The 72,089-nt window shown below is 40.1% G+C and overlaps 1 protein-coding gene and 1 long non-coding RNA gene across 3 annotated transcripts; one reads left to right on the forward strand and one right to left on the reverse strand.

Annotated features, from left to right (window-relative positions):
• Positions 1-398: 398 nt before the first annotated feature.
• GOLIM4 (golgi integral membrane protein 4) lies at positions 399-34,865 on the forward strand. Of its 2 annotated transcripts, XM_076341401.1 has the most exons (16): positions 399-716; positions 15,717-15,791; positions 17,018-17,067; positions 17,810-17,863; positions 18,381-18,531; positions 19,861-19,943; positions 20,531-20,614; positions 23,522-23,689; positions 24,510-24,842; positions 26,103-26,341; positions 27,578-27,657; positions 28,159-28,271; positions 29,459-29,626; positions 30,374-30,442; positions 32,500-32,580; positions 32,938-34,865. In XM_076341401.1, exons 1-16 carry the CDS (start codon positions 530-532, stop codon positions 33,097-33,099), a joined length of 2,097 nt encoding a protein of 698 aa, XP_076197516.1. In that variant the 5' UTR covers positions 399-529; the 3' UTR covers positions 33,100-34,865. The 2 variants fall into 2 exon arrangements, with proteins under 2 accessions (XP_076197516.1, XP_076197517.1); XM_076341402.1 differs by lacking the exon at positions 20,531-20,614 and having other exon boundaries at positions 400-716.
• Positions 12,092-50,262, reverse strand: LOC143161923 (uncharacterized). Its single transcript, XR_012995614.1, has 3 exons — positions 50,197-50,262; positions 16,492-16,575; positions 12,092-12,302 (listed from the first exon to the last, which is right to left on the reverse strand). It is a non-coding gene; the product is annotated as an uncharacterized LOC143161923 (long non-coding RNA).
• Between the last annotated feature and the right edge of the window lie 21,827 nt (positions 50,263-72,089).

Below are 72,089 nucleotides of genomic sequence, written 5' to 3' on the forward strand. Positions count from 1 at the left end.
CGGGGAAGTTGCCTTTGTTCCTCTCAGGTGGCGGTGGCAGAGTCACCGGCCGGGCGGGTCCCCGCGGCGGGGCCGGGCTGAAGGCGCCGCCTGAGGAGAGCAGGGAGCCGTCCCCGCGCCGCAGCCCCTCTCCCGCAGGCCGCGGTAGCCAGCGCCCCTGCCCGCCCCCGCCGCAGGGACCCGGGACAGTCAGCCGGGGGCCTCCCCCTCCCGCCGCCGGAGGGCCGGGCAGCACCGGGCAGCCTCGCGGCCGCAGCATGCGGCTGGAGCGCCCGCCCCGCGCCGCGCAGGGTCCCGCCGGCTCCGCTCCGACGCGCAGGGCCCGCAGGCAGGGGGAAGCCGCCCGGGGCGTCGCGGCCGCGGCGGTGCCCAGGGACTGAGGCGCTCGGCCGGCCCCTCCCTCCTTCCGTCCCTCCCTCCTCCCGGCGCGGGCCCGGGGCCTCCGATGTCGCCGCCTCGTCGTCCGCCGCCTCCAGCTGCCCGCTGCTAAGCCGTGAGGGGCGGGGGCCCTCGGGACCCCGCCGGGGACATGGGCAACGGGATGTGCTCCCGAAAACAGAAGCGGATTTTCCAGACCCTCCTGCTCTTGACTGTGGTGTTTGGCTTCCTCTACGGGGCGATGCTCTACTACGAGCTGCAGGGCCAGCTAAGGAAGGCTGAGGCCACGGCGCTCAAGTACCAGCAGCATCAAGAGTCCCTCTCAGCTCAGTTACAAGGTACTTACCTCGGCAGGAACCTCTGCCGCCCCTTCCTAAGGCTTGCAGAATACCCTCCTCGTCCTCCTTTGGGGAAGTCTGGGCTCCAGCTGTCCAACCTCTCACAAAGTTTTGCTCCATATGTGCTTCTACCCCTTCTCTCCCTCCAGCCTGTGGGCTTTTGGTATCTAACCGTGGGTAGGATCCTAGCCCTGCTGAAGTCGGTGTGAGTTTTTATCGTGGACTCCGAGAGAGCTCTAATTCCCCCTCACTCCCACATATTTTATAGAGTGACTCTTATTCCCAAAGGACTGCCCATCACTTTGCAATTCCTGGTATAAATGAAAAAGGCAGGCATACTGCTTGCCGCTCATCTAACAGTACATCCACTTCTGGGACTTTTGTGTGCTTCTGTGTTGTCTTAGCAGCATTAATTTTATGCTGCTGAGAGAACATTCAGCTGCAAAAATGCAGTTCCTGGGCAGCATAATACCTAAATAGGTCCAGGAGGGAGAGGAGTATTCTAATAAAGCATTTTTTTAAAGGGTAATTTGAAAGTGAAGTTCAAATAAGTTATTTGGATAAGGCTGTTCTATTACTTTTGGAATAACTTTGAATTTCTTGGCTTAAAGCTGCCACATAAATACAGATCCTTGTGTGTCTTGGTTTAAGGATGCACCAAATGTGGGTGTCCTGTACTTGAAGATGAAAAGATGTCCAGACATCAGATGCAAAGCAGCAGATATATATGTGAAGCATCAGTGCTCTAGGAAGTGCAAGACCTCAGCACCTCTCTAATTGTCAAGTGCAAGATTATCAGGTCGGCATATACAAAGTCCAGAGCCAACTTTCAAAACTCTTTAGAGTTTTATTTCTCAAAACTGTATAAAACAAGAATAAGAGTGGTCTGCTCTAGCAGCTGTAGCAGTACTTAACTTCAGGGTGATCTTCAACCATACTTTTCACTGTGGAAGCATACGTAAAAGCATGCCTGGAAACATACAGTTTTTATGCAGAGAGCGCAGAATTGGGCTTATGCTGTTAGATTCTTACAGTGATTTGTTACTTGAGTATGTTTAGCTACAATCTGAGATCATCATTACTTAGTTATTTCAATTTCAAGCCATCTCCAGGTAATGCCATGGAAAAATTTGACAGAAACCTTCATTTTAGTCGTGAAAAAGGTATAAATGTTTGGCTGGGAGATGGGTATGTGGCAGATGGCTAAAGGGCTACTTTTGCTAGTCTGTATATTTGCCAACAGTATTTGAAGAGGACACAGGAACATCTTGTTCTCAAGCTAAAATTCAACAAGTTAGCTTTTTCTGTTGCTCTGGCTATACCAAAGAGGAGCATGCAATATACTTTATCCTAACACAGAGGAGAGATTCTCTTGATCAGATATATTTCCATGAAAGTTTAAACTTTCCTGAAACATTATTTTGAGTAGCCATCATCTATCCAAGCAAGTTTATGGAAGCAGCAGGCAACTAGTAGTTGATAAATGCGGTGACAGTGCTGCATTTTATATAAGTATTCTCTTGCTTGTTTCAGTGTATCAATGAGAAATGTAAAATAATGGACCAGAATCTGAAAACATTAATACATTTGATTATCAGTGCAATAAATCCACATGGTTCTGGGGCCCATGGCAATGTGTCAAGCCTATTAAGCAGGAGATCTTATCTATGCCTAGTATGGTAGCAGTAAACCTTGTTTAAAAAAAAAAATATTACTAGCAGTTAAGTCACAGAATACAAGGAAAATCATAATGTAACAATAAAATCGGTTCTTTAAAATTTTCCTGTATTATTGCAATAGCTAATGTACCCAAAAGAGGGTGAGGCTGAGAGCCCAGGGACATACTAAACGCAGCAGGAAGCATTAGATGCCTAATCTCCCACTAAGGTAAATGGACCTGTATGCCTGAGGACTTGGGCCTAGTGAGCTAGAAATAAACTTTTCTTCCCTGTCTTTCCCTGTACATTTAATGACTCTTTCTGGGATGGCCTGCCCTTATAATCACTTGGATTTTTACAGTAGCAGTTTATTAGTGAGGAGAACATACAGAATTCAGAACCTGTGCCTATGCCCAACTTACCTGGACATACACAAGCACCATGCTAACCGGTGATAGACAACACCAAAACCATTTCTGAACTTTTCCTATTTAACTCTTTGATATGGAACAATAGGAAGGAATTTTCTTTAAACAGAGACTTTGAAACAACATAAAATGCTGACAGAAAATCCTGTGTTTGCAGGTGCAGTATCTGACTGCACTTTGAACTTTTGATTTTAAATGGCCTGGATTTTACATCAACAATGTTTCTGTGGCCAAACAAAAAAACCTCTAAGAATATCTAGGCTACATCTCTTTGCTGTCCGTAACAACATGAGAGATTATTCTTTAAGTTTATTCTTTTATGAGAACAACAAAATGTATCACTACTAAAGCAGTGCAACTTATCTTTTCCATGCAGCGTAATCAGTTTCTCTGTAGATACTGGTCTAGAGATAACTTTAGGGCCTGAAGTATGATGGGAGCACTCTGAAATCTTTGAAACAGGAACCGGTTAAAGGGCAAGGTCACTGACATAGCATTGCCAGGAGGAAAAGAGGGTGCTGTATCAACAGTGGTTGATTTCTTAGTGTTTACGGCTCTCTTCTGGGTGATTAAATAAGACTTAAAGCTCATTACAAGCTGAGGAGAGAACCGAACCTTGGACTTCTACTTCCTGAACAAACATTTAATCAGTAGGCTTTTATTGTTTTAAATTTAAAAAAAAAAAAAAAAAAAAAAAAGGCAACAACTTAAAGTTGTCTTTTTGAGGATCCTGAGGCTGTATTGTGCTGGGCTGGCTGTGCTCCTGGAAGGCTGACTGGATTGAAATGCTTGGATGACAGTGAAATATTGCCTGTTTTCTCAATTTTGGTTGGGTTTTGTTGTGATTACTGGTGCCTATAAAGACAGTTGCTTTCCTGATTGTACGCAGAGGAACGCTGTTAGGGCTTCTGGGTGAAACTTGAGTCAGTTTATGAAATGCTTAAGGAAACGTAACTCCTAAGTTTATGTATAAGGTCACAGTTTTGGACCTGGATGCCTTTGGTTTGCCCAGAATCTTAAGAAGGATCCTCATGTGTAGCTCAGAGTGTAGCCTCCCTTCACTTCCTCTGGCCCCTCTACTATTTTTCTATCTCTGCACGGTTTTTTAGATTTTCCATCTATGTAGGTAATAAGAACCTTCTTTTTGGTACTTGCCAGTTCTTCGTGCCTGAATGAGCAGTGCTTTCTGTTTTTGTTTGAAAAGCCAGTTCTCTTAGATTTTTATCTTTTTCATTGCCTTGTTTTGCTCAAACGCAGCGTGTGAACCAGGCTAGATCTTCTATACACATGGGAAAACAGCACTCTCATCTACCAAGGCAGAATGTACAGATCACTGAAAAATGGTGCAGGAAGAGGTCTCAAAATTGTTTAGCCCATGCACCTGATCTGAAGAGGGCTGCATACAACTGTTGTTGTAGGGAGTTCTGCTTTTTCTGGTGTTCGCAGCTTCAGGTACTCGGCTGAGAAGTATTTGTGCCTCTTGAAATAAGACCAGGGTGCGATTGGAAGGATGGCAGACTTGGGGAACATGATAAGAATAACTGGTTTGGAGAGGCTGGGATCTTAAGCTCACCCCCTTTAGACAGCTCACGTTGTAGAAGATTTTGTATTTGAAAGCTAAACTCACAAAAATGAATGTCAAACTTTGGCATTTTTCTCTCTTTAACAAAGTTCTGATGGGCATGGAGAAAGTAGCGCTGCTTTTGTAACCCACAAAGGGAATACCGGAGGCAAAATTTAGAGATGACACAAAATTGCTTGGCTGCTAAGAAAACCTAAAGTCATTGTTATCTATAAGGTCTTTCATAGAGAAGCTGATCTTCCCAGTAAGCTGATTATTTTCGAATCTCATTCTCTGAGTATTATATGTTCGAAACATGAAGATAATCTTGTTTTTATCATTTTAAGAAATACTAAATAAGACTTGACACTCTCTGCCTCCCACAAAGATGTGTCAAGCTAAGTCTTAAACTATTGGCCATATAGGAACAGACTTCAGTTGCTAGAAGAGAAACGCATTGACAGCTATAGATGAACCTGATCGTATCTTTGACTGCTTCCAGATTGAATGTATCTACAAATGTCTCTTTAGCCCTTACAGCTTCTGTCTTCTCATCCTCTGGGTATTAAGTAACCCCTTGTGTACTATTTTAATCTGTTTAATCTGTTTTAATCCCTAGTCCTAATAACAGCCTACATTTATTGCCTTTTACTACCTTAATTTTCTGCTCTTTCTCTTAGAGTCTTAACGTATCTGATGGCTTCAGGCAATCTCTGTGCAGTCTGAGACAATACTGTAATCTTGGGAGCCAACCCAGCAGGGACTCTGAACTTCAGAGTCTGCCCTACTGTAGACAAGGTGTGGATTTCCTCAAAGCTATGTGATCCAGCGCTAGAAAGCACCAGCTGAAAAGCAAATGTAGAATTCCTCTGTGCCTGTTGTGCCATTTGTCCTAAACCGAGGCCCCTCCTTGGAAGTGACCTGCTAGAAGTTGATCAGATCTATAGCAGCTCATGTATAGAGACTTGCATAACGCATTACAATGCTAGATCATAGTTCTGTGTAACTTTAGTGGTTAATATTTATTATGTCTGCATGCTAACTATGTAGGTGCCAAAGCTGTTCTTATTGAAGTTCATACAGATGTGGATGTACTTCACTATCTCACCCCTCTTTTATAGTACTCTATTTAAACTTGTACCTTAAGTTGACAGAGCTAAGAAGAACTAACAGTACTTTTGATGGCTTATTTTTCACATGCATCATACGAGTAGAGCTACATCTATGCAGCTCCTATATGGTTTGGTTGTTCTCCATAACAACAGCAGCCTGAATTCCTGTCATTCCTATTAGTTTCAGATTACAGTAACACTGCAGTGCTTATTTTGATTGTGCTTTGTTGCTATCTGAGATGTGAAAGATCTGTGGTAGCACTGTAACAGTAGAGGTTAGTTCTCTGTGTACTATTGGCACATGGGTGTACTTCAACACCAAGTACAGTACTGCATGAAATGGCAAATATGGCATTCCTAATTCTGCTACCTGGCTTCCTGAAATGGTGTGCTTTGGTTTGTAACCTCATCTAAGAATCTGTCTTTCGTACTTCCATTCACATTTTCCACTGGGTATTTAATGTTCTAAATATTTAAAACCACATTAAATGTTTGAAATTATTAGTGCAAAATTTTAGTATGGAAGGTCTATATGCTGTAAGTGTATATCCATATATGCATTTGTATGTACATATATGTATGTAAAAATGTATATTTAGACAGATATATGTCTGTTTTGCAGCTCAACCTGAAGATTTTGGGTTATCTGGAATTATCAAGATTTCTTCATAATCCGAGTACAGAAAAGGTGCTTTGTTCGGTTCAGTTAACTCAGGGAGCTGGTTTGTTGCTTCTAGGTCCATAGTGAGTAAGAGTCCCAGCAACTGAATTCTATGTCTGGAAAGATAAATTGAGCAAATGCCCTTTTTTTTTTTTTTTTTTTTTTTTTTTTTTTTTAATTCCTGTAATCTGTGCCCGAATGCCCTTAAATCACTTTCCTTGTGGACATAATACTTCCAGGATAAATTTCTACCAGTGCTGCAATGTTACATCTGCACCCAGGTTGGAATCTGGGCTGAAGATCACAGAGCATGTAATCTGAAGGAATGCTAAGCAGGGTGAGATAATAAGGTGGTTTTGTTCCCTGGGTGGTGGTGTTTCTCCCCACCCTCCCAGTTTAATATTGGGCCTGGTAGCTAACAGACTGATGCAAGATAGAGCCAATATCCTGAAACTATTTGTTACTGATGATGATTTAAGCCTTTTAAAGCTTGTGAGTGATTGATCTATCAGGGTTTATGAACACTTCAGAGCTGAGAGAGAAGGAGGGATGCAAGATGGGTGGATGCTTTGGCGAGTTTGCATTCTGGCTTCTTCAACAGTCGTCTTCTGTCACATATTCCTAGCAGGCAAAGGTTTGACAGCAGCTTCTGCATCACCTAAAACATAATCAGCTTTGTTGGAGGGCGACCAGCAGAGAAGCAGAGGGTAAAACAGCCACGGTCATGATCTGACAATCGTAGCTGCAAACTGAGCCAGAAATCCTGTAGTCAACAGCATAGTTTAAGCGATATCTGGCTGTGCTAAGCACACAATATGGGAAGAGTTTCAGGGTGGTTGAGACTTTGCAATTGTACTGACAAAACTTTAAAGCTAATATCTGAGAGTTAGGTACTCCTGGAGTGGTTCAGTTAAGATTGTTGCTGTTAAAACCGAAGCCTAAAACAACAGAGTGGAATTACTTCCTTACTTCCTACATGAGCAAAACTGATTGAATTCTCAAGCCTTAAATGTGATGTTCCAAACACATTGTCTCATTGGGCTGGTTGTTTTTGCTCGGCAGGATACAGGCTGACAAGCCTGTGTATCTGGGTGGGACAACCTTATGAGTAAGGTTTCCGCCCACAGTGAAATTTGAGTACGCATTATAGCATCTCTTATATAGTGGTGAGGATATTGCCAGCAATTTGTGGCTAATACAGTTCACTTCGCTCATTTTGGAATAGGATCCTTACATACAAAAAGTAATTACATCTGTCCTGCTAAAAGTCAGGTGCTGTTTTGAGGTTTAATGGTAATGAAAGCTAAATAATTCATATTACTGAAAAAATGAACTATACAGAAGAACTAATTAAGGCAGAATCTTTTGTTGGGTGATTTTTCTTGGGATTTTAGGATTCAGGGGCATGAATTTCTAGTCATGTTGGAGCCTGAGGTAAGCACTTAAGGAATTCAGCCTGTTTGGATGCTGTTCCTTGTTTAAAGCGGGGTCTTCCAAGCTGGACGCAATTCTGATCTTTTTCTGGTGATCTAGCATAAACCAAACTTCCTGAGATTTTCTACTATGTATTTTTAATTAAGAAATAAAAGAAACTGCAATTAGTCTACCTCTTCCTTTACATTCCCACCCCGCCCCCCCCCCAGGTATCTGAAATTAGCCTAGTATCTTATTTTCCCGAGGTGACTCAGATCCCTGAGTTTGGCAGTCATTTCCAGGGCTTAATTACAGAAATGTTGAGAGAAGTATGGCCTGCTTGTGTTCCTGGAGGGCGTAGTAAGCAGTCTTATTCCTATCCATGCCATCACACTGAACAATGCCATTTTCAGTGTTTCAGTTAATCTGTCATACTTGAATGCATATTTTGGGGTTTGACAGTGATCTTCTGTTACAAAAAAAAAAAATTATGAACGCTAACTCAAACTATTGATTTCTGTATGCTGTTTTTCAAAACTTACAACTGGAGCTGACTCCAAGTCCCCTGTGTTAGAGCTGTCAAGAACTAATTTAAGGAAGAGGTTTAGCAGTTTTGTAAGGTGATAACCATAGCTATTACATCAGGTTTTGCCATATTCCATTATGATAAAAATGCAAATGTATGTTTCAGTTAGGAGAGACTGTTAAAACATGATGTGTGTGTATGTATAGATTATGTTGTTTTTCTTCAATGTGCTAGTCTCTGAATATATATATTTGTATAGATCCTAACACCATGTAGATAGAATCACTAGACTTCTGCATAAAATTGAAAAAAGTCTAAAACAATTTTTGAGAGAAAGAACAGGTCCTTGTTTCCTGGAGCTGAGAGTTGAGCAGACCCAGACATTCAGAGATGATGTGAGACGGAAACTGTTGTCTGGTATGTCATGACAAAAATGGCAGAATATTGGAGAGAAGAAAATCATAAAAAGAAAAGGGAATGGAATTTTTTGAGAAGTAAATCTGCTAACCTTAAGAATTTAAGTCTAAAATCACTAAACAGGTTTTCTTTGAACTATTTGCATTTATCATCATTTAAAAAAAAAAATCTTTAGCATAGATAGGTGTATAGAAAACTGCATATGCAAGATGAGATGCTAATCTGACCCAGCATGTCATAACTGTGGGTGGCACCAAAGGTTGGAAGAAATCTTTTGTGGAGTGCGTAGGAAATCTTTTCTGGGATGGAAAATGTGATCTCTTTCCTAAAAAGTCATGCCTGAAGCCTAGCTGTTAGGGATTAAATATTTAATTGCATTTAATACCCCTTCTCAAAATTTTATTTTTAGCAGCAGCTATTACAGTTTACTGCTTCAACATGGTAAATACCTCCCTATATCCCAACCTATCGTTACGTTTTACTTGCAATTTGTTTTTAAATCTGTTGTTTCCTAGAGGTGTTATTGACTTCTAAGAAAGGGAGTACGTGAGGCAGGGTGGAGTAAAAGGATTCTATTAAATGTAGATGTTTACTCATTTAGAAATTAATTTTCATGTCATACTTTTAATTGAATAGAGGCCACAACTATTTCTTAGAAATATAAGCATGTGTTTCTGGGGCGAACTGCATTAGTGTGCCAAATTCCCCAGCATTCCCCCATTTCCAGAACTTCAGTCAAAGATCTGCAACACTTCTCCACATTGTGCTCCAGATTTCCTCTTTTCTTTTTGAGGATGCAAAACTGAAGGTTTGGTAACTATGTGAATTTTCTGATATGCTTACCTGAACTCTCCACACATTTGAGAGCTTTTTGAAGTTCTCTCATGATTAGTTCTGACACCTTGTCTAATCTGTTACCAAGCTCTGCAATGTTAGTGTGTGGAAACCCTTTAATAGAAGGCAAGCTTCATAGAGAGCATCAATGATAATTTTTGTCCTGGGCAAGACAGCAGGGACTGAGTTGGAGTTTATAGAGCCAAAAGCAGGATTCTCACAACTTAAGGAGTCAGCTGTGAGCTTTAATGGATTCCCAACAGTCAGTGTCACATCAACTAGCAGGATACAGGTAATTCCCAAGCTATTCTTTGGTTTTTCAGATATATTCCAACTTACCCAGAAAAGATTCCAGTGTTCCAAGATTGAAAATGTTATATAAAAATGCACGTAGTCAGTTCTCTGTTATCTTTGGGTAGGTCTTACCTGGTTTACAGCTAAAGTGTGACCTAAGCGCAGGCACTTGATCAGTCTCCATCTCCAGCTCGGTGTGGAGCTGTTTTAGTAGCAGTGGGATATCTCATTCATGTAGAACCACAGCATTGCGAGCACGATGCAGTGGGACGTCGCTCTGGTGTACAGCTAGCTGCCTGCACTCAAGCTAGTCAGACCCAAATCTCCATAATTTGCTCCAGTCCCATTCTCCAATTCTAGTTTCTGACTGGAGTACTGACTGAGTTAGAGGAACAGGTTTATTTTAATTGATAGGTTATTTTTGGTGCAGGATCTTTTGAAAGTAGTACATGTTACTACTTTCTCCTTGTGCAATTGAAATCAGTGGTAGGTCTATGACAAACACTACAAACCCCGTGAATATGAAGATCCGGATATTAAATACTTAATACTCTTAAAATTATTAATACTCTGAGCAACATAAATGACTAGAGAATTAAGTGAAAGCCATGGTTATTTTTAAGCACAGCTGCCAAAGAATGGTTTAGTTTGCCAGGAGGAATTCTGCTCTTTTGCAGTGACTGGCTGTAATTTCACAAAGCTATTACTTGATTGTTCTTCACGTGAGTAAATTGAAAAGCGCAGGAGTTTATTTTAAAGTAAATGCAATTGTGACACTGCACACAGTGCCAGTTGTGGTTTTCAGTGAACAAAATGAGAGCAGTCCATCCCTGCCTGTATGCAAAATTGTTCCATAATTAAGCCAGAAAAATGCTTGTTTTTCACACACAGTTTCACATTATCTTGGCTTCTATTTCTGTCCTTTTTGTATAAATTCAAAACAGAAAACTTCAAGGGCATAAAATATGAAAGAGCTTCAATATTTCGTTCGATATATTGTAAATATATGGTTTCTGTAATGTTGTTTTCTTGCACTATACTTAAAACACAATTTTCCTAGTCTTTATTGTGGGGATACTTCCATTGTTTCTTAGATGTTTGCTATGTCACTGGAATATCTGTTTATTGCTAAACTCGCAATTGAGAATCTTTGAAATAGGTGGAGTGTATACTGTGACCAGTATGGGTTGTACTGCGGCGGGGAATCCTGATACTTGTCCAGGAGCTACCCACAGTTTGATAATCCGTTTCTGATAAGATTATCAGTAGTGAAATAGTGGATCTCCTTGTTTGAAGCCAGATTCACTGACTTAATCATATACAGAGCTGGAAGCTTGGGGAGCAGGTCTTGCTATATTAATAACATGTTCTCCCAGCATGAGATGTTAGCATCAGATGAGTCAAGAAATCTCTTCTGAGATAAAAATTTTTATTATTGTCATTGGACTAGAAAATCTATCCTACATCCCGTATTGAAGGGATTTTTCCTTGGCTCATGGAAATGCTTTACTCTCAGCAGAAAAGCTGTTCGCATGGGTTCACATTTTAAATGGTTCTATTTGCAGTGACAAGAATTGGAAATTAACTGTATTTTTATAATGAGTCTATGTTCTACAGACCTTCGTAGTGTTACTAGACAAGTGCCAGGGTGGCTTACCACACACTGCTGTTTCAGTTCAACTCTGCCACAGTCTGAGAGAAAATAACATTGAATGATGCCAAGATTAGTGAAATCTGCTGGTTTTAAATGAAAGGTATTACTGTAAGCTCAGAGAAAGATTGCAGAATTGCATGAGAAACAATGACAATGAAATTAATAAGATTTCTTGCATCATGCATATTTAAATCCCAATGTAATCTTTATTTTCCAGTATGTAAGATAGTGGGAGCTGGGCTATTTTACAGTCTTGAATCATGCTTCTGACAGACCAAAATACCAAAGTAACACAGTTGCAAAATTGCTGATAATGTAAAATAGGAAATACTTTCTTTTAAATATACAGTAATGGCTTATTTTGCTTAATAATAGTTTTATTGCTTAGAGGTCGAAAGTAAAAATAAGAGAAAAAACCATGACTGTTAAATAAGCTTGCTTTCATCAGATTGCTTGACTCCCGTGTTGCAATTAACGTTCAGCAACGGTCAAAGTGGTGTAATCTTCTGAGAACCTATAGAGCATTGCACTCCCCCACTTCTTCACTTTCCTTTCTGCATGAGAAAAATCTTAAATCAAGGACTTGATTTAATTGGGATCAATTCAAGAACTGTTAAATATTTCCTTGTTGAAGGCAAAAGGTGGTTTAACTAGTTGTGATGTTACCGGTTCTGTTTCTGGGCTTTGCTCTTTGGGGCTGGATCACCTCTCTGTGGATTCATGTTGTTCTTTGTTCGTTCATGTAGGTTACGTTATATAGGTAACTTAAAGAATTAAACTGGTACCTGCAGTTATTCCAGCTTTGCAATAGTGCGTATTAGTCATTAGATGACAATGTTTTTCCCCTTTTTTGTACCGTTCTATTAAATATAACATAGAAACAAAGTTCAATTATTTGTGGAAAGATCAGTACAAAATTAAGAACTTACCCTATGAAAAAATTATTTGTGAAGTGCCATGTTGGTGCATCACACAAGTAGGAATTTGCCAGATTCCTTACATAGGTTCCACCGTGCTGGCTAGGAAACCTATAATAGAAAACATGTTTTTCAGTGTATTTATTTCTTTGAGATTTTTGCTCAGACATCTTAGATCCAGGCTGGTAGTGAAGAAGGAGAAATCCCCTGCTGTAGTAGCAAGAGCCTTGTAGTTTGGACTCTTGCCTAGGAAGTTCCTGACTGATGGGAATAATTTACATTTATGGGAGATAAACTCCTATATGTACTTACAAAATCTGACCTGCAACCTACTCCCCAAAAGAGCAAGTGAGAAAATATGGAAGCTATGCTTTCTTAATAATTATTTTCTTAATCAAAGTCTTCCTTACGTTGCACATTATGGACTTTTATGAGAGAAAAACATTGCTGAACCAACCAGTAAATGAACTAGAAGGGGAGAGATGTATGAGGAAGATTTTCTTAACCCTTTTTGGCCATCTGAAGGGCTATTTTAGACATTGCCAGCTTTGTTCCAGTATTTCAAAGGTTTGTACACAGAAGGTAGCAGTGAGGATGCACTACCTGGGGAGGGGTGTAGAGACATTGCTTGAAAGTGCAGGGTGAAGACAGGAAAGCCAAAGCTCAGGAGAGATGCAGTTAGCTGTGAAAGGTACAGAGCACCACGGTCCCTAAAACCCAGACTATTGCATTCTCTTTCTCCTTTCTTCCTGCCCTTATTATGGGTTTGTTGTGCAGGGTTTCCCCCCCACATTTGTTAAAACACAAGGAGGAGCTGAGGAAGGTACACTTGCAGACAAAGAAGTGAAATGGAAAATATTACCTCTGAATCTGTTTGTGGTTTAGTCTATTTGCTAAAAAGCCTGTTTCTACCCCTGACTGCATGGGAGGGGAAACCCATTATGGATTTTCATTTCTCTCCTGATTTGCTGTGCTACAACCACTGTTCCTTTTGCAATGTAATTTGGCATTCACAGTCTTCAGTGCTTAGACAAAACCATTACTGTAGTGCTGCCATTTTTTTTTTTCCCTTCGCTGGAAGCTTACTTGCTGGTGACTGTGAATATTCATTACATGCTTGTTTTGTTGCAGAGGATGTTGATACATTAGTGCATCTTGACTGATGCCCTTGACTTTAGAAGATAAACAGCAAAGTAGAGATAGGTGACAAGGATTGATTAGCAATCCAGCTTCTAAGCCAAAACATAAACACTTGTAGATAAGCCAGTAGCTAAAGAGCCTGCAGAATGCACCTTGGTGGAATTAAGAACACGTTTTAAGGTGCAAGAGGAGTTTTCTGTGGCTGTCAAGATACAAATCTTTATTTGATGCTTCCTATCGAAGGCTTATGTTCACCAATGGTTTACTTCTCAGAAAATTAGTTTCCTAGTTTTGAAGGAAAAATCACACATTCCATTAATACAAATTAATAACTCTTTAAAAGAGTGCAAATTATAATTTTGACAGTGAAAAGTACTTGTGTTTAAACTGAGCTTGAGCAAATATAATTGTACATTTGCAGGAGTTATTAATTAATATCTTTCCTTTGCTGCAAACTTGGTAGGCCATTTCAGATAATGATCCTTCAGTCTAGTGAGTAGTGAGGAAAGGGTAAATAGGGACTGATGTGCCCCATCACTTGTGAGGGACATCCGAAACTAGATGTTCAAAACACAGGCCTGAATGAAATCTTGCTTTACCGGCAGCTAAGTGGTGGGACTCTCTGCCAGAGGATATTGGATGTCGTAAATAAACATGGATACAACAAACAATTAGACAAATTCATAAACGTAAAATCCATTTTGGAATGGTGTACACAAAGGACCTGCGGGCGCCTTGGACAGCCTTTGGGAGTCATAAATTGCTGGGAGACAGTGCCAAGGAAATACTGTAAACTCATTGTGTGTATTCTGTGTTAGGCATCTGCTCTTGTCAGGTCCTGAGAGATGGCATGGTCGGTCTGTTGGACCACTGATATGGCCAAGAGTGGTTGTCATACCATAAAAAAAATCTAGAAATAAGGTTGTTTCTGCCTTCTGTGATCAAACCTGGAGCAGTCTGTTCCATGCCATGCCACCCAGCATTCCAGGTCACTGCCAGTCGTTACTGCTGCTCTCTTAAAAACTGTACAAACCATCATTGCCACCAGAAGAAATTGTTACATGCCCTGTCCTCAACTGCTAGGTCCTGCTGTCCCATCACCCGTAGCAGTGGGAGTGAAGGACAGTACGAGAACAAGCAGCAGAACTGCCTCTTCTGGTAGCAGTGTCAGGTTAAAGGGCTTGTAGAGTTTGGCAAAGATGTCAGAGCATCTTTCCAAAAAAACACATGCATTTGTTTTGTCAGTGACCCTGCTGGAGGGGACCGTGATAACACCGCATGACTACTGTTACCTGGTCTGTTGAGGGTGTTGCAGGTTGTACTATGAGTGGTGCCCCTAAAACCTCAGCTTGTTGGTTTTTGGCTGAAGTGCTGTACGTAGAACACGTCTTCATTCATCTCTAGACTATCGTATGGGTATTTTGACTCAATTAAAGAAAATGCATAAATGGATTTTAAAATCAGTGAAGATTAAAGTTTATTCTAAAACTGAAATTATTTCCTCACGAGCAGTCTCTGATACCCTAGCCTTACAGAGAAGCATCCAGTTTAGCTTTACACTTTAGCTATCCTAGCCCTTCAGATGATTTCTTTTGTTCTTTCTGCCTTATGTCCTTAACTGGGGGGTGAAAAAAAAAACCAACTCAAAACCCCCCAATTCCTCCTCAGATTATATGGATATTGCGAGTACAGGGTGCTTTAGCATATGTATACTTGCTGTCAGCACATGCTTACTAAGAAATGCAGGACACCATACCTAAACATTTCATTCTGCTGTTTATGGGTCTTCAACAGTGCTGTGGTGTAAAAGGATACTGTTATCCAGGCTTTACAAAAAAGAAGGTCGCAGAAAACTGAGTTGTCCAAGTTTTTGGAAGAATTTAGGAATGGATCTCAGGTTCCCCATGTCTTAGCCTAAGCAGCCTGTCTAGTGTAGTACTGCACCTTTCTAAGCCGTCCTGCTCTTGTGCATCTCTCTTCCCTCGTGACAATTTGTTTGCTGCAAGGATTTGCTCTGGCAGTAAGGTTATCCTGTCTCATTTCCTTGTCTCTTTACAAACAAGGCAGAAGAGAATGAAATAATGGGAAAATGCGTACCTGCATACCTAAGAAGGAAAGAGGATTTGGTAGCTTTCATGTAGAATGTTAACACATTCTATGTTTATGCAATGGAAATAACCCAGAATTCAGGATCAATAAAGCATGCAAAAAAGAAAAAAGTTACTGTCCCAAATGATACAAGCAGTCCTTTATCCTATGACCTCATTCCACTTGTATTTTCCTGGTACATTCTGTGCCAATGCTCTCTGGATGTGCTGAGGGTGGGTGGTGTTTTTTGTGTTTATTACTTTTAAAATGAATTGTGTACAAAATTTCTCTTTTCAGTTGTATATGAGCACAGGTCAAGATTAGAAAAGTCATTACAAAAGGAAAGGCTTGAACATAAGAAAGCGAAAGAAGGTAAAAACATGCTTTTCACTTTGACATTTAAGATAACTTGATTATTTTAGAAAGTAACTTCAGATGTATTTTGTTCAATTTTAAACGAGTTACCAATGTATAACACGTGAGCAGGATCACCTTGGCAGGTCTGTGGTGGTCTTTTTAGTACATCTTTTTAGTTTATTTTTTTAATCTAATCTTTTGAAAAAGTAATCATCTTTTTAGTACTGTTTACAGATCACTGCAACATGGTATAGTATACACAGAGAATATGTGTATATCGATGTACATAAACCTAAGACGTATGTGGGGTACGGGCATGTGTAAATCCTGTTCCGGCATGCTGAAAATTTAAAAGTTGTACCAAAAACATGGAATCTTTTCCTGCATTCCATCAATGTGAAATTAGACTCTGAATCAGTATTTTTACACATGCTTAAGGGTAAACACGTGCTTACATACCTTTTTCTGATTAAAACTAAGTTCTAGGGGTGTGTGAGGGGGAAATGTTGGCACACATTGTATTTCTTACACATCTGCCCTCTATGAAGCTGCAGCAGAATGCAATCCTGTGAGTTTTCTCCGAGTCTTTTGTTGTTCTAAATTCACTACAATTTTCAGAGTAAAGCCTGTATTCTTCTTAAAACTGAGGACTCAGCTGCTGAATTAAAACAACTACTTTAGCAAAGATTAAGAAAGTGTAAGAAATTATTCTTACTGTGCAGTTCTTGATAGTTTTCTGGTGCCATCTAGTGTAGAGCTGTCCCATTGCTATGCAAAGGTGAGTCGGCATTTTCAAATCCTGAAAAGAGAATCAAGCAACAAAAGGGGAAATTTTTGTTTTATTTAAACTTAGTCTAGATTTTCACATTTCTTGAAGTACATATTTTTTATGCTAGTACAAGAATACACGATTTATTAATGTCCTTTTCGTTTCGAATGATGCTACTGGGCCTCTACTGAGAGAGGTCATGTAACAGATTTAGTTACCCATCTGTAGTCTTGAGCCTGTACCCCCTATATCTCACACTAAGATACGAAACTTTTTAATGAAAATACTTTGTCAAAATTTGAGCATTTTGTTAAATTCTCCATAGGGTTTTTTGAAGATCTTTTGGAAAATTGTAACTGCATAAGTATTCAGCTCTTAAGAGAATTTATGTACGCAACAGTTACGTTATTTAAGTACAGATTCTAATCTTCCTGGGTTTTTTTTAATCAGTATTTTCCCTTTTATGTTGTAGATTTTCTTGTTTATAAACTAGAAGCACAGGAAACGCTAAATAAAGGAAGGGTAAGTCGTCATTCCTAGTAAAAGTTTTTAATAGTTGATGCTATTTGAGTTGCAAGAAAAAGGAAATGCTTTGCAATTATAACTGTTCAAAGAGGTCTCACAAAATACTAATTGAAAGAACACTCACTTATTCAATTTCTACTCTGCATGCGTAAGTGCTCTGCAATTCCTAATTATCTGAGCTGTAATAGGGGATCCTAATATCTTTCCAGAAAATTAATTTAGAAAATATCCTCCTGTTTATATTATGGTAGTTCAAATGCAATGTTACCATTTTTAAGGGGAAGCGGGAATAATAAGACACTAGAAATCTTTTTGTAGCTTAGTCCACAGGGAAAAGGACAGTGACAACTTTCTAACACATGGTCTTTGAACTGGAAAGTATAAAAACATCGAGAAACTTTGTTTTATATACCGAGTGCCAGAAAGCAAGCTGTATCTGGCAAAGGAGCCAGAGACCTGTAGAGAACTCTTTATAAAAAGCGAGTAAATTAGGATTTTATGGCTACTTCATGTTGAAACTGGAGAGCAGTTTGTGAGTTGAGTAACCTAAGTTAAAATACATTGTTGCTGCAGTAAGTGCAAAGTATATATGCTTGCTATGTTCCAAAGCAAGTGGAGATATTAACTTGTTTCCTGGGGAGTTATGTCGCTTGGCTCGTGGCTCCTAAATAACTGCATGTACAGAGGTTAGAGGAATGACAGTATTGTTCTGTTTAACACTAGTGTTTTCGTTTTACAGCAAGACTCAAATAGCCGATACAGTGCACTGAGCGTACAACACCAGATGTTGAAGGTAGGTAACTGAGATATCCAGTTTCACAGGACACTGGCATTCTGCTATGTCAGGGAGATAGGGCCTCACTGGCTTCTGGTAATTCACTCCAGAATGTTAGTACATCGATGGTGCCTTCTGCTTACAACAGTACCATTAAAAGATGCTTTACTGCAGTTCTTCCTAGTCAGGCTTTCCAGTGGGTAATTTAATCTTCTCAAACGCAATTACTTGTATGGAACGCTGACTTATCAGACTTTACATAGTTTGGCATGTAAGGAATTCCTTAAACACATTCAGCAGCTCCCAATGGGACAGTGCAACTGCAGGGTGAGGTGACATAGCCCTAGAACAGGAGACTACTCATCACAGAGATCATTTTGTGTTTGGGAGGAGCTGCAATATGCATGCTTTGAATAATAAACTTCTTGTTATGAATGCTTCCTATTCATCTGGACTTATTTAACAAATTGCCAAAGACAATATTAGCCAGATATGCAGATACAGAACTGTTTAGTGTCCAACTTGGTGTTTGCAGAGTCAACATGAAGAACTAAAGAAACAGCATGCTGACCTTGAGGAAGATCACCGAAAACAAGGAGAAGAGTTTAGCAGAACGTTCAGTGATCACAAGGAGCGATACTTACAACTACAGCAGGAAAAAGAGCAGGAGATCTCTAAGCTGAAGGGTACATGCAGCCTGTATCTGGCTGCCCATATTAAAATGTGTATTTGTCATTGTGTTTTGTGTGATGTGAGACAGAAAGGCATTGTTTCTGTTCTCGCTAACAGGTCATTCATGCATCTTATGCCTCCTGATAAGTTACATTTTATTGATGATTCTCTGTGGCCTCTTTCTCAAATGTATTCATATGTGTGCTTCGTGTTTCTATCTAGATTAGAGAAATAGTAAGAAACGCAGCACTTAAAAGCCCGTCAGGTGTCAGTGGCTGGTTTATCCAGTCTTTCATTTTTAGTTCTAAAGTTTCTATAAACCTGGAAAAATCAATTTGCCTCTTTGCCTTTCATTTACAAAAAAGAGTAATCTAAGAATGTTTGCCACTTCTATCAGAGATTTAATTGTGCCTTTTTATGAAGTGACTTTATATACATTTTAGACCTCATTTTCTCTATATGTATCAGCTTCTCTGAAACATATTGCACCTTGTATACTTGGATGATGAAGTATTCATTTTTTACTCTTGGCATCCAGTTTCCTATTAAGGACATTCTTTGCAATTTGCGGACCTCTTCAATCCTAATTACACAATTGCATAGAACAAAAGGATGGGGCTCTCCCCATCAAGGGCCTTCAGCCACTTTCTGCCATGTGTCACTAACACATGAGTTAGTTTTGGAGCTGTCTGCAGTTTTGTGTGCCTACTATTTTGCAGGCAGAGGCTGTGTTTATTAGTTCTGCCTTGGCACCACACCAGTGAAGTCATGCAGCTAGCTCTTGGACTGAGCTGGATTGCAGCCTAGCAGCTTGGAGTGTGGGAAGAGCTTGCCTGTGTCTGCTTGCAATATTCCACATCAACATAATGTAAGAAGTGGGAAGAGAAGCCCCTTTCCCTGGTCCCAGAACATAAAGCTTTTTAAGTATGCTGGCCATCTGGGCACCTCTTCCAAAAGAATAGCTTAGTCCTATGAAATAAAATTCTTACCCACCAGATGTGATGTGGGGGAAGAAAGAGGAGGGTGGCTTCCTCTCTGCATTTTAAAGATTCAGATTACCATAATGAATTTTACCGTCTGCAGTCCCCAGCATGAACAGTGATGCATAATTCCAGTTGCAGACTGGGTGCGCTAATATAAAATTTAACCAAATTTTACAATTTTCTGCTTGAAAATGTAAGGCTTTTTATAGGGCTGGGGAGACATGTAACATAAAGAAGCCATACAATTACTCCAATCCATTTTTACTATAGCAATTGTGTGGGATTTGATGTAGTTTGTGCTTAATCTAGTATTATAAATCTGACCAGGTTTAAATTCTGTGTGTCATTTCTTTTAAACAGAATCCCTGTATAACTTAAGGGAGGAGAACAGACAGTTGAGAAAAGCTCACCAAGACATTCACACCCAGCTACAAGATGTCAAGGTAGGCTTTGCTTTGGGGAGAACTTTCAAGACCATTAGGAAAAAGAAAAATTTTCCCAAGCTTTAACAAACCGGAAATAGGCTATGCTGAAACTCGTAGTTTCTGTTACGTGGCAAAAAGGAGAGGAATGTGGCTGAACTAGATTTCTTGTCTTTTGCCACCTACACTTTAGGTACATGCTCATTTGGAAAAAATAAAATAATTGGAAGAGAAGTATTTAGTATAGAAATTGGAATTGGAAATTTGACTTTGCAAGTTAAGAATTGTGTTTTGGCAAACTAAGTTTGCTGAAATGAATGTTTTCCAGCTCTATTTTTTTTAAACATGCATCAACATCTACTCCAACTTTTAACTTTATTTTAGTTACACAAATTCTGGCCTCCAAAATTTTTTTTCCTGGCATGCTCGCTTTCTCTGTGTGTTTAATATGCATTCCGTGTTAAATAAATAAATGCTGTCATTCCAACTCAGGATTTTCTTTTTGAAATAAATTGAATTATCTTCCTAGTTCAAAATCCCCCAGGGTACCTAATTTACCTTTAGAATGAACTTTATGTGAAACATGTAATGTTCTTCTTTTTGTGTAGCAACAGCATAAGAACTTACTCTCCCAACACAACCAGCTTGTAGTGACATTGGAAGACCACAAGAGTGCACTAGCTGCTGCACAGGTCAGAAAGGAAAGCAGCTTCTGCTAGCTCTAACCTTCCTAAAACTTGTTTCTCTTAGTTCAGCTGACTGTAATGTTATGCATGTAGCCTTTCGCATGGGGAATTTGCAGTTAGTACCATGCTGCACACTGCAGGGAAATGCATGAGTTAAAGGGTTGCTCTTAAGAAGAAGCTGCAACAAATCATAGGGCTGTTGGAAAATAAAAAGCTGTATTATAGGCCCAAGAGTGCATGTGTTACTGATAAGAAGTGTATCTCTGCTTCCATGAGAGCTGTCAAATACCTTTCTTTCTCTGTCTTCTCTGATAGAACTTCTATTAGTTTAACATCCCACACTGACATTCACATGTATCATTATAAAGACCTGGATGCTGGTATACTATAAAATCCCTTTTTGTGTATGACTGGAAGGTTTATAAGGCTATATACATCAGTCCAACAGAGGTAGAGGAATGTAAACTCCAGGTGGGACTCACATTAGTTAAATAGAAGCAGCTGCATTACCTTTCTTAAACGTAATTTTCAAGTGAACTATCTGTGAAGCACAAACTTTGCTAGACTATTGGAAATTCAGTCAGCTGTGCCAGTACAAGCTGTGTAGGCCACAGGGAATCTGAAAGTAGGAGTAATGTTGAAGCAGAGGAAGACTATTGATGAAAGATCAGAGGGAAAGGCAATGAGGCAGTGTGAAGTTATTTTTATTCCTTACTAATTTTCTTCATTTAAGTATTTTCACAGTCCATAAAATCATTAGCAGCATTAAAAGCATTGGATCTTTTTTTCCCCAGTTCTGTTTGTTGTGCATGTCAATATGTGTAGATATTCAAAAAATAGGGAAAGACCAGGAAAGTCCTTCGTAGGCTAAATATATGGAGAATCTTAATTTCCAGTACTAAAATATGCCAGCAGCTAATTTTAAGTTCTTCTCCCACTGGCCATGTTAGCTGCTTGGCATGTATTTGCTAACATCTGAAATTCCACAAGGGCAGATGCAGAGTCTGATTTAAGGTTCACCAAGTCCAAAGGGAAGCTCCATATACTTCTCCTGGCTTTGATTCAGTTCTTTAACTAGAAAACCTGTGTCACACAAAGCCTTTCTATCTGCAATCAGAATGTGGCATTTATCATATGGAGAACCTTCCTTCAACAGAAGGGTCTTGCACATTCTTTCAGAACAGAAGGTATTTAGCACAGTTGCATAGTTTCTCCTGCAAACCAACTACAGAAAGTTCACAAGGGATTATTGCTTAGAAACGCAGCTCAATAAATGACCCCTCTATTTCTAAGTGTATTCTAGACATTAAATATCAGTAGTCAGTACTGCACTAATGAATTTGTGACCTGAATCTTTAAGGCACTGTAATCTTTGTACATTTCCATAGCTCAAACAGCCAGACAGATTCATTATATATTTTTATAAACCCTCTCTTTCTGTCAGTATTAATACCTTTTAGGCTATGGCCTTGAATCACAATGTTCAGCTTAGCGACTTGTGCAGCGGAACAGGGTACTTGAATTCTGATCTGGACGTGTGCTGTTTAAATATCCTAGTGTATTAGTCTCTCTGCATGGTCGGGGGGGGGGGGGGAGGGGGGAAGAGACCCACATATTAGTCTTAAGTAAATAATATTTTTTCCTCTAAAATTTCTTATTGGACTCTCCAGCAGTTAATCAGGAAGCAGAAGTATCCCTCTGGAATGACAAGAGTAATTACTGTGCCTTCTGCTTTGCTTTTAGGCCCGTCTGTTTTAATGGATGCCATAGTCTTTTGAAGATGCTTCGAGGTGCGTCTAGCTTCGGAGCTGTTATGCATTGCATCATGTCAATCTGTAGCACTGTGGATATTGTTTTATATGAGTATTATGCATTGTACATCAATGCATCATGCCTGTCTGCTGTACTATTGATTGCTATGATACCACATAACACACAAAATGACATACACAGTCACCAAGTGTAAACTGTAGGCAGTTTTTAACCTGAATTTTAAAAAGGATTATGAAATGCACCTCCGACTTCAGAACAGGTAGTAAACACACCCACCACCTCCACTGGAGCAACAGAGAAACCCTATCGTGGGGCACCACCTTTTGTATATGCAGCTGGTCAGCTTTTATAAATCCTGTCCATCTCAAAAAAGATATAGTCTTTTGAGATAGCCTTTCTTATACGTCTGCTGTATAGACAGGGACTGGTGTACCAACCAGTCTGGATTCTCATACTAGACTTCAAAGCTTTTTGAGAGTATCCTGATCTTGTACAAAGTTAAACAGCAAATCAAATTACAACGTTTTACTGTTGCATTCCAGGAAGACTTTAGAAATTTGTATTGCCTCTTTTTTTTCCTCTTTTTTTTTCTTGCTCTTCACCGAAGGTGTACTATGACTTTCTTTGTCTCAGTTCTGTATGTTGGCTGTTGTCTTGTGTAACACCTGTCTAAATGTTGAGGATTTGGCATTTTCATGACACACATATATATATATATATGTATATACTTTAAAGCTACTGTTTCTGAAAGAACTGCACTTCTTTCTACCAGTAAAGGAGAAGTTGTGGTGCTCTTGATTCCCTTGCTTTAGTCTGCCAAGAAAACTGCATCATCCCCTTTTGACAATTCTCCTGCTTGGCATGAATAAAACAAATCTTCGTCTTTGTCCCACAGAGATTTTTCTTATATACTTTGTATGCATGTGCACTTTGGCTGAAAAGATCGTGATGAATCAATGCTATCTAGTGCGTGGAAACAACCAATTTTAAAAGCTCCCATCCCTTCTCCTCCCTGGTATTTGCTCTGATGTGAATATTGAGTCTTTTTACCATATGTCTTGCCAGCAAGTTCACTCCGAGGTGACTACATTTTATTAAGAAATTGATTTGGACACACTACAATTAATATGTTGACTTTAGTCCCAGGTGGAGGAATACAAACAGTTGAAGGACACACTCAACAAAATGCCAAGTTTCCGACAGCCTGAGAAGTTAGAAAAAACAAATGAGCAACTGGAGGTGCGAGCACCGTCTCCCCACAGTGACCTCCCAATACACCATGAAACTGTGGCTGAAGAGCATAAGGAGGTATAAAGTACTGACTGGCTACAGACGCTATAGGAAATGGTTCTTACTCAGCAAAATACTAGCTATGTGCTTAACTTCCAATAGAAGCGTATGTTTAGTTGTACACATTTGTCAGTTCTTGAGTAAAGTAGTAAGCAACAGTTTAATCTTATTGAGTAGTAGAAAAATGTATTCATGATGACCTTTCTCACATGACTGTAAATGCACTTAAAACTGGTTTATGTAAGCTGTTTTAAGAAGTTGCTAAAAATCTTAACTTTTTGAATAGTAAGTGGTCTCTAAAATTTTAGATATCTTGTGTTACAGAAAAGCTTTAAGAAGTTGTGAAGAAATTGTCTTTTCACATGTTTTATAAAGTTTCAGTGGCACACTTAAACTCAGTATATTTAAAATTGGCACACTATCTGATGTTCAAAAAGAAAAAAAGCAAAGCTGTGGGTAAAGTCTAGAAGTTACAATATCAGTTGTGGTTTTGTTTTACAAGAGTTCTTGGCCAGCAGAACCTACCGGAAATAAAAATACAAAGCTTCCTTTGTAGATACAGAATTGTAATAGTTTTTTGTTCTACTTCAGATAAAACGAGGCTTAACCTACTTCATGATGCAATTGTACACCTTGCGTAGCTGTGCAGAGCCAAGAATCAGGTATTGATACCATTTGGCAGGAGGGTAGCTTTTTCCAAAGCAGGCATTTGGCTCTCCTGACAACAGCTTCACTACTGCAGGTTGGAATAAAGGCATCCATATCTGATCCTTGGCTCTCTTGAAAATATGAAATCCATAATATCTTGAGCACACATAATCTTGTGTATGTTTTGCAGAATGAGAAGCCAAAAGAGAGAGAAGAAATAAATACCCAGGAAAAAGAAGACAGAGCTGAGCATTTTCATGTGCAAAGAAGGACTAATGAGGGCCAGCATGCCAAAGAACTAAATATTCAGGAGCAACAAGAAGCTGGAGAGGATGATGAGCAACGTGTTGATCAAGTTGAAGAGGAACGCAAAAAAGAACTTGAAGAGGAAGAAATGGAGCAGGCAGGTCAGCCTGAGCACTTAGAGGAGGAACAGGATCAAGTACCAGAAGAGCACGAGTGGAAAAAACAGGAACAGAAAGAAGAAGAAACCAACATGTTGGGCGATCATCTTCATTCAGAGGTACGGAGCTCTCTTCTTTTCTACTAATTGATTAGATTTGCTGTTTAAATGGAGGCATCTCTTGTCATTGCTGGCCCTGTATTGCACTCGCCTATTTCTAGATAAAATCAGTGTCATATTTATAGAAAGCTTGGGATTCGGAGCACTCACTGTTTTTTAGATAAAATTGTCATATTTATAGAAAATTTGGGATTCAAAGCACTTGGATGCATAGGATTCAGGCTCAACTTCAGCACACACATACTGCAGTGCTTGTGAAATGCAGCTTAACGAACATTAATTCTGCGGATAAAAAGCAACAGGTGGAGAAAAAGAGCAGTTAGGTTGAATCTCATCTCCTACTTAAAATTTGAGGCCTGTGGTAGCTGATGGGAAGAAGATAGCTGATGGGAATGAGATTTATCTTCAGCACTTTGATGGAGAGCTGTCCTGCCGTACTAATTTGATGCATCTCAGCAAATTGCAATGTGTTTCCTTGTCAGATATACCTAGTTTCTGTAAACACGTTTCCATCTAAATGTTCGCTGTCGTTTGACAGGAAATTTTAACTGCAAGATGAACATGACTAAAAGAGCCAGGGGAAATCAGTGTGCAGCAATGGCAAGTCTTGCTCTATGCAGCTCTAAATAAAACCAGCAAATCCTGGATTTACATTCTAGATTGGATCTCCGGTGGAAAATATATTTTACTGATCTCACATTAGGCTCTGTAAACACTTACTCTCCTAGCAGATTAATTCTATAGCTTCAGTGTGATGAGAAGCCATTGTTGAAGAGGTACAGTGGATTAAAACAACAGCAATAGGTTAAGCTGTGAAACTGGAGTTAGTTTAAGTTACTGCTGGCTGTAAAAAATGTGCAGTGTCTCATTTAAGGCTCAAAGCAGTCCCTACTGAAATTACCAGTTAAATCAATGGAAGCATATTTACTGCCTTAATTGTCAGCCATCAAAGCTTGCTTTTACTGGTAATATGTTGGGGGTTTTTATTATTATTGATGTGTAAGAAAAGCATGGCTTCCCCTGCCCATTATCTTTTCTTCCTTCCCCATGTCCTCCACAGACACTCCAACACTTCCAGTCTGTTTTCAAAAAAATAATTAAACTTTCAGCAGAGACAAGAAAACTTAAAATAGCTTTGCTGTAATTCTGCCTATTGCGTGTAGCATCTGCATAATTTTCCCTCTTGTCACAGGTTTCTGCATGCTTGTTTCTGATCATTGAAGTTATGATTAATCTATGACTAACACATTTCTTTGACAGAAAACACCAACAAAAGCTGTAACAAAAAGACATAAGCCAGTTTATGAACAACAACTAGAGCAGCAACATCTTGCAGCCCAAAGAGCAGAGGAAGCCTATCAGCTACGAGAACATCAGGAATCACTACACCAGCAAAGACTGCGAGGACAGCTATTACGGCAGCAACAACTTCAAGAAAAAGAGCTTCAGCTGCAGAAACAGGCAGAACAAGGAGAAAAACTCTATAAAAAGCGGCTAAGGTTAAATTCTTTTACACGAGTTTGTTGTGATCTGTGCTCTGGGTTTTATGGCTTCCACCATGCCATCTTTGAAAAGAAGGTGGTTTAATGCTATAAACCTAGACTGCCCAGAAACTAAATTCAGTGAGCCTCATCTCCTTCTTTCCAAGGATAAATCTGATTGCTATTTTAAGAGTGTGTTTTCCTTCCTTTTTTTTTTTTTTTTTCCTTTTACTATGGAAGCCTCTGAAGTCTGGAGTAATGAGTGCACGTTGCCATGCACATCCTTGGAGGAGGATAGGGGCTTCTGGCATACAATGCCCCTTGTCTTAAAGCTTGCTTTAAATTAGTAATTATTTTCCGCTAAGCAGCAATTATGATCTTGTAGGACTGAGGAGCTCCAGTATCAGATATGCATTAAGGTACCTAAGCTAAAGTTCCTCTTAAATATGAGATGCTGTTTTTAAGTAATTCCATGAGAACTTTCTGGACAAGAGCGACTAGTATTATTTGCATTGTAGAGACACAAGCATGATTTCGGGAGAAAGCAACACCCTGTTAGTGTCATAAAGTTGTTGTGAATGCAGTTATATTCATGATATTGTAGCTTCTACATGCCTTTCACCCTCCCTGTCATATTTCCTCATGCTTCTACTTAGTTAAAAATTGTTAGTGACAATTTTTTGTCTTTTGGAATCTTAAGCCCATTGAATTTTCTTTGCTGAAACACTGAAATATTAATAATTAACTTGACCCGTGTTCTAAAAGGATTTTGGTATAAGAAAGCCTTTCATAAATTGATAGTCAAAATATTCAGTCCTGCAAGACCTACCACACAAGTAAACCCCTTTCAAGATGAATGCTAAACTGCTTAGTCAACAAAATAACTGATCCATGTAGTCTGTTTTTAAGACCCTTTATCTGAGGGGTTCTTTGCTTCCAGTTCATAGTATTTGTGCTTTGATTATGGAATATACTAGTTTAGGAGTTTTGAAAATAGAAGGTAGATCCCATTGATACATGGAGAAATGCAAGCACAGAAGTTAGTATAGTAGGACAAAAAAGTCTTTGTTCTATAAAGTATATCTTTTTTTCAGGAAAGATGATGTGAGAAAATATTAGGTAATAGAAAGCTAAACTGGAACACATTCTGGCAGGAGCTGGGAGAGGCAGAGATGCAGTAGGATGGTTTGTTTATTAAAGCAAAACCACACTTTTCTGAAACCGAAATGATGTATTTGCATTTAATTTTCTCAGCCAACAGGCTCATTATGATAACATGGACCATGATATTGTACAAGGGGAAGAAGAGCAAGGTATTCAGGAAGAGGAAGGAGGTAAGATAAAATTTATGTCCCTAGCATGTTCACAGGTTCCCTGTGTACTGCCTTTCATGCGAGATTTAATATTCATTTCATATCCAGTTTGGATTCAAGTGAAACAAACTCACAATTTAAAACCAGAAGCTCAAATAACACTGGTTGAACTGACTGAATGAAATGCAGGTATTACTAAAGATCATATCAACATTCCTGAAAGGAAAAGTGTCCTTTTGATTGAGCTACTAGGATAGGGCTTTGTGGATCTTGGTTACATTCCTGGCTTTGCCTATGATTTTGTTTGATCTCTTCACATTATATAATCCTTCAGTGTCGGTTTCCTACTAGCAGTAAAACAATTCTGTTAGCGTTATCTGTTTAGGTGAGCTCTTTAGGTAAAGGCTGCCTACTGCTAAAAGCATGTGTGAAAGCTAGTATATATGAGACTCTTTTTCTTAAAAGGGCTAACTAGAAACTGCTGTAATATAATAATAATAATAATATCAAAAAATTTGTCAGCTTATGAACGTGACAACCAGCACCAGGATGACGGTGAAGTTGATGATCAAAATAATGCAAATGAACAGCAAGAACCAGAACATCAAGTAGAAAACCAGCAGGCTGATGAATCGGTGAGTATGAATTAAGATGCTATGGATTGCAATCGTTACTGAAGTGAAAACCCAGAATCTCATCTAACATAATTGCGCATTACAGAAATAAGATGAACCAAAGGTCTGCTAGGAAGACAAGTTTGACAGTTTAAATAGATCATAGATGTAGTTTTAAAGTTGTCCTTACTGATTTGGGAAGAAATCAAAAAAAGTTTCCTTGTTGGAAGCAAGCTGCTTTTCTACATTCCTTTGATCTGTGCTTTAGGTGGAAAAAAGGATTTGGACTTAGCTGGGACTTGAACAGGTAAACTTGGATTAAAAAAAAATAACAGGAGTAACTCATTGGTGGTCAGTCAAAGAGTGGTGATGGTATTTTTCATACTATCATTAGTTAAGAGGGTAAGAGTCAACTCAATAGCCACGGAAACCAGCTGGAGTCAGTACAGAAGTGTGAGATCTTGAAAGAGAACATACTTCAGCACTGAACACAGCTGCGATATCAATTGCACAGAGATCTGGATGCAGGAGATTCAGTCCTGTACCTTCCCCCAAGTTCCATCTTAACTTGGTGTTACGGAATGTCAAGCGTATCATCTTTACTCCCCTCCCCCTCAGGAAATTAAATTGTATAGTAAATATCTAAAGGATCTTTAACTTGTCAGCTATAAAGATATCAGTAGTGTTTTTACTGAATGATAAGCAGAAAGAAAATGCTCGTTTTGTGAATGGCAAAGTATGATGAATAGTGAGTGTTGTTTTGTTTTATTATAAACATAGACAAGGTCAATATTGCAGGACAGGCTGGTACTGAAAGATCACATCAGCTCTTTTGAGCCGTGAGCATTTAAACTCTTACCTTTTTTCACCCGGTCTTACCAGGCATTGTCAGTTGTCAGTCAGTAAACAAAAGGAGTTCAACAGTTTATGTGAAATAAGTCATCAGCTTCAATGTGGCCTTTAGCAGACAGATACTGCAGTTCTGTCTGTGTTCAGTGCTGAAGTACTTTTTCGTCCAGGAACTGACACTTGTGTATTGGCTAGGGTTTGATCTAGTGACCCCTGTTGCCTGTAGAGAGATTCGAGCTGGTTTCAGTGGGTATGGAGTTGGCTCTAACATAGCTCACATTGGGGTATCTTTCAAGTGAAATGGAATTTGACTGTGAGATAAAAAATACGTATTTAACATTCACTTCTAAAAATTACAGAAGGCAGCCATGGAAGATGTGAATCCTGCTGATGACCCCAACAATCAGGGAGAAGATGAATTTGAGGAAGCTGAGCAAGAGAGAGAAGAAAATCTACCAGATGAAAATGAAAAGCGCAAGGAAACAAGTCAGAAACAAGGACATCCGGGAATGGAAGAGCACCTAGTGGTCAGTAAAGGGAAAGGAAGCATCTGTAGGTCCTATTTAAGGACAGTGTAGCACAGCTTGGCAAGGGAATGCTGAACTTGGATTTTTTTTAAAGATCTCTTTTAAGCTGTATATGACATGTGCGGGTAAAAGCGTGGAATTACTCCTGGTGATACACTGGTATGTCTTTCATCACTGGTGCCACTCAGTGAGGTTCTGTAGCCTCATAGTTCAGGGCCCCTGTGTTTACCTTCACGTAAGCCCCTGCAAGAACAGTCTTCATGTTCATACAATCTTCATGTCTTTCCATAAATTCCTTCTATGTTGCTTCCATGCCATCAACACTCAATCAACTGTAAGCAGTGGTGTCACTTTTCTTCTATGGCCGTTCCAGTGAATGCTGTGCATTTCAACCGTGTTTAAACTGTACACTCCTCTAGGCAGAGAAAATCTGTATTTTTATGGCATTGGTCTTTAATGGTGTGAATATTTCATTGTCTTCCTGCTTAGTATGGCAAGTCTTGCTTTATTCTGTGAAGTGATTTTTATTACAATCATTCTGCTGTCTATTTTTTAATTTAGGGCAGTTCTAAATCATGTAGCTGGGCTATCATTAATGCTAATGAACGCACAGTAACTTCTTATGCTATTATTGTTACTTTAGCTTTACATAAAGTTTTAGTTTCAGAACAAGAAGCTTTAATCTTCAGTCTTCTAAAGTTAATAGGCATGCACATAGAACTGAATTCTTATATGATCTTTCTGCAGATGGCAGGAAATCCTGACCAGCAGGAAGATAATGTGGATGAACAATACCAGGAAGAAGGAGAAGAGGAGGTAAGAAAACAGACGTAAGGCACATGTGGACTCAGGCAGCAAAGCACATCTCCATTAATGTTCAATGTTGGCATCTTTTATAACTGCAAAATGAATCCAAATCACTTTGTCTGACTTTATGAAACCTAGGAAGTCTTTGCCATTACTCTGCTGTCCACTTCTGGACACGTTTCATGTTACTCATACTTATATGCTGCAATCCATTAATGTTCCACGCAACACAGTATTAATTGTGCAATAATTGAAAAGATTAAGCCATTCACAATGCAAGGAAAAATTCCTGAAAACCTCAAGCCCTCTGAAGGTCACCGAAAACCTCATTAACTTTGCATCTCTGATCACACACTGCTGTTCTGGGCAAACTGCTTCCTTGGCCTGTTACTTACTCTTTAGCTCTGACTTTGATTTATCTGTGCTCCTCCTAAGCAATCCAAGTTATGTAAGCCCCTACTATTTGTGGAGTCAAATAGTCAGGAAGCTGTTAGCATGTTGCTTTGAAATGGAAGAGAAAAGGAGGGGAAGGGAATTCTTGCTTCGTATGTTGAATGGCATGCTCATTATGCATGCACTAGCATAAGCTGCCCTGCAGTTCTTCAATACATACCTAATCGATTGCTGTTTTCTACTTCATACATAATGACTTACAAAAAGCAATAGAAACAGCTACTCATTACTCCCTTATGGGGACCACTTTGTCTAGATTAACTGGTATGCACTTAGAATTCACCAGTTCAAAATACGGTTACTTAAATCAAACCAGGTCATTAGGAACTGGGAATAGCTGGCCTTTGGCAGTTACTCTTTGGCTTACAGGAAGTAATTTAATACATGTTTCTTAAAGGACTATGACCAGTGTGCTTACTGGAAGTATTAAAGAGTGAGCGGTGACTGAATGAGCAATCAAGAAAGAGTTAAGATGCTGTAATCGGGAATAGTTTCTTTAGTAGGTTGACTCAAATATTACACATTGCTGTTGTTCACATCTTTCCCATATACCCCTCAAAGTCATCCAGGTTTGATGGCTGCCCTTCTGCTGGCAGCAATACCTAACCCCAAAGAACTTGTTCGCAAGCAGCTTTGCCTCCTGTTGGAAGCAACTGCTAAATACGCTCTCCTGCTACTGATGCTGTTGAGCAGGCTGTTGCTGCTGCTGGTCAGGAGACTGTGATAGCAGCTGCTAGAGGGAGGGAGTCCTGTCGAAAGCAGCAGTCTCGTCCTTGCTCTTTGTGGCAGGGGTAGGTGGCAGCACTGAGTGGCAAATGCTTCCCAGCGAGGTGACGCAGCTTTTTTCCATGGGGAGAGCCGTGCGGCCTTACGGAAGCATCTTACCTAGCTTGCAGGACGCCATTTGGAGCAGATGTGCGTAACAGCATTCTCCTAAAGAAAATCAAGCATGCCTCTTTCAAATTTGCACCTAAACATAAAAGGACATGGAAGTGAGGGAAAATGCTGACATAAAAGAAAGAAGTGATAGATCAAGATCTGAACATCTGGAAAACAGATTCAGTGTGGCCTGCTCTCTCTTCAAGGACAGAGTTGGAAAAGATTATTCTTCACTCCCAATCCCCCCTTGCTCTTTTGTGGTTTTCCAGGAGCAGTTGGCAGAAGGATCACTCAACTGCTGTGAAAACGTGGACAAAGTTACCGTTAAATACCTACATTGCATATCGGAACTGCAATAGTTCTAGGAGTCCAGGGTGGGGTGGAAGTGTTGGTAATGACTCTTTGCTGTGTCATGACACTTTCACTATGAAGGACAAGGAGAAAATAATATATATGTAAAGTTGAAAGATAGAATGGAAATCTAAATGTGTTAACTGATGTTGAGAGGGTCTGTGAAAATTGTATTTAAAAGTTAAATATGCTGTCAGAGGAAGTGAGTTTCCTGATTGTTGGGTGGGGTTTTTTTTTCCTCCTTTAACCTCTCCATGCCCTCTCCTCCCTTTCTTTTGAATCTTCATTCTGTAAAAGCGTAGCTGTGAAAATGCGTACATTTATGCCACAGGCTACTTTTTTAAAGGAAATAAAAATATACAGAACATCTCTGTGCTTTGTAGATCCAGGAAGATTTGACTGAAGAGAAGAAACGAGAACTGGAACGCAATGCTGAAGAGCCATATGGTGAAAATGACGAAAATGTAAGTACTGTGTAAACCCACAAACTCAGTGACATGATTAAACACTTAACATAGCTGTGATCATGTCACAGTGACATTACATAATAATTGGTTGTAGCTTGCTTTAGATCATAGATCTTAAAATTTCACGCTGTCCCAACTTCCTTTTACTCATCCTTCCACCCCCACATCCATTCTTGCTGCCTGGAGGTCTTTGGAAATCTTTTCCTGTTTCTGTCCATCAACGCTGACAACTCCAGCTGACAATCATTTTTCCTTTTCCTTAACTTCATCTCATTGGCCCAAAATAAGGTATGAGGAAACTGGCAGTTGCACTGAATCTGTTTTTTCTTTGTTTTGTTTTGTTTCCCCAATCAGGCAGATGAAAAGAATAACGGAGGGGCAGATCAAGAGCAAGAAATGCAAGACGAGAACAACCAGAAAGAAGCTCATGAAGAAAATTATGAGGAGGAAGAGGAGGAGGAGGAGGAGGAAGGCAGAGCTGTTGCAGCAAAAACTCGTAGACGAGGGGAGATGTAGTCGTCTTAATTTTTTGTGCAGCACACAAATTCCTGTTGTGTTTTTTTTTTTTTAAATCAACAACTTTTTTAGGATATTTAATTTCCAAAAAAAGTTTGTTTTACACTTCTTACTTTTCTATTAGATGCTCTCATACGTTTATATGAATATGGTATATTGATACTCTAGATTAGCATTTCTTTTCTATTAAAGCTGTACATAAACAGACATCATATAGGTTTAATTTTTCATAATTCTGGGCATGTTTTATAAAGGCCATTTTGGAATACACTTTCACCTTGTCCAAGTCTGACAGAGGTGTTTGGTCTAATTTCAGATACATTCAACATCTGAGGGAATATATCTAGTGCCTAAACCCAGTCGACATTAGTCGCTCCAACTCTCATTGTCTTCCACGACACAACTTTTATGACTAATGGCTGGCCACACTACCTGTCCAAGAAATGATCTGCGGTGCTCGTAGAGGCCCACGGGTAGTTTCATGCATTATAATCTCATGAGATTCTTCAAATCCTTGAAGATAAGCACATGCCTAGCTATTTGCAGGACCAGGCCTTTTATAGGTACAGAACAGTTATAAAATATGCAAATTTTACAAGCCTTCAAAATACAGCCAGGTTAACAGCTGTCAATTTTGGCAGCTGTTTATATAGAGTTAAATTATGCATTTATTTTAATGAGCATACCTAGGTACTTCAATTACATGCACTACATAGCAGATAATGCAAATGGTGGTATGCTGAGATGAGATGTGAGCTAGAAACCAGTTTAGACTTGAAGATCCATTATGCCAAATCAAAACACTACAGCTGTCACACGAATGGAGATTTACAGAAGGAACAATTTTGTTGTCCTAGCTAATATATAAAATATTTGACCGGAGAAGTATAATTACATTGCTTTCTGGAGACTGTGGAGAGGGTTAAGGCATGTTAACTGAGTTGACGTGATTGGAGCAAGATGTTGAACTAAGGCCTTTACCTTCTTTTACTTATTTATTTTTAAGTCTATGCTGGAGGGATTTCTGTGTCCCCTAGTGTGAAAACCAGACTAGAGACAAATCCCACAGAAGTTGGTTTTGTTTTGGTTTTTTTTTGAACAGTAAACATCTCTAGCACTGCATGCCGAAATGTAAAGGGGGGGTGGGAAACGACACAAAAAACTGTGCCTTGGAAGGGTACTATGAACATAATCACAGTGCATGAATATATACAATATTTGTATTGGTACAGACCCTACTTATTTAATATATGTTAAAAGGAGAATGGGAATCTGGATTTCCTAGGCTATGCCCCATTGCTGGAAATGAGGCGCACAGTAGCTCCCCGTGAAAGTGTGTGTTAATATATAAAAGGAGAGGGTTTGGGATTTTTCCCTTTTTTTAATAATGATGCATAGCAATGTTATTAGTTTAACTTTTTATATGAATGTAATTTAACTCATTTTTCTACTAACTCAATTATATTTTGTTTTATAGTTGGCTTCCATTCTTTGCAATTTTCCTAAATGTCCCAGACACAGTGCTTATGTTTCATAGGAATATTTTTGTCAGCAAGTATTTTGGGTTTTCTAGTTACCATAAATCAGATTTACCTTATGTATAAAAAAAGTTTACATGATACTGTAAAATGTATGATATGTACATAATCTTCAGAATACAATTATTTTGGTAAATTGGCCTGTATTTTTAATGTCACGGTTGCAGTATTTAATTATTTGAGGCATAATAAAACTTGACTGCAGTCAATAAACTAGAATATAGTTACTGATCTTTCACAAGTGTGATGATTTGTTTTAGTTTTCCTAATGAGGCATTCATACTCTGTTTTAATAGAGCACAGTAGAGACTGGCAGAGGAAAGGAGGGAGCTAGGAGCCACGACGGCATTTTCAGTGAAGGGGGGCAGGGTTAGGACCAACATTAGCAATACTGGCAGTTTTAGCACTCTAAATCATCATTGCAACTGAGGTCCTTTTCCAGCTGGAGCAATAAAACGTCTTAGCCTTCTGTATCAAACATGGGTCTGTGAAAGAGGAGGAGGGAGGGAGAACCCAAGCCCTTTTCCACACAAGCTTCTCCCATGAGCAGGACCAGTTGTCCTCTCTTCTGCCCACCCCATGGTGCAGGAAGCCATCCGTGCTGCCTACGTTGGGCCCACTCAAGCTAGGAGGAGAGCCCTTCCTCCCTGGCAGCGGGAGAAGGCTAACTCTGAAGGTACAGGTGCATATCAGAATACAAAGGGCTCTGTCTTTTCACAGTCTCTCTCGCACTTATAAAGAGCTATACACTTCAAGCATTTATGTTAATGGCTACAGCATTGCCTGTGGAGAACACAGACTGTCTTCTGCCACACTTACAGTGTGGAAAAAGCCACTTCCAAAGTCATCTGCAGGTACAAACTATCTACCAGCAGAGCATCTTTACATGAAAATAAGCTGCTGCTTTCTTCTCTCCAATTGCTTAAGCAATTTGCTGGCTATAGATGAAATTAAGCAGGTGCTCGCATGTTCTGCTGGCTTGTGGACCCTGCCGTTCCCGATGCCCCTGGGCATAGAGCATGTTTATTAAGCAGCTTTGACGACATCTTTTTGTTTACTGTCAGGCTGGGGGGGCTTCACTTGGATAACTTGTGGCTCCAGCAAGAGTCCAGAGAGACAACAAAACTGCCTAGAATGAGAAGCTGCAGAATAAGGGCTCCTATTGTGCGTTGTACGAGCCAGTATTCACAGCAGATGCAATATTTACTTCAGCAAGCATAACAAGTTCACATCTAATGTGAATAGGCCAAGAAAGTCTTAATGAAAGCCTGTTCTGTCCTTAATCAAGGGCCTATTCACTTCAGAGAAGAGTTCTTTGACTGAAGATCAACTTTCCGAGTCAGACTTCAGGCTTGGCTGACAATAGCAGTGTGTAATCTCCATAACATGCCCCAGCCACCACTCTAGCAACAACTGATGGTGCTTTCCCACGACTCCCTGTCCAGCGTTGCTCCCTGCCAGCATCTCAGAGCTCAGGTTGGCATGACTCAAAACGCAATTCCTCTGGTCTTCCAATATTTTTTGCAAAGGCTAAGGGCAGACCATGCGAGACCTTGCACAACTGCCTGATCTGTAGCCGCTCGCCCTAAAATGATTCTGACCTCTTTGCCTGACACATGTCATTTAGTGCCAGGCCCTGTGGTCCCATTTGTTAGATGAGCTGGTGGTGGGAAGGGGGACCCACGTGGCTGGTCCTCATTGCCATAGGATGTCTTCTGGGATACAGGGAATGCTGAATGCTTTGCTAAATCAAGAAATTAATGTGTTTATGTGACCTAAAAATAAACTGGAGATGGCCCACAGCTCCGGCCTTGTGGGCGTACAGAATGAACAGCAGAAGGAAATGCTCTCAGTTTTACTGCTCACAGAGCGTGATTCCCAGCATGACACTATGGCAAAGAGGACTAATGAGAGTCACATCAACAGAGTGAAAATACGAATTCAAAGGGAAAAGTTACATCACTTCTGGATTTGGCAGCAGCAAGACAGCTATTGGTGTACTGTGACCAGGTCTAGCATCCACTCACCAAAATATTGGAGACTATTCAGGGAACAGGGTGAGAGTGATGGGAAAACTCAGCTTACAGAAAGAAAGTTCATGCCACAATCAGCTCAGGAAAGAAATGTTGGGATGACTTCATTGTGAGCTAGGAGGACCTACAGAGGCAGCCAACTGGTGAGACAGGAGTCCTCAGCCTCCCAGTGAAAAACAAAAGAAAATCCCACAATAAAATTCAGGCCAGAAATACAGTGTAAATGTTTAGTAATGAAGTTAATTAGTCATTGCAGCAATTATTTTAAAGGCTGTGATGAATTCTTGATCACTAGACATCTTTTAAAAGTCTTTCTAGTTCAGGCCCAGCTTGCGCAACACGAGAGAAGTCCTACTGCCAACAATAAATTGAAAGGTCAGTCAAGAGGATCATAATAGCATGCTTTAGCCATAAAATACATGAACCAATAACACTCAATGCAAAAAATAAAACCCAGTGGAATTCATTCTGTAGGTCAGAAAATCCTCCAACAGATCAGATACAATATTATGGCTCCACAACTCACCTCAGTAAAATGACTGCTCCTTGCCACATTGCCTTTAACAGCTCCATTTACATCAGGGAGTTTGAAACCACCTGGAGGCTGAAAGCCACCACGCGCCATCAGGGAGCTTCTCAGCACCAGCATGCAGGCAGCACACTTTATATCCAGGTTTTGTCCAAATCTATTAAATACCAGCATGCTAACTTAAGGCTTGATCTAACCCAAGCTGAAAAGTGAGTTAGATAGCTCTACTTTAAAGCAACCATTAGAAAAATCTTTGTGATTAGGAACGAAACACACAGATACACTTATTGAAGTACAAACTAGTTTCTGACAAGTTTTATCCACTTTTGCCGCAGGTTTTCATGATAAAGGAGCTGCAGAGCAGTCATTGCTAAAAACAACCTTCACTCAGCTTTTCAAGTCTGAGCACGTAAAATCTGTTTACTGTGTGCACAGAACTTCTTACTCTGCTACATGCAGGAAATAAATTTATATTGTTACAGCCAAAATATTTGCAGGGTGAAGGGAATGAGAAACCCAAAGCTGCATATCCAGAGCAAGATAAAAAGTTGCCTTCAGTACACCTGACACATCATCAGCCTTCAAATATTCCCTTCCACAGTTCTTGCTTTAATAGTTCTTGCTGGTTCAAATGCAAAATTATTCATTATTTTCTCATCATCATCACTTCTAAAGGGAATAATAACCCAGCTAACTTTGCCATATCTACTAAGAAAGTATTTTTAAATTTTTATTAGAAGTTCAGCATATTAAAGGTATTTATCAGCTCTGTTATAGTTAGGGATTCAGCTGACAAGATTAGCAATGTCTCTATTTGTTCCTACAGGCTGAAATGCACAATAGAAAATTCACAGACATGTTGTTATCATTAATCTATGATTCCTTGAAACATAATCATTGCACTGTAATAAATATTTTGTTCTCAAAGCTTCTTCTATCTGCAGATCTCAAACCATTTTTAAAAAGCGCTAAACCCTTTCTTAGAGCTCTCGCTCTAAGCTTGCTCACAGAGGCAAGGCAGTGCAAGTGATTTGGAAAAGGTTTTTGAGAGGAAACTTGAGAACAGAGACCAGATTGGGGCTGAGTTTAGTCCAAGAGTCCTGCTATACCTTCTGATCACGATCAGCAATATTAAACTGTATCTTCCGCATGTTTTCAACCACACAGCAAAATGGTTCTATCAGTTCAAAAAACATTTTGCAACAGACTTTTGACCTGGGGCTGATCTCTCACTACTTTAGTCTTACAGCCCTTGCTTGTACAAGTTCCTGGCCTTCCTTTGCACCACCTCTGATGTCAGCTAGGTCCTATGTGTTTCCTTAGCTCCGTATCTACATTTCAACCGCATGAATTAATGCTCCACCAAAACTTCAGAGGTGGCAAAACTGTCAGGACATTTTTCATCGTAAGTGCTATGTATGTCAGCCACGTACATGACCACAGCATCACAAAATGCCTTGAAAACACTCATGGAGCCCTCTAAGCCAAAGGAACAGACCCTCCAGCAAATGTCCATCACAGAGCTAACTGGCTAGAAAAGTTGTCATTTTCATAGAGTTGCCTTTAGTGATTGACACAATTCCCAGCATTTTCATAGCCCTATAGACTTTCACAGGATGCCCACAAACAGCTCTGCTGCTTCAAGTTGGGTAGGAGTCCCCTTCCCAGTCAACCATGCCAACATATGAATGATGCTTTGCTTGTGTATCTATCTATGCTACCTCACCCATCTCTAAGTGCCACTTACATACAACAGCTGGGAAATACAGTCCTTTCTCCTCAGTGCTTCTTTTATTTCATAAAATAAACCGTTGCTGCCCGCAGAATAATTCAGCCAGGTCCACTCCTGCTGCCCATCACCCTACCATGGTCGGTGCTCGACTGAACTGAAGCAACTTTGATTTCTACAAACATGTGAGTCACAAGCACTGGTAAAGCTTTTGAGGTAAAAAGAAAGGACTCTGACTACAGCAGGAAATGGCTCAGCCCTTACTGCCCACGTGAGATTTCTCCCCCGCTACCTAAACTCTCAGTTCATTTGCTTTTCTGTTTGAAAATGGGCCTCCAGAACACCCTGAGCAACGAGCACACCCTTTTTTGCAGTTCTGCGGGCAATGCACTTGATCATCACACAGTGTCCAAAGCGTGGGCAGTTCTGCATCCCTCTTTGGTCACTGAGCCCTTGTGATTCCCCAGTTGCATTTTATAAGAATGTGCTGTAATGGTGCTGTTTAGGAACGATGTTCTTCTGCTCCAGACTGCAGGAAGAAACAACCATCTCCCTGCATCTGATACTAGAGAAAAACCAAAATGTTGACTTTCTGATCAGAGGTACACAACAAGCTGTTTTGTGATTTCTTCATGTTTCTTTGTCCTTTTCCAAGAGGGAGAAGGCAACTGTAAGGATGAGCTTGCTGAAGAAACTTCTGTGTAAAGAAAAATTTCACTGCTAAGGATCAGGGCTGAGCTCTTGGTGTGCCGCAGGTCAGAGCCTAGCTGTCAAGCAAGCCACAAGCATTGTGACAAATTAGTGACTGTTTCCTAAATGTTTGTAGAGAGTCCTCAAGTCTTCAGCATTATGCAGGAGGCTCATGCAATTCATCGCGCCTTCCTCACGCAGAGGATGGCGTTAAAGACTGAAAGAAGATGGCCAGGGCTGGCCGAGCAGTACTTCCTGCTGAGGGCAGTGATGGTGAGAGATGTGGCTCCACAACCTCTCTTTTCTCAAATGAACAAAAATATCTACAATATAACTCGCTGCCACAAAGGCAGGATTAGGGGATCTCATGCATCAGAGGTCAAACAAATTGGAGGGTCTGTGTTTACATTAGTACCTCTCTGAAGGCTGCTGGGTTTTACCATGAATTTGCATAGCATCCAATGGAAACGTCTCTCTCCTTATCAAGAATTTTTGGTTTACCTCACAAATAAGTTAGCACTCTTTCTTTCCTGAAAGAGCTCATATTCTTGTCAAAGCTGACCATTTTACATTTGTCCATAAGGTGCAATTAAGATCTTAACCATGAATTGAAGTAGATAAAAGAGGTGAGCTTTAAGGAAAGGTTAAACTTCACAGGGAACTTTATACACTGCCTTATGTCAAGGGAACAAAAAGAGTCCTAGATGGCATTTTGGAAAAGGCGACATTCTTAATTAATGAACAAATGATATTGTTAGCTGTTCATCAGAACAAAATAGCCAAAGTTGTGTAAAAATGAGATTATGAAATTAATTCACAGTCTGTTTGGGATACATTATTCCACTGACGTCAAAGAGAATGGCAAGATCTGCAGTTTCTCCCTGACCTGTAGAAAAGACAAGCTCAATCTTTCCTGGCAGGAGCAGCAAAGTACCTTTCTAAAGTAGTAATTGTGGTGAATAACCCATGTCAGCCCTCTGCAAGATATTCCTGATTGCAGAAGCCCTGAGCTGTTTGTGTACAGGAGATACTGCAAGTTGGATATGAACAGCCCTCCTGCATTACAGGGAGCCAATTTTCCGGTCATTTATTGTGACAGGTGAGAAATGCGATGGCTCCTATACATTAAGCTGAGACGGTTTATAATACTAAACAGTGTCTTCACTCTCAAACAAATCCTGCCTGGATTTAGCTTTACTAATAGTTTTATACTGTAATGCCAAAGAATAACATCAGTATCTGGGAAGACAGAGGGAATCAGAGCATTCATTTAAAAGTTGGTGCAGAGCACAAATGGGAGGTGGACTGTTGCCAGACACCTTGGCACACCTCAGCAGGATCTACTAAGAACAATAGTGGTGCCAATGAAAACTGCTGTATTTAAGTCACAGCTAACCAGGGCCTGTGCCAGGAAATTGATATTAAAGAAAGATTAAAGGAGTTTTCTATTTCACCACAGGAATAACCAACAGGTATTAGAAATGAACATATGCAAATGCCTATTGCAGCAGCTATACCTTTGAAAGCTTAAGAGTGACCTCATGGCAAGTATTGGACATCACAGTTGTTTTATCAGCCACAACGGACAAGCTTAATTCAGCACCAGCCATTGTGCTGGAGTGCCACTGGGAAGCGGGAGATATGGAAGGGACCCAAGGGGGTAGGCAGAAGTGGAATAACTGGAGACATAGCCAGGGTTACTGTGCCAGAAAAGGTGTAGTGATGAAGGCCATAAAACCACATGACACCAGATTTCATTGGCTCTAGTGTCCATGGAGCAATTTGTGTTGCCTTGAAATTATACAAATATGTATAAAGAATATATACAGGTATATAGAAATATATATTACATTAAGAAATAGTTTGCGCTGAATTGTATCTACCTGAACCTTGGGCAAAAGGCCCCTGTAGATGAGCTCAGTTCTGAGTTTCCAGCTACTGCCCTTCTCCTGCAATCCGAGTTAGACCTTTATGAATATCTACATCCTACCAGTCTCTTTCACTGAAGAGCAGTAATGTTATGTGGCACAGAAGAGACAACTGCACAGGAGCTCCTTGTTCATCCATGCAGGCCTCCTGGCGTTTTTGCCGGACTTCCTCTTTGTTGGGATGCATCGCTCCTGAGCTTGGAGGAGGTGATCCTTGAATATTACCCAGCTTTCTTGGGCCCCTCTTCCCTCCAGGGCTTTGTCCCATGGCACTCTACCAAGCAGATCCCTGAAGAGGCCAAAGTCTGCTCTCCTGAAGTCCAGGGTAGTGAGCTTGCTGTGCGCCCTCCTTGGTGCCCTAAGGATCTTGAACTCCACCATTTCGTGGTCACTGCAGCCCAGGCTGCCCTTGAGCTTCACATTCCCCACCAGCCCCTTCTTGTTGGTGAGAACAAGGTCCAGCATAGCACCTCTCCTTGTTGGCTCCTCTACCACTTGGAGAATGAAATTATCATCATCGACAAAAATGAAAAGACATTGAGATTTATTCTCAATGAGAAAGTTTCTTTAAAATTAGAACATTGGACAACCTGATACTCTTCTGCAGTTTAAAAATAATAGAAAAGTTATTTAGAAAGGAATTTCACATTGCTGTTTTTGTATAAAAAAACACTCTGCACTTTTGTATAAAATACACTTTTGTATAAAAAAGTCCCTCTGCAGAGGGACCTGGACAGGCTGGATCGATGGGCCCAGGCCAACTGTATGAGGTTCAACAAGGACAAGTGCCGGGTCCTGCACTTTGGCCACAACAACCCCATGCAGCGCTACAGGCTTGGGGAAGAGTGGCTGGAAAGCTGCCTGTCGGAAAAGGACCTGGGGGTGTTGGTCGACAGCCGGCTGAACATGAGCCGGCAGTGTGCCCAGGCGGCCAAGAAGGCCAATGGCATCCTGGCCTGTATCAGAAATAGTGTGGCCAGCAGGAGGAGGGAAGTGATCGTGCCCCTGTACTCGGCACTGGTGAGGCCGCACCTCGAATACTGTGTTCAGTTTTGGGCCCCTCACTACAAGAAGGACGTCGAGGTGCTGGAGCGTGTCCAGAGAAGGGCAACGAGGCTGGTGAGGGGTCTGGAGAACAAGTCTTATGAGGAGCGTCTGAGGGAACTGGGGTTGTTTAGCCTGGAGAAGAGGAGGCTGAGGGGAGACCTCATCGCTCTCTACAACTACCTGAAAGGAGGTTGTAGCGAGATGGGTGTTGGTCTTTTCTCCGAAGTAACAAGCGATAGACGAGAGGAAATGGCCTCAAGTTGCAGCAGGGGAGGTTTAGATTGGATGTAAGGAAAAATTTCTTTACTGAAAGAGTGGTGAAACATTGGAACAGGCTGCCCAGGGAAGTGGTTGAGTCCTCATCCCTGGAGGTTTTTAAAAGACGTGTAGATGAGGCGCTTAGGGACATGGTTTAGTGGGCATGGTGGTGTTGGGTCGATGGTTGGACTCGATGATCTTAGAGGTCTTTTCCAACCTCTATGATTCTATGATTCTATGATTCTATGATTCTATAAAGGTTCATAAACTCTACCAGGAGACTTATCCAGCTCTGCTAGCCTGAAAACCAAAAAACTAAGAGATCGTGTGGGTTATTTGGTGTCGTTCTGTTACAGAGCAAGGTGACTCAGTGCAAGTATGAGGAAAGAATATGTCATGCCTTCTAGCCTTACTTCAATTTTCCATATTGATTTTGACTGTAATCTAATTAGTAGTTCACCAGGTTATTCTGCATGATGGTTCTACACCGTCAGACATTCCCCTTAGGGCTTGTCCTTACAGCAAATGTCATTAAATTCACAATTTACCTTAGTGCCGGCTACGTTCCCCATCCAGACAAACCTCCATGTCATATTGCTTCAGTTAACACGAAGAACTGTTGGTCTACCACTACTGAAGTGTGACATAGAGTACTGTTTTCCTATCCTTTCTTACCCTGTTTTTATTTATACTGTTTAGGTTTCCTGCCTTTAACAGTTGTTCTTAGGAGGACTGGGTTTCCACTTCTTCATGTAAATCCACACAAATGGCACTGCTACCTCAGGTCTTTCCCTTATACACTAAGCTGCTTTATTGAGCCTCATAGATTTAAGCCCTTTGCAGATAATGTCACCATTAAATTAACCTAAACTCAAAATCTGAGCTGTACATTTCTAATCCACGTTGTTAGTGGACCATCTGCATTATAGAAATTATAATCAGTGTTGCAAGGAGTGAAGGAAAGAAGGGGGCATTTACTTCTTGTTGGGTAGCAAAGGTTTCACATCTCATAAATCATTAAATGTTATAGTATGGAAAAAAGAAGAGATTATTTGAAATTCCTCTGTATCTTAGGAAACTGCTAAAGATTCATGAACATTTCGAAGAACCCTGGCTTTCTAGAAAAGTTTCTTGGTTCTCTTTGGTGTGCTACAGATGTGGATTTTTTCATACCAGGTACAGCATCACAGATGCACGGATTAAGATCTAGCATGGGTTGACTGTATTTTAAGCATGGGGGGGTGGGGAGGGAAGTCAACATTGTTCTTTCTACAGGGCAATCCCATGCCTTGTGCAGTTGATTCATGTGAACACAGAGCAACTGCAGTTTCACAAATTGATAATTCTTTTTGTGATTAACATTTTCTATAGCCAAATACACATTTACACATAACCTGGTCTGCACAATTTGCTCATCCTGCATAGTCTCTTACTCTGTTCACAGGCAGCTGAATTTTGCTACTACATGCCTCTTGTAGAAAGTAGTATTCATTGCGAGTAAAAGTACAGAGTCAGGTTTCAGTTTTCAGTTTTTGTTTCCTTGCCTTCGTGAAATGGTATTTTTCCTTCTGCTGCTGTTTTCTTGGGACAGTTGTGCCCAGAAGCCAAAGCAGCTGCCAGGTTAGATTTCCAGAGGACCCTGCAGAGGCTCCCTGTCTGTTTCTGTTTACTGACCACTCAGCCACCAATTAACACCCCATCTGTACAGCCACCCAACTCCACAGTGCCTTACCATTGCAAGCCATTGAGCAGTGGGCAACAGAGTTCAGCCCCTCCTCTCTGCCTCTGAAACCCACAAATTTCATCACAGTGAATACACACAAAGAAAACAGAGAGAAACAAAGAAACAAGGCTTCAGCGCTCCCAGGAGGGGCTTCTTTTGTTCAGTTCCTTCTGATTTCACAGGGAGATAAAGGCCTTCAACATTTTGTATTACCGGGCCCATATTCAATAACTTAGCTGCCAGCAAGCAAACTGCATTCGTCCTCTGCAAGACAGGACATACATCTAACCATCAGAGACAGAAAATGGTAAACTTGTAGTAAATTTTCCCCATCCCTCCCAAGATTTGGGCCCGTATGGGTATTATCTCTTGCACAGTATTGATGCAAATTGATTGATATATCATCCCTTTTTGTACAAATCATTTACAATGATGTCAAAAAACGACAGATCACGTCATTACTTGCTCTTGCCAACAGGTAGCAAACATGCTAACAGCCAAAGTAATACAATACCTAATAAGAGGATTAAGTAGAGAGGATTTCTATTTAATATTGTATGAGCAATAGCAGATACCTTCCCTGCCCATTCTAACTCCCTTACAGGATACAATGTCCACACTTGTAAGGGAAGCTTATTGACATCTGATCAGTCAATAAATCTGTTCTTGTTTTTTAATGACCCCAATAGTGGTTTCCACATACTCACGTAATCTTACCAACAATTTACCCTCATAAATTAATAATTGCCTTTAGGGCCTTTTAAACCCTAGAACCTGATTGAGCTCCTTTGCAACAATTCTCTTCTAATTGTAAATCAAGACTCAGCGCAGAGCAGGATTAAGCCTCACCAAACCAGACGCAGCAGGGCATAACAAATAACCAAGAGAGACAGAGATAACAAGACTCCTTCTGTGCACAAAAAAACTCTGACATCTACAAACGGTAGCAAAAAGCCTTCTCAAAGGAAAAAGGATGATCCCGGAGTTAGGACACTAGATTTGGAATAAGTGGTTTTGAGTCTTTGTTGCTGAATCCTGCATATGACATTTGCAATTAGTTTCCCTTCTGTGTTTCAGTTTTCTGTCTGTGTAAATGGGGAGGACAGCACTTTGTTATCATACAAGGACTTGAACAATAAGAATATATTAAAGATTCATATATAAGTTCATTAAAGCATCCATGCTATGCTAATGTCTCCCATTTAAATACTATAAAAAGCTCAGTGGGCTCTTGACTGAACCATTAAGTGAATGATAGGCAAATCAGAAATGTCCAGGAAAAGAACAGAATTACATTCTGCTATGAAACACTGGGCAACTCCTATAAAAATCAATGGGACTGCATAGAAGTAAATTGCTGGGGAGATGAGCTTTATTTCATGGCTCATAAGTGAAAATGAATCTCTAAGCACCTGTCAGTCCTGACAGCTTTGCCTCTGGAAAGAACTGGCTTCTCGGGTGCTGCTGCCGCTGCAGCCTCCATCCCCCGGACCCGCTCCTTTGGGCGGCAACTCCTCTCCCAGCACAGCTGCCCCTGTGCAAGCAGCCCTGTCCTTCAACAAGGAACCACAGGCTGGAGCGTTAGCCAGAGGAAGGGATATGCCCGTATGGTGCCCAGTCCCCAAAATACTGTGGGGTGGCAGAAAGCCTCTCAAGCCTCACAGGGCTGACTCCACAAAAAGCTGCAGCGAGGAAGATGCTGGAGTGAACGTAGCATCAGTCAGTCAAGCTGTGCAAACACCTCTTTAAACTGTGGGGTTTATTTTTACATGTTCTGCTTTCTGCCTAACAACCTTATGCTTCAAACAAACAAGTTATTCACTAATAATGCTACCGCTCCACTTTAAAGAAGGAGGCACAGAGAGAGAAAGCAGCCTGCCTGAAAACAAACAGAAAAATCTATGACAAGGCTACAAATTGAAAAGGGAGCAGGGCTGCCACTTGCCTTGAAATTTGTGTCCCAGTCCAGGGCCTAACCAAAGCAGAAAGATGCAGCGTTAGCTAGCTGGTTTTATGTTAGAAAAATTGTTAACACATGGCAGTCATCAAGTAAGAATGGCAGCAACTGTAGTGCTACAAAATACACTATGAGAGGAAAAGATGCATATTTCAGAAACGTGGACTTTGGTGACTGCGCTGTGCTCACTAAACTGGTAGGATGGCTGAATTTGAGGGAAAATGCATGTTAATATGCAAGATGTCCTGCAAACATGAGTAGCTTTGCTGCTGCCTTAGCTTGCTGGCAGAACATTTGCCTACCCTTGTATGCCAGAAACCTAGCGTGTGCCAATAAATTATCTCTTTTTGGATTACCATACAAATAACTTGTTTTGAAGCTGGCTGTTCACTTAGGGAGCATAGTGCCATCCTCCAGATTCAACAATGAAAGCCAACAGGGGATCTACACAAATTAGCACTTTGTGGCCATATCTAGAGATAAAGGTCTATGGGAACAATAGATAAAATCAAATAAATTACATAAACCCCTGAGGTTCCGGAAAAAAACAGACTCAGATTTAACCATTGCCCCCTACTTCTTCACATAAGGAAATTAAAACAGGCCTTTTTATCTGACAGTGAAAAGCATGAACTCCTGAAACCTTAAGATGACAAACCAGCCTAAAAACCAGAATGTAGTTTTCCGCAAGCCAAGTTCTTTGCCTTATCCTCTCCCCAGATACTGCACTTACCTTCAGCTCCCCCCTTCAAGCTGCCAACCTCCTTATACAACCCGTGTCAGGCAGGCACTTCCATCTCACTCTGCCTGATCTTTCAACTATTTTCTTTTTCCATAGTGGGTTTTTTTTTTTCCTGATAATGATTTCTTGTTACCCTCCAAAAGGCATTTGAATCTGTTTTCCCAACTCATACAGCACAATAAATTATCAGGAATTAAATTAGCTATCGAAGGAATAATAGACTTGTTCCTTCAAGGGCTAAATTAGTTTTATCATACTTTATCTGGAAGGGGGAAGGTTTAAAAATGTACTCTTCCAACACGTTTTGTTCTTCATTATGTATACTGAAACCTATCTTCAACAGCCACTCAAAGGCCCAAGGAAAGTCAGCTGCTCAGCACAGATGGCCTTGAACTAAAGGTCAAAGAAAAGAGCATGAAAAACATGAAAGTACTTTAAAACTGTTCTTGCAGACAGCAGTTGCTGGCTGGAATTACCTTTCTGTAGAGGCTTCACTGTCTTTGAAATGTCTTCTCAGTATTACTGCATTCAATTTAATTTTACAAGGATTTGTTTTTTTGGTAAGCTTTGCTTTGTGTTTTAAGTGGGATTTCTGGTATCTCTGAAGAAAGGAAAAAATATTTGCTTCATTGTTGAAGCATGATTAGGAAATATGGATGGCTGAATTAGCTAAGACATTGTATAATATTAAAACAGCCTGGACTCCCCATCATACAATAAAAACTTAACACCAAAAGCCCTCAAAAACAGACTATGAGAACTATTTTTCCCCGTATATAACATCCTGATCCCCACTGGCAGCTGAGTGGATGAAAAAGCTATACTGGACATTACTACATCTAGGAAAAATGCTGGGTAAATACCTATTGTCTAAAGTCCCTCTCAGCTTGTCAACTGATATCTGAGCAAAATAGAGTATATCATTACTTTGACAGTACTGCTTAAACACTGCTCTCAAATCACAGCTTAGTGCTGCGCTCTGTACAGTTTATTTCCAATGCACTCATTAATACAGAGATTATATGAAAACAGAGAACCCTGGTATAACTGGTACTGAATCTAGAACATTTGTAAGAGCCATCAGTTTGTGCCACCAAGCTGAGCAAAGAAGCCTTTTGGGTACAGGATCTTCCCTTACCTGGGTGAGGCTGGACCAGATGACCTCCAGAGGGGTCCATTCCAACCTGAACTATCCTGCGATGTGACATTCATCACAACTTTTCTATCATCACAAGCATTGACACTGAGTTGTCTTGTCCTGACCACTACAATGTATTCCAGCAACAAAATACACCTGTGAGGCAGCCAATCAAACCCAGCTGCCTTTGGTAAGAAAAAAAGACGCTTGATTACAGGAGGAGTGTGAACATGCAGCAACAGGGGCCATTCTCTAACACACACCCAAACTGAGGAATGGAAATATTGATATGGCTTTATTTGAAGTGGAAATTAGTAGGGGGAAACGTAAATTTCATAATTTTGTAGGAAGAAATGGTTAAACAAAGTGCAACAGAAAGAGTTTGTGATAGATATGTGGGGTGCTTTGAGGAGCTGAATGTGCTCAGCTCTACAGTATTTGTTGGCAGCTCAGCATCTCTGCACAGAAATGGCACCTTGTGAGTCTAAAGAGAGACCTTTAAAATGAACATCTAGTTAATTTTAAGAAGCACCATAATAAAGAGATTTTATTCCTTTGGGCATCCTATGAAACAGAATTCTTTGAGGCCTGCAGAAAGCCTTGAAGAATAATTTCCACAACCCAAAAAATTAGCACAAAGAGGGGAAAAAGCACTTTAAGCCCAAGGCCTATGGCCAGCTACCTCAGGTAGGCTCTTTCAGGCATGCTGGACACAACAGACTACACTTTTAGCAAAAAGTCAACAACCGGGAGACCCAGAATGGCTTATGGATGAGAGGAAGAGCAGCAAATTGCACCTGATTATTACTGTCAAAAAGTTCAGTGTTTCTCTGTGAAATCTGTGTTTCTTTTGGCTGTAGTTCATTCCACTGAAAAGAAATCTTTTTATTTTTCTAATTAATTTTAACTTTTGGCAGTTGCACTGTAGTTTGTTGGCCAGGGTTTGGTGGCTGCTCTGCTCTCTACAGTTCTTATTGTTAGATAGTTCAGGTCTTATTATTTTGCCCAAGACAATATTAATTGCTGTGCCAGTTTTCAAGGCTCATACAGACATCTATCTAATAGATAAGCCGCTAATTCTGTGAATATCTGCTCTTCCAATCAATGGGCTTTGTTAAAACAGGATTATACACTGAAATGAATAAAAGGAGATTCTATAGTGGGTAGCTAAAATTAGTACTAAGGGAGTTACAAAGCCCTGTGCTTCAGGAATGAACCACGTACCGGCTGGTGACAGGCAGACTTGCCCTTCACCTATCTCTAGAAAAGGACAAGAGCTAAGCATATCTGAGAAATACTGTTCATTTTCTTTGAAAGATTGCACCTTGGCTCTACTGCAAATAGCATACCATCCATATAGCCGTATCTCAAATTAAAGGGTGCGTCTCCAAGTAAATTAGAAAAACAGTTTGTTTTAAAGAAAGAGATGAATGACAACTTAATTAAAACAACACAAGAAGGCTGGGGAAGGAAGGATGAATTCAGACCAGTCCTAAGGGAACTCCAGTCCTCGCAGAGCTTTGAAAGAAGACATTCAGGTACCATGCATCATCAGCACAAGAATTTCCATTAGTTATTCCCAGGAGGCACAACTCTCCTCAGGTAGATGGCTTCACAAATATACCTCTTTACCACAGCATACTTCCCAAGCACAGAAATCACTCACTCCAAAGTCAGTTTGTATTTAGAAACACAAAGGAACAGAGATTGAATGGGAACACAGCAGCAGTCTGCTTCTGAAAGATTTAAAGTTGCAGCAGACAGAACAAAAGATGTGCCACTTACATAGCATGAAATGCACCTGTTATTTACAGCGCAGTAGCCAAAGAGGGTGTTTCAGCATGCTGTCCCATGTTGGAAAGCAGACAGTACTCTTGGAAAGTAGATAAATGCAAGGAGAGTGTTAACCTTCAGCAATATATAGTCTTTCAAGAAACTTCTTTGTCAGCTGCTTTTCTCCAGCAAAGTCGCATTCAGTAATTAATAACCCAAGCTTTCTGGTCTATGAAAAGGTGTGTAATAATTAGCTTACCTTGTTTAGTACCATGTTGTCTCCTTATTTGTTTCCACTTGTAGGTTGCTGGTTGTCCTCAGACTGTTAGGAAGAACTGAGGCTTCAGCAAATCTGCCGAGGCTGGAGGAGCAAATCACAGTAAGTCCTCTGGGGCAAGCACTTACACAAAATTCAATCTCAAGGATCCCCCGCTTCCCAGCCATTCCATGCACATCCTAGCCCTTCATCTACTCTTTCTTTGGAGGCTCCAAAGTTCAGTTCACCAAGTTTCACCTTGCCAGGCAGAGCCCACAGATGTCTTGGTTCACTGGCTGTAGCTGGCTATGCTTCTTATCTGGGCTTTATTTATACGCCCATCACCCATTCTGCTTTGTAGGAGACTGTTGACCTCTGTCCTCAGCTTCCCAGAGAGCCTAACAAACACCCTTCCCACGTTACGAGGGCTGCCTTATATCTGGAGATAGCTGCATGGGCCCCAGGCCTGGAGGGCAGCATATTTTTTAAGTTACAGGCAGGGGAAGGAGGAGAGGGGGTAACAGGAAGACCAGTAGGAACTGGAATATGAGCACATCAGGAGTCCAGCTCACTTAATGATGGGCCTTACAGCATCCATACTGGACTCCTGCCCTTCAGAGGAATCAGGCAGGTGGAGGAGATATGCTTATAGAGAGAGAAATGGCTTTCATTTATACACAGATGTTTATAATTAGAAACAGAAACTGAGATTTTTGTTTTCTCCTAATATTGTCATGTAATACCTTTCACTATAGTTATTTTTAAAAATACCTAGTTTCTTTCAGAGATGATTATTCGCATACATTTACTAACCAAACCACCCCATCTCCCCCAAACCCTGGTCCTTCTCTCGCATTATGAACTGCCCTATCTAGCTGCACATACTGTCAAGTTGCTTGACATTAAATATGCACACACTTACTATGTCAAAGTAAATTTTGCTGTGAATGTAGATGTTTGGGATATCTGGGGCTTTTATTACTCACCTGGACTTTTTCCTCTGGTACGTACCACAGAAGACATTACCTTTCCAGCCATGTTTATAGTTCTAAACTTGAAGATAACGTGCACTGAGCACTGCATCAGTCACAACGAAGGCACCGCAATACATCTCCTAGACCACCGAGGCATTACCCTGTAAAGCTCCTGCTGAAATGCGCCTCTTTAGCTTTGTTGTAACACCACATTTCCAGCCCTTGCCCAGGCTCAGTCCTCTCTTTCCGGTCTACGCAGTCTTTGGCCATCTGCCCCTCTGGTGTATCCCCACAGCCCAGCTGGTTTCTCTCCAGCACACACCCGCTCCCCAGCCTTTTCCCTGTCAGGCTCCCCAGGCACAAAACCTGCCTCTGCACTGGCCTGTCCCCCTCCTCGGGACTGCAGTTCCCAAATGTCTGGTCTTGGAGGACTAGCACTACTTCACAGTAGTGCAGGCTCGGACCTGTAATAATTTATACTGAGTTTCCAGCAGGGTTGATTAAAAAGAGAGTTCCTTTTTCTTCTCTTGAATTACTCATTACGGCAAGGATATAGAGACCTGTACTTTCTGTTATACCCCCTAGACAGTGCTGTGCAGGACTTAGCAGTGCCACACAATTATACTTGAACTCGGACACCTTTCATCATATAAACTGCTGCCTCGGGGCCCTGTCTGAGCTCATGCATGCTGTGCTAATATTATCCTGCATCCAGCACCCAAACTACTTCAGGCATCTAGGCGTTGCACTGAATCGAGATGTGAAGATCCAGAACTTAAAGGCAGATTTAGGGCAGACTTAATTACGGCCTTTTCAATAACTGGCAGACATCTGTGGTGTAAATAAACCCGACTAGAATAAATGGGAGAAATTTGTCCTGGACTTTTTCTAGCACCTTCAAGCTGACAAATATTAGGCACTGAATATAGTAATTAGGCACTCTGGTACTGTGAGGTTTTTGGTTCAGAGTGCTTGAGTGTGATACTGTCACAGTAAAAAACTTAGGACATTTTTATCTAATCTTTGTGGCATGGGACATGATAAGCACTTTGAGCACTTCCCTCTGTAGAATTAACATCGTATTCCTTTTTCTCTACAGGCACACATCTACCCTTTTGACCTTAAGCTGTGATTTTATAGTTGTATTTGTTGTAATGTTTAAAGGAAGACAATAAAAAAAAAAAGCAGAGGAAAATAGACTGCCAATACTTCAAGTTAGAACCAGTAGTAAAACATTAAGCTGAGTGAAGAAATGCAGCAGGTCTAAGCTCCTTGTTCTTTGTCTTTTAGACATTACTGATTTCAAATGTCCTCCAAGCTGAACACATTCCTCTATAATGTACCCTGATTTAGACATCTGTCCTCACAAAGAATTCTGCCTTTTAAAGATAAAGATAGCTCATACAGAATGAATGTTGTTTGACTGATTTATTTAAACACACTGAACTTCTTGCTCCACCAATAATTTCGTTTTGCCTACATGATACCAAACATACCAAATGGAGTGGTGGACCTGAAGGTGGAACTGGGAGAAACTGCAGGGCAGGACCAGAGACACGAGCAAGGAGAGAACAGCTAGGTCTGGGAGACAATGAAAGGCTTGCAGCAGCCCGAGCAACCAGAGACACCCTGGGCTAGAGTTTCAGGCTCATGGCAAGCATTAGCCCAACATGGTGAAGGTCTTTGCAGCCACAAGAGTGTGACTGAGCTAACACAGAAAAAAAAGCAAGATAAAACCTATGAGAGTAAAGCTCAAAGATGCGTAAATGCTGAGAAAAGGTGAGAGCTAAGTATCGACTGAAAAAGGGCTTGGAGCCCTGAGCACAGATGCAGTCTCTTGTTTGATTTTCCTTGAGTTCAGAAAAATGGAACTTTGTACATTTTACACAGAAAATTAAAATTGCATCAAAGAAACATCTGACTTCATCATCCATGCCTCTTAATAGGAGCATCCTTAAACTGGTTCAGTGCTCAGGTCGTAAAGAGTAATTATAGCAATCTATTAGAAAGAAAACAGACTGTATGTAGAGTAGGAATGGGAAATATATTATGTTAACACATTGTAAAAATAAAATGATCAGTATGAAAAAGGAAAAAAAAAATTGGCTTGGATTTCACTCCCCAAGGCTGACCGCACTGTTTCCTGTAGCCTGACTATTCATGAACTTTCTGGTCATTCCCAATTTGTTACTGTCCATGCTTTGGTCATTACATTTATTTTTATAGCTGCTTTTATCCAAAGCATATGTTGTCAATGGCCTTCTTTCCTTATCTTCAGTGCTTTCAGTTATATAATGTAGCATGGTACCTGGCAATATCAAAGCAAATGTATCTTGGATGATGGATTACAAATGAAAAATGAATGCTCTGGGACATCTTAATAGCTTATTTCCACACATGCTTCCTGCCAATGTGGCTCTGCGTGTCTCATACATGTATCCAAATAGATCAAAACATCGGTCAGTATATTCACTAAATTCATTTTTTCTTTTAGTGCTGATAGCAAGGAAAATCATCAAAAATGCTGAAGGTTCTTTATTGAACAGCAACACTTAAGTGGCAGTGATCGAAAGCTGCCTTACATAGACCAGAAGGTATTTGATTTTAATCAGTCAGGAAGGAAATGGTAAAACAAACGAATATACCCTGATCTTCAAAAAGAGGTTCTCCAGGGAAAAGGGAGAGTGTTCTGCTTCTCAAAGGTTAAAAGCCTCATAGTGCCCTTTTTGGTAACCTGATCCCTGATTTGTGAGTAGTTTCCTTCCTTCCACACAGAAGAATAAAGCTGTGCTTCTGCGGCTTTGAAGTCACTGGAAGTTTTGCTGTTGAATTTAACGCGGGAAGGACTTTGGTAGTCACTTGTGTTCACTGAGGGAAAAAGCAAGCACTGAAAGCACTGCTGTCCTGGCATCACTAATACACAAATACCATGAACAGAAGCCAGGGCAGACAAAAGAAAACTAACCCCCTTCCTGGCCACAGGAACATGCAAGGAGGTCCACGGAGGAAGAGCTAGACTGTCTTCAGCAGCAGCCAAAGCAGAGCCTGCCGTGCAGCGAGACACCAGCAAACTGCCAGAGCACAGCCCTCTGTGCCAGCTGTTCCGTGGTTTATGATGACGCAGCAAGCGCCATGACCTACCACGTCACCCAGATCCTTTCCCACAGCATATTTCAAAGTGTGTGCCAGGCAAATTTCTTACAGATACAGTGACCTGAGAGTTGACAAGGACCTCAGGAAGTTACTTGTGATATCCTTATAACCATTCTGTGCTCCAGCACTAGCAGGCTAAACTCTAGGGAATCGTTGACAAGTTATTTACTCCATATAGGTGTATAAATTTGGGCTTGAGCCATCTGCATTAACATTCATGATGATGAATTACAGGCTTAACTGATCAGCTCTGATTTGCCTCTGATGCACTCTCTCAGCCTGTGAAGCTCAGTGTAAGGAACTTCTAAAGGAAGACATTTTTGCAAGGTCTCCCTTTGCAAGGAAATCCACTGCTTTCCTCTTCACTGTATTCACATCTAATACTGGTGCCGCAATGCACAGTCCTGGAGAAGGATATTGGCTCAAAGTCTTTATTTCCTGGGTGATTTAAATAATTTGGACCAATATGAACATAGGGTGTTTGTGCTTCATATTCTACAAGGTTAATGTGTATATGAGTAAACGGTCTTCTCTGAGATGCTCATCAGTAGTTGATGATTTCTTTTCTGTTACAACTTTCTTTGCTTCCATGACCCATGCACTGTAATACTTACAGATTTTTTTAAACCCTGCTCTGGAATTCCTGGGATCATAATAAATGGATTAAATGAAAAGTCTTGTTTTCTCTCTGTTCATTTAAGGAATCTGTCTTTTGATTTGATATTGCTCACTTTTTGTTTTGTATTGAGAGATTTAGACACAATGAGAAATCAACAGGCAGTTAAAATGAGACTTGGGAACTCAATTCTGAGCTCTATCAGCCTTGGACCTGTCCCATGATGTTAGACAAGACTTTGGGAACACTTTGCTAAATTTTCATGAAATGTCAGGTTTGAAGGAATCTTTGTGAATAATTGGAAATTGATTTCATAATATTTTGATACTGAGCTCACAGGTGGTAGTTATTATTTTAGATTTCAGAGTGCAATCTCAACAGATGAAATCTCAAAAGCTCTAGCAAAATAAAGGCTCTACTTTTGTTCCATTCTTTCCAGATTTTCTTGAAGTCATAGATTAGGTTTAGATTAGACCACTCCATAACATCACTATGGAAAAGCAAGGGAGAAAAAATTAAGAGTAATTTGCTGCAGGCCCATTTTTTCTTGAGTGAAACTGAGTGTAAGTTTGGCAGGAAAAGAAAGTTAGATAGTAATAATCTAATTTAGAAACCAAAATATATATTAATTTATCCTTGGTTTGGCATGAACTTGAGGCCAGTTTCAAAAGGTTCCTGCTGCTGGGGTTTCTAGTTGACCGGTAATGTTGAAACATATCCAGTGTGCTTTCTCAGTCTTATGGCTGTTGTCCAGTCAACCAGCTGGAACCTAATTGCTCTTTTTTCCCAGTTTCCCATGTGACATTGCTGATAGCGAACATCTCATTTAAAGCTCATTGCAGCAAAGTGGCTCAAACATTACCAGTACCTTCTTGCTCCTGGATGCACTTTAAATAAAATCAGCAAGGCTCCCCAGATATTACCTCGTATTTCTCTGGGATTCCAAAGCCAGAACATCAAAATAATGAAAGGAAAAATTATGAGAGTAGAACCAACTTCCTGTCCGGAAAGAATAAATCACTCTCTGTGCTTCTTCCTTGTGACTGACCCAGGACTCACGTCTAAAGAGCAAAGCCTCTGAGCGTGTTCCCAGGAGAGACTCGAAGAGCTCCTAATTACATGTGCAAGAAGTGGGTGGTAGCTTCACTAGGAGCTTGTAAGTGAAATGTCTACCCATGGGACTGGAGCAATTTCCCATCTCAGTCTTACTTTCTAATGCCGAATTCTGGGAAGGGAGCCTAGTCCTCAAGTGCTTTTTGTTGTGATTTGAACATCACTGATTTGAATGTTCCTTAGTGTTTGATACCTTGGGAAAAGACTGTTTTCCTTTCCCGTCTCTAGATGCACAGCCTCACAGCAGTCAGTATTCGGCTGCTCACCGCTGTCTGTCTCTGGCAGGGTCAGTAAGGGTGGTCCTTCAGGCTCTGTTTCCTCTCTGCTTTAGCTCCCTGCCTTGCTTCTGAGGAGATGGTGTTTTCTCACATACATCCTTTGTTTTTACCCTTTCCATTCCCAAACACAACAGTGGGGATTTTATGTTGATTACTCTATTATACTATATCTGGATTGATTTCTAGATCTGAGGTAGACTACTAGCCTCACTCCTCAGAAAGCTTTCAGGTTTTCTGTTCTTATCCTCCCCGCGTGAAAGATTCCTGTTCCTCTGGACCAGTTTGCCATGCTGTACAGCACACAATGTTCTGCTTTTCCTGTTTCAAAGCTCTGGTTGCCTTGTTGCTTCTGTGTAAACCACATCATCTCTCCCTGAATCCGTGAAAGCTTGTTGCTGTGTATTGTTGAACTGTATCCTCTTGATTCTGTAGTATGTTTATGGAGGGGTTTGTCATAGCGCGGTCTGTTCCCATTGCTGGGGTGGACTACACTGACTGGATCTAGTTATCAAACCCTGTGAGCATGTAAATACTGGGAAGGAACTGGCCTGCTTCTATGAATTGCAAGAACGTTTCCTGAGTGTGAGCCCTCAACCTGACATCTCTTTGCAGCAGTCCATTGTCTTTTTCCTTTCACAGCTGTAGAAAATACTTTGAGCCTAGATACTGCTATACATTCAAAATCTTGTGATCTAATTCATGCGATATCATCAACTGTTTTGACTGCTAGGCTGTGGGAGAGGTACAGACAGTCTTAAGGAAGAGCCTGGAAACTTTTCAAGCTGGTCATTTCTCTTGCCTGGATCCAATACAGACATTATACAGAGCTGCCGCGACCTTTCTGCTGATAAGTCATTGCACTGCAGAGCTCTACAGGGCTGAGCAGTCATTACTCCTCCCTGTGTAACTGAACCAAACTGCGCCTGCAGCCAATACACAGCAGAGAATTTATTGATTGTCTCTGGAATTAGGCAATTCTGTTAATTGTCTTCATTTTCCAGGACTCTGTCATTCTTTTCCTGAACCATTAGTGGCACAGCTATTTGTGTGCCAGCATGAGCTGCCCGGAAAAAAAAGCTAAAATTGAGCAGCAAATGAATCAAAGACAAGGACAGATACCTCTCAAAGATAATTGCATTCAGATATCCTGGGGAGCCCTTACAAATCCCTTTTCAGCTTCCACAGCTCTTTTCCCTCATTGTGGCTTTGGTTTGAAGAACCTCTATTAAGAAACAAGACATTCCTAAACAATGCCAGCAATGAGTCAAAAGACTTCTTTCCTTTTTCATGATTTACCTCCCCACTGCTCTCTAGCCATACCAAACTCCCAAGCAAGGACTTTTTGCATTTTTTTTTTATTTCTAAGGGTCAAAATGATTGGGGTGGCTCTGCCTTTCCCATCTACAAAGCGCATTGAAGAGCACTAGGACATTGGTGGGACATAAAGAAGGAAACTGCATAGCCTGTTCTTTTATTCAGTTGTGGGTTTTTTTTTTCCTTTTCTTCGCAGCCCGGACGTTGATCCCTGTACCATTTCCCACAATGAACATGTGATCTGAACTTGGGCATGTTTTAAGTAAATGCAGTGGGAGTCAATAATTGCGAGTTGTTGTCTACATAGAGTTCCTAGACAAGAAAGTCACCCAATATTTTTAATACACCAAACTCATGACACTCAGTATACACATTATGTCTTATTTACATATCATTTATCCATACTTACTTGAAGTCTGTGGTATCACAAACGCATTAAAAAAAAATATTCCTGCTTCAGTATCTCTTTGATCAGAAAAAACCGGTAACTTCCATACACAGGATTTATTGTATCTTTTAAGTGAGGTGGTTCTGGCACAGTTGTGATCCTACAAAAAACCAGTGCTAGAGTATAGTACACATTTTGAAAAAAGCCCTGATATCTGGGGGCGAACAGTCCTCTGGCAGTTTTGGGATACCATCCAGCATTTTCAGATTTGGCAAACTGGAGAATACACTTAAAGAGAGACAAAAGAAAAATAGAAATTGAGATAAATAATCTTGGGAAATGTTGAGAACAAGAGACGCTGATAAAAAACAAATAGTGGATTCAAACATATCCAAAATAGATTTGTATTGTTGAAAATCTTGATATGTCATTTGTTGCAGAATTTATCTGATACAGAGCTAATTAATAATTTTCAGGTTTCACAGTGCTGCAGAAGTTTTATATCCTAGACTCAATAAAGCACTACAAGTATCTGCATTTTTAATAGAGTAGAACCAAACCAGTTGTCTAATGCAAAAGAGAGGACACAGTGTTAGCCTAGACTGAATTTCCTAGACTGCTGAAAAGCAAAGATTCAGACTGCAAGAAGTGCAACTCAACTTTTATCCTTCTGTGATAGAGAAACCAGGCTCTCTGCAAAGCTTTTTGCACTTCTGTTTCTCCCAAAGAAAAGAAGTCCCCATTTTGTGGGCACGATGCCAACCGAAATGAATGGCTCTAGCTCCTAATATACTGTCCCTTTTAAACAGCACATCAGTGTCTCTAACTTCAGTCATGAAGACTGCCGTTTTCCTCTCCAGAAGAGTTTGATGGAGCCGTAGCCCCCCCTAAGCATCACAGAGGGTGTTAACCCACATGCTACGGCATTTGCTCCTGTGCCTTTTGAGGTGGGCGTGGAGTCCACTGCTCAATCTCGGCATGTAACTCAGGGCTTTACCTATGCTTGAAAATGGTTCATTCTGTCTTCCAACACTGGCGGTGAAAGTAATACCAGAGTTATCTATATGTAATTGCCTTAAGAACTGGTAGGATTGGAAGCAGAAACATAATTAGTAATTGTTAAAAAAATGTTTTTCAGCTTTTCTTCTCCTGAACCTTTTGAAATGTAAATAAAATGTGAAATCCATTATTTTAAATTTACTTTTTAACTTTCACTTTTATATCTACCTATCTACCTTTAGAAAGCATAAGTGTCACCATCACACTGTCAAAGGGATGCTTACTAGACTGAATGAAAAAGCCTACTGGAAACTCAGAAAGGTTTTCATTAAACACTTTCTTTTAAACTTCTCTTTTTTTTTTCCCCCTCCCGGGAAGAGAAGACTTCTTAGACACATGCTGTAAGGTTTATCTCAAAAATATCAGCGATGCCTTCTGTTGATGCCTGACGCGACTCTGTGTTTGTAGTGGTGAAAAACACGCAACCATGCGGATTTCTGAAGAGTTCAGAAGGAACATGCTTCATTCCCCTTTCTGACCTGTGTGCAATTTTTTTCCTGGCAACAGGGGTTTGGAGTCAAAGCAACTGGGGAAGAATGGAATAGGGGTGCGAGTGTCAAAACATGCGTGAGACCTAGAATAAATTGTCTTCCCCTGAATTCTCTACTCTATCTTGGATTTGAATATTCATTTCCAGTGTCCAAGGCAGCTCTGTTAAGCGTACACTACGCTGCACTGCCTGCAACATATACCTACACCGAGTGGGGTGTTCAAGGCAGTGCAACTTCCACAGTGCTGCCACAGAGGGAGGAGAGAATCCAGAAAAATCAAATGAAGGTAACTCAGTTTTCTCTTGCTTTAGCTCCCATCTTTCAACACATCCTTCTGATTCCATCTCTGACTTGTAATGCAATTTAGACTCCTTTCAGAATACACGAGGGAAGCAATGAGACTGAAGAGAGTTTGAGTAATAAGTAGTTTCTATTAATAAAAGGGAATCTAATTTATCTGCCCTAGTCACTGTCTCTAAACTTGATCCATGGACTTAGTTCCGTTCAAGAACTGCTAGTCATGTCATTACAAAAGCTGTTTCTGAATATTTTGTGGGTATTCTCAGATACTGGCTCACCGGTCCATGTTCCTGGAGCATTTATGATAGTTGAGACTATGGGAAAATAAAAAGATTGCTCGGGAGAGTTTGTTGTATTTGAGATCCTATTCCTTTTGAACTCTCTTACAATCATTTCTTTGTATTGTTCAACTTTTGTTGGCTATGAGATGGTAAGACTTACACTTGTCTGTATCTTTCTTGAAATTCACAGGGATTCCTCTTGAGTATAAGGGATTCAAGTGGAGTATGTCTGAAGTCTGATATTCCACTTAGTGTCATAATGTTATTTTCAGCGAGTGATAAGTGCTGAATCTGAGGTATCTTTGGCAGCTGTTTGAAGGATGTAAAGTGGTTTTTACTGACATTTAGTTCTCTGCATCTGTAAAGTATAAAGCATATAACGTCACTGATCACATCTGCAATATTATATACCTGTAAGCCAACACAGGGATGGCTCTTCACGTAGTCGAAGTCATGGCAACTTAGAGCTTCCAATGAGAGATACAAGAATTTGATTCCTCGAGACCTGCTTTCACACTAGTTTTACATTTGTGTTATTTTTGCCTAGCCATGGACTGCAAGATCAGATCCCTACACTTTATACTCTCAGCTTTCTTTATATTGTACAATGGATACATCATTATTGTTGTTCTCAATATTACAGCTTTCCACATACCTAGACATACGACAACATTGTAGCAATAGATGGATTGTAAAAATATAGTTGTCATGGTCACACCCGGCCTCTCTGTTTGGGTTATGTTCCACCATCTCTTCATATACATTCCTTCAGTTTTCAACAACTTTCCCTTTTAGCAAAAATATCACTGAACGTGATGAGACTTACGAATTATCCACCAGGAGTAAAGGAGACATCACCTGACCTCCTTATGGAGTATTTTCAACTTGGGAATGACATGAACTCAGAATAGCAATATACTGATGAATTCTCAATATAATACCCCCCAAAATATCATAATTTGGCCGTTCTCAAGAGTCAGCTCCAGCTATTACTTAGGTAAATAATAGTTTTGATTTCTATGATATTACATAAAAATAAAAACAGGACATTTTGTCTACCTTGGCAATCTTAGGGCACTTAGGTCTGTCAAAGAATTGTCCACCAACCAAAGTTTTTCCACCCGAATTAATCTTTGGAGAATCCTTTTGAAGTTTTCCAGCTGGTAAAGATCACCCAGGTCCTGAAATGAAAGGTTCAACTCCTGGGAAGGGAAAAATAAGAGAAATCACCTATTTTTTTTTTCTCGCTTTCTGATATAACTCGTTTTTAATGATATAACTATAACATTAAATCTCTTCAACGTCAGAATTAGTTAAAAGGTGAATCTGTTTTATTATGCTGTTCTTATACCAATTTGTGGTGCCAATTGCCAAATTCACCTTAGAATCATGGTGACGCACTGCATAATTCCTTGAAAGTAAAGAAGAAAGAAACCATCTCTTGAGCGTGTGAATCTTACTGCCCAGCCCCTTCTTCTTCTTGAGTGAGCATGCCTGTGTGTATGCTTTGGGTGGAGAAAGCAGGACTAAGTGATTGTGGCTTATTGGTTTGGCCTCTAAATTAACCTGGAAAAAAAATGCTGTGCAGTAGCCAGGTATCAATATTCCCCAGTGTTCATGCATAGGGAGAGGCATGATCCAGAGCACTGGATCTCAGTGTTAGATGAAGTTACTACCTGATCTTAGGGAGGTTATAACTTACTGCTGATCAGAACCAGCAGTAACGTAGTACCTCCAGCCAAAAGAACTGCTCAGGCTGGTATGAGGAGAGAGTGGAAGAGCTAAAATTAAACTGCTCCATTCTCTAACCATTCATTTACCATCAGGCACTAAGCAGGCAAAGAACGTCACTAGTTCTATATGCCCAAGCACAAATGAAGCCCTGTCACAACGCAGGAGTTTTTACTCTTTGCACAGGGTCAGAACCCAAATTGTGATATATTCCAGTGCTTCTTCCAGCTTGCAAAAACCTTCTGGTTTACAATGTCATGGTGCCAACCTGAGCTTTAAAACTGCCAACTGCAAGGAGCAGCTGGCACATTATTATTTGGCTTATTTACTACTACCGTACAAAGAGTTAATGAGAATGTTTTACAGCACAGTTTTCCCAGTTCTCTTGCAGTTTCTTTTGCCACTTCTCTGTGTCAGTTACTTGTTTTCTTTTTTTCAAAGTATGTTCTTCTCCTCTGAAAAATTGCTCCTCTTCTGAGGGCCCTAGTCAGAAAAAAAGATTTGCAATAGTGGATGTGATATAGAACTGGCACTTAGTTACTTGCTGAAAGATTATGTATATGGCTGGGAAGATATCTGAAATGAAGAAATATATATAATATTATAGGTGCGTAGGTTTCCACGCTTCTAAGGTGTAAATTAACATGAAGATTTTTCTACCATTTCTGGGCTCATAATTCAGCAAGCCATCTAAGGTCGTGATCATTTAGTACATGGTTAGTAAATGACATTTCTTCTACAGCTCAGAATAAAAGCTTTTTCTAAATGGTTGAGCATAAGCATCTGAGTTCTAAAATACTGTTTCTATATATTCTTTCACATGCTATGAGTTTATATAGCGGTTACGTACTTATACTTTAACTGTCCTGGGCAAGGCATATGTTTGTAACTTCCAGTCCACTGACAACAACTGCAACTGAGATTAATAGCCATACTCAAAACCTCATTTGTATTAAGAATGACACATGGGGAAGACTTAAAGTCAATGGGTCTACTGAAATGCTTGAAGCTATGCACATCTTCAAATTCCTAACTAAAGCAAGGACAGTGTGGAATTTTTCCACTGTTTAGTCCCAAACATGCAAACACTGGATTTTAAAATCCACCTTTCATTCCTCATTCTTGAGTGTGTCTATAGATTGTAATTGGGCCAATTCAGTCTTAAAATAAAATATATATGCCACTGTATGCAGGACTGGATTTCACTCTCGTTTTCTTGTTTGGCATCTTGCTATTGCATTCTGAACAATATTTAAATGTTAATGAAGTTTTGAGAGAAGTAATCAACACCACATTAATACTAAAAATTTTCAAATTACAGTTCTGGCTTTTGTTTCCCATTTTCAAAATTACAAAGGGTATTTTCCTAGTGATGAAAAAAAGTAAACATGTACAATATGCGATGAAATCCTGCCCCTTTTCAAAACAATGGCAAGCTCCATGATTTAAGCTCATAACATTTAAGGACATACTGTTTGAGTAAATAGAGTTAAGGCTTAAACGTGAATATGTCTTTTTGATCTTCACCTTCTCTCACTCTGGGGCAATGAAGCTGATTTCCTTGAACATCATGTTCTTCTATGTCACACCAGCCGAGATACTTGAAGGAATCAGAAGGAAGCTTAAAAAAAGCAAAATAAAGATATAAAAGTTTCAGTTCAGGTTTTTCAGTTTCTGGCATTGTGTTTTCTCATATTTCTGGCCTTATTACAGTAGAAATAGTATTCATACGTGTTTACAACGTCTTCTGCCTTAACACCATCTGGTGAATAGCAAAATGATGTGAGGATATGATGGCATCCATTTGTGTATGCGTATGCATGTAAACACATTTCTGGACAAGCTTTCATACAATATATCCTGAATGCAACTGAGGCACCAAAACCTAAATACAGAAAATCTGCCGCTGCAGTTGAGAATATGAGGTTTCTGCCCATTTTGCTGTTCCACTAAAACATGTTCTACAATTTCCAGGGCTTCAGTCTCCCAGGAGGGAGCAAGGAACAAAGTCTCTAACTCTGCCTGTAGCGTTTGGAGTAGGTGTGATTTGTGTCATGCCCAACAGACACAGCACCATGATAGCCTACAGTGGGGGAACCTCTCAGTGCAATGCAACTTGATTATTTGCTCAAAATTCCAGCATTTCTTTCACTGGAAGCCATGATGGTGGAGTTGAAGGGGGAGGAGAGATGGAGCATGCACCTCTGACTTGTCCCCTCCAGTTAGAGCTGAGCTATACGCACATCCAGAAGCTGGTAAATGCTGTGGGGATTCATAGTTTAGGTGTAAACAGCCCCTTCTGGTTTACTTCTATGAATTGGCTTAGATATTGGAGAGAGATATTCTCACAGAATATCTGTACTGTCACCTTTCATAGCACTCCTGGTTATGACATTTTATAGCAAATGTACACAGCCTCTTCAGGATTTATTATATACTTGCCCATTGCATCCAGTTGTGTGCATAGTGCTCAAAGGCTTCCTGGGCCACTGAGTCAAATCCTTTGCCACTGCTGACACCACATCATATAATCTTATTTATAATCATCTGATCTAGCTTTGGAAGATAAAAGGAGGCAAAACATAATCGGCTTCAAAGCTGAAGAAGAGATTTCAGCCTTTGTCAGTGTCTCTCTTCTATAAACTTGTAATCAGACTGATAAGCCAAACACTTACTGGGGAAGGTAGCCCAGAATCGCAATTCTGCCTGATGAATCCTCTGTCTTGTGATAAAACCAGTGGAATAGTGGGTGTATCGCTTAGGACGGAGCAGCAGGATGAATAGGATTTACAGAATTTTTGATTGCTTGTAGTCAGACCTGAGGAACTAGAGAGGAGATGTTAAACAAGTAATCAATTCTGTTCAGAGAAATGCAAACTATTTTATAATAGCAGAAAATACAGAGCAGCAAGGGGTAGGACTTACCACCAGACAATAGCCACATGATCCTGAGCTCAAACCATAGGTAGGACAATCCCTTCCAGTCCCTTAATGGGACCTCTCACCTAAGTACCCTTTATTTACAACATACGAGGCTTTCACAGATATGTCCAAACATTAGAAAGAGGAACTTACTGGCAGTTTGTTAGAAAAACTCAATCTTGGACAAACTTAAGAACTGAACTTGTTCAATAGCATGATACGTCTGCTTCTGTCCTGTATAGCCCTGCTTTTATGGATCCAGGTTTTGTGAAAAGATGCCTCAACTGCATATTTATTTTAATCCCTTGAGTATGTTTTAGTAGAATATCAAGGCCCCAAAGAAGAGTTGAGCTTTGTTCAATAGAGTCTTGAAGTCATGTGCTTCTGTGCTTTGCTAGTTCATTGCCTAAGAACACATTCAAAAGTACATTTTATATACCCCAAATAATGCAACTTCTCCAATTGTGCTTCAGACAGATTGAATAATTTGCAGACTGGCAGCTGCAATTTAGAAATTTACCGTGGAACACTTCAAAAAAACTTTTAACTTAGTAAGTGTGTGCATACAGCACTATAATTTGACTTTTACTGTACAAGCTCAGTGAGAGCTTGCCAGAAAGTATCAGCTGTCAGTAAGCATCATTAAAACAATTACAGTCAGGAGCAGAAATGGAGAATAAAAATGCAGCTTTAAAATGGTCTAGTGAGGATGGTAATGAAAGTTTCATATTGAGTGTAACAGACAAGCTAAATAGAACATCAGTTAAAACTTACGATTACAGATTATTGGCAAATAATCATGAAGAGACGTATTTTGTTGACCTTACTAAGATTATTTTGCCTTTTTTAAACATCATCAAAACCCAATATTGCATCTTTGCTGGCTTTTGCTTAAAAGTGCATACAGACTGCACAGAACAGTACTGACATATGGAACTACTCCTCCCTTCATGCTTTATGCTTTTTTTTTAATGGGATCAAACCAGCCACAATAAACCATAGATGACTTAAAGGAAGCTGAGCAAGCTCACCATTTCTGAAAATAACAACTATTTACTTAAGTATTTTTAGAGGTCATCTTGAGGCAAACAGACCATTTTCATGTGTATGTGCTGCTACAGATCAGCAGGCATTCACACACAGAGCAACCCTGTGACAAGAGGATTAACATTTGGTCAATATTAAAAAAAAAGAGAAAAAAAAAAGTGCTGGGAACTCTTGCTTAGCCCTATCTTGGTATTTGTTTTGCTTCTGCTTCCTTGTATATTAAATGAGGTACCAGAGAAGTATGTAGAAATTCTTTTATATTTAAGAAAAAGATCTATTATTATTCTCAGTTTTGGAAGCAATTTGTTAGGATGCATTCAAATGACTATTTATAACTGCAAGACTTTTGAAAACCTACCTTCCTCTCAGCTAGATACTACCTCCTCTGCTGAGACATGAATATAGACTCCTAGTCCCTTGAAATGTGGGATAAAACATTTTAGCTGTACCATTTAAAGTGATATCTATACTGATCTTTTGGCAGAAACCCACTCACAAAATTCTGTATCGCTGATAGAAAATAAAACATAAAGTTCCAGAATCAGTATGGGATAGATAAGACTTCTCCGATCAGGTGGGTAGTGAGATTTCTATTGGAAAGAGTGACAGAAGGAAGCGTTTTTCATCTCAAAACTGCCTGAGTTTAATAAGCACCAGCTGGACCCTAACATTATGTCAAAGAAGATTTTTCTGAAGGAGCAAGTGCAACATTGCTTTTCTTTCCCTTGCTTTGTTTTCCTTACTATTTTGCTGCAAAATTGATGCAAAAGAAATGGCAATGAATGAGGCAGGATGCAATTCCAAACAATTACAGATCACACAATACATGAAAGTAACAAAATTTTCTGCCTTGATTGTGAGGCCCTTCGGCTGGATATGAATCTCCAATGACACCTCTGGGAGCAGCACACTAGATTATGTCAAGCATTAGGGGGAAAAAAATTAGATTCATGATGTCTGTCCAGGCTGAGTCATTTCCTCTCACTTTGCCTGCAGTGAGAAATTGGCGGTTATCATAAATCATAGACCTAAATTCTTATGAGAGAGGAATTAATTTCACTAATGGAAACCCTCTGTGGCAATAGCTTTCCTCTATTCTCTCTCTTCTTGGGGTGGGGGGATATCTATGATGTCTTTTAAGCAGAGATATTTCACTATATTTTAAGAATCCTGTAAGAGAGGATTGGAAAGGAAACTTAAAACCGTAAGGGGGAAAAAATCTTGTGTGACCAACTTCTAATTTCTGAGGCTGGCCCTCAGTCTAGTTGTTCATACCATGGCTACAGCTTTGCCACTGATAAATCCATGTACAAAATTTCAGAATACTCAAGTCATCATTAAACATCTAAAACCTCCATCTGGTTAAAGTATTATTTCTCCCACCTAGCTGGAGTTGCCAGCCTGCAAAGCCAGGCTTAGCAAATTTTCTTGGCTCCCTCTACAGTCAGTGGAGACAAGTGGGTATGTCCAGGTACCCACTTACTCAACCCAGCCTCGATGCCTATTATTTTCAGCTGGAGAGAACCACAGTCCACACTGTCTACATGAGGAGCCCACAGGCTTCCCTGAGAGTGGACACAACCTCAAGGCATCTGAAGTTTGATGAGGAAGATCCCACTTGAAGTGCCTAAAGGGTGCTTTGAAATAGCAGGACTTCTGATCAGTTCAAAAAAACCTCAGGGAAATCCTTCTGTTCCGTGTAGCATCATTGAAATATATAAAATAGCCATTTCATCTAAATAATTAAACAAACAAACAAAAAAATTGTACAAAGCAATTCTTCGCTAGCACCTTGAAATCGAGAGTGCTGCATATGAGCTGAATAAGAGGTAGCATGGACTGTGGGGGTAAGTGAAAGTACTCATGACTAACCCAATATATTTTATGCTTTTTCCTCAGTGGAAGTCCCAGTGGAGAATTAAGTGGCTGAAATATTTTGTAAACTGGAAGGAATGAGTACAGGACAGCTACTGCATTTTTCAAAACACGATTTATGAGATATCAGGCCATATCTTGAAAAATCATGCACTCCTATAGAGTTCACTGTTAAAAGTCACACATTATCAAGATGTCAGTGTCAGTCGTGTGTCCGTGAAATGGGTCTGCTTCTCCTCCCACTTGCATCTTGGCAAAATTTTCATAGGCAACAAAATGCTGTAAATTTTCTAACTGCAGTGCAAGTACATTTGAGTCCAGCTGACTTTAAGGGTAGAATATATTAAAAGCCCATTAAATACTTTGAAGAGCGATAGCTGAGCTACTTCTGAAACTACACCAGTGAAAGATATTCTGGGTGAAAAACATTTCTCCTGTGTATTATTTTAGCTATTTGGCTGTTAAGAAAAGACTGTCAGTCAAAAGACTCCTTCCTCCTGATATAACTGGCAGCCTCAATAAACAAACATTTTAGACTCTACAGCACAGGTTCAGCTTTGCCTCATGGAAAATGGCAAATGGAAAGCTCAGTGGAAGAGGAGTAAGGATAAAGGTTATAAGCAAACTCTTGCAATTGGGATTTGAAAGGCTTTTGTCGCAGTGTTTTGAGCAGTTTTGGGGTCTGGTCTAGCTTCCAGTAGTCTTACCCCCAGCTACTTTTCATGAATCAGCAGCCTTGAGCAGGCTTAGCTTTCACTGAACCATGGCTGCTTTCCCCGTAGATCTGAAATGCCCTTGATAAAAGATTTGGGAACAAGTAGTAGGGCTATTTATACTACCTCTTCACATATTCAGAGTCAGAATTCCTACAGCTACAGCTTCACACCGCAGAACATATATGACGGAAAGGCCCGTGCCCCCATGCAGTTGATCTCAGTGGAAGTCTGGTCACATTGCTATTTAACAGCAAAGTGCTCCAAGCTCCTTCAGTCCTGCTACTAAGGAATTGAAAAACACGGACCATTCTAAAGGAACCAAATCTAATGTATTTTAAGATCATCTTTAAAAAAAAGAAAAAAAAAACCCACAAATAAACTAAGAAAAGGGCGATAAATCCTCCCAAAGTGAAGAGTTCTTATATCTAGGTCAGAGCTGCTGGTTTTGTATAGGCTCTAAGAGAGCATGTTATGGATCTGTCCAAACCACTTGCACAAATAGCTGTTTGCTTGCATGATACAAACACCCAGTTATTTACGTTGTCTCAGTCAATTGCACATGCCAAAGCAGATCAACATAAATGAACTGCAGGGTCAACTTACAAATGCAATTTGTATAGGTATTTAAAAGACAGCAAACTCAGAATTCAGCCTGTGCTTTGTTCAAAATGCACACAATTTACTGCTACGTAGCAGCTGTTGCTTGTATGCAAACATTTACTATGAGAACTCTGAACTTAGAATAGTAGAGGACTGGGACATAGTGCTTCCATGCTCTATCACCTTTCAATTATTTTTTATAGGAGTTTTATGAGACATTATGCAACATTTTGAAGCAGTTATTTTGAGCATAATTTAGTGACAAACACACCTGTAAGTTATGGTTACAATGCATTCTTGCTGTTAGCTGTATCATCAATTATCTTGCTTTATGCATCATAAAATTGCCCCCCAAAAAGACATAATTAACATAATTAGGTCTTATCACCATAATTATACATTCCTCGCATATTAACTAACATTCCATGCAGCTCTTCATGGATCTAACTTGCAACCATACAAATTCCATATCTCAATCAGTGTGCCTTTCAGACATTTTTACAACAAATTATACATTTTGTTGAGACACCTTTTGTCTTTCAGTAATCAGCCAATGACACCAAGAAAAATCCCATTTTTCTTCCTGTTTTCACTGCACAACAACCTCCAACAGCAATACAGGTTGGTACATTTTAAAAAGATACTCAATCCTGTAACACTATCTCTGTTGTCGAAGCAAGTCAAGCCAGCTGTGCAATGACTACAGTTGCTTCTCTTCTTTCACCCTCCTACCTTTCAGACATGTCTTGCTGTTGCATAAAATCCTCACAGCTTGCATAAGGCTATTTGTCTACAGTCAAAGCTTATCTTCCCATCTTTGCCCCTGCATAGAGAGGTAGTTCTACATCCTCTGAAGAGAGGTAACCTGCAAGGATCCTGGCTGGGGCTGTACGGATTCACTGTCTCCAAGGAAACACTGTCACTTCGCAACGCAGTCACGTTAGGAGGTATTGTTACCGGTCTCTTAAGCACATCAAACAAATCCCTCTGCTGACCTAGCTGGTATCAATGAACTGTCTTTCCAGAAGGTGGCTAAAGATAGGTTGGTGATACCTGTAGCAAGATATGTGATCATCCAGACGAATCTCTGGTGAGCTCACTCCAGCGACTTCACTTTTCTGAATTGCTTTCACAGTTTTGCCCACTTGAAGTTCATCTTTTCTTTGCTTGAAAGATCCCCTGCTTCATTAATGGCTGTTAAATGCCTTATTAATTTATGCAAGAACTTTGGATGAAAAGAAAACAGATACTTAAAAAGTCTCATATTTTATGTAACATTCATGAAAGTTCTTCATGAGCATCTCTTCACTCTGTTGAATGTCCTTGCCTCATTTGAACGTGCTCAGCCATTTTATAAACAATCTTCCAGGCTTCCTTCTTCGAGTTTGCATCTGAGAATGCAAACAAGAGACTCTTCTCTTGGTGGGAAATGACAGCTCAGTTTTGTGTCTATTTTTATACTATATTTTTCTTAAAACAGAAAAGCTATAGGTTCTGAGAATAAGTCTAGTGAAGATATTCACTTCAAAATGTGTTTGATATAAAGTTTGTTTGGTTCACTCAGACAAAGTGTAGACTCTGGCAATGTGCCACTGATGGAATTGCAGCAGCCCAATAGTGTTACGGGCATTGGCTAGTCCCTGCTGAAGTTTACAGATGGCTTTTAAACTCTAACAGTAGTTACGGGAACCAAGTTTCAGTGCTGTGCTGTGTAAGGTTATAATAGAGCACTCAATCATGCCCTATTGATCTGCATCTCCCACATTACAGGCACAGTTCCTTCTTCACTTGAGCTCCTAGGCTCCATACTGAAAGAAGAGGGGATAAATAGATTAAGATCAATGTGGAAAAAAGTACACAGTAAACCCCTCTGCCCAGGGATATTCAGCTGGAAATACCATATAGTCATAAACCTCTATGGTTCAGATTTCCTACCTTTCAATTTCTTCACAGAAAAATTATTCCCTATCCTCCCTTTCCTTCAGATTTCTCTTTTCTCTTCTTCTTGGTCGTAATAAAGGCTGATCATTATAAAATCTTTCTGTGTAGAAAGGCATGTGCTTTCCCCAACAGTGACTGGTCTCTAAAACATTCTCTTAGAAATTCTGCTGGCAAACTTCACTGTACCAGTGAAGTACAGGAGCATAATGTTTATCAGAAAATTTCAGCTCCTATGCAAAGGTATTTTGTGGTTCCAAATGTTGAATTGTCAGATCATTATCTGCAATTTAACAAAGTGGTTATTCCACACAGGTTTCACTAAAACTTTAGGTACGAACTGAATTTATTACAGGGTGGGCAGAGGACAGGGTATTAAGTGTTTCATCAGGTCACTTGTGCATATCTTTTCCCTATCTGCTAAGAAAAAAAAAATTTATTTCCAAAATAAATGAGACTGTAATTTTCAGGCTTTCTACTTACCATTTTTCCTCTATATATAAAATGAAAGGTACTGGTCCACATCACAGCCTAATAGGCTTCAGAACTTCTATGGCAAATGCATTCCTCATAAAGCATATGAAAAATTATCTATGTGCTATTTCAGTGAAATGACATATTTAAGATGGTGTCGGCCTTTCCATTATAAACACTATTTTTCAAATCTTTACAACCTGCCCATAAAAATGTGCTTCTGCCAAGAAATTCAGCAGCATGTCCCATCCCTGCAAGAAAGAAAGAGTTTTTCCCACTTTATCCAATTTTGACCAGTAATTTTGTCTCTGAAATGGCTGAGCGGGGCAAATACAGGGTGGGCATCACTCTCAGCCACGTCTCTCCCATCTACATTCGA

This window comes from Aptenodytes patagonicus, chromosome 6 (assembly GCF_965638725.1).
Source record: "Aptenodytes patagonicus chromosome 6, bAptPat1.pri.cur, whole genome shotgun sequence".
Classification (NCBI taxonomy): domain Eukaryota; kingdom Metazoa; phylum Chordata; class Aves; order Sphenisciformes; family Spheniscidae; genus Aptenodytes; species Aptenodytes patagonicus.

Bases quoted from the DNA above. Each gene is read 5' to 3' on its own strand.
- GOLIM4 (XM_076341401.1), top strand. From the start codon at position 530: ATGGGCAACGGGATGTGCTCCCGAAAACAGAAGCGGATTTTCCAGACC. The intron at 27,658-28,158 runs GTAAGATAAAAT...AAAATTTGTCAG, and splicing joins TATTCAGGAAGAGGAAGGAG to CTTATGAACGTGACAACCAG. The intron at 32,581-32,937 runs GTAAGTACTGTG...TTCCCCAATCAG, and splicing joins ATGGTGAAAATGACGAAAAT to GCAGATGAAAAGAATAACGG.